General features: G+C 49.8%; 1 protein-coding gene across 2 annotated transcripts; it reads left to right on the top strand.

The window, feature by feature from the left end:
* Positions 1 to 30,106: 30,106 nt before the first annotated feature.
* LOC101105018 (zinc finger protein 264-like) lies at positions 30,107 to 59,675 on the top strand. Of its 2 annotated transcripts, XM_042231237.1 has the most exons (6): positions 30,540 to 30,565; positions 31,770 to 31,957; positions 32,270 to 32,396; positions 37,442 to 37,537; positions 42,468 to 42,605; positions 51,988 to 57,321. In XM_042231237.1, the coding sequence occupies exons 2-6, from the start codon at positions 31,922 to 31,924 to the stop codon at positions 53,613 to 53,615; spliced, it is 2,025 nt and encodes a 674-aa protein (XP_042087171.1). In that variant the 5' UTR covers positions 30,540 to 30,565; positions 31,770 to 31,921; the 3' UTR covers positions 53,616 to 57,321. The 2 variants fall into 2 exon arrangements, with proteins under 2 accessions (XP_027834666.2, XP_042087171.1); XM_027978865.3 differs by lacking the exon at positions 31,770 to 31,957 and having other exon boundaries at positions 30,107 to 30,565; positions 51,988 to 59,675.
* Positions 59,676 to 60,948: the final 1,273 nt, after the last annotated feature.

A 60,948-nucleotide genomic window follows, 5' to 3' on the forward strand; every position in this document is an offset into this window, starting at 1 on the left:
CTCTGCTTTATACTATGCTGTCTAGGTCGGTCATAACTTTTCTTCCAAGGAGCAAGCATCTTTTAATTTCATGGCTGCAGTCACCATCTGCAGTGATTTTGGAGCCCCCCAAAATAACGTCTGTCCCTGTTTCCACTGTTTCCCCATCTATTTGCTATGAAATGATGGGACTGGATGCCATGCTGTTAGTTTTCTGAATGTTGAGTTTTAAGCCAACTTTTTCTCTCTTCACTTTCATCAAAAGGCTCTTTTGTTCCTCTTTGCTTTCTGCCATAAGGGTGGTGTCATCTGCATATCTGAGGTTATTGATATTTCTCCCACCAATCTTGATTCCAGCTTTTGCTTCATCCAGTCCAGCATTTCTCATGATGTACTCTGCATGTAAGTTAAATAAGCATGGTGACAGTATACAGCCTTGAAGTACTCCTTTTCCTATTTGGAACCAGTCTGTTGTTCCATGTCCAGTTCTAACTGTTGCTTCTTGACCTGCATACAGATTTCTGAGGAGGCAGGTCAGGTGGTCTGGTATTCCTATCTCTTTAAGAATTTTCCACAAGTTTTATGATCCACACAGTCAAAGGCTTTGGGATAGTCAATAAAGCTGAAGTAGATGTTTTTCTGGAATTAACACTGATTATAAATCCTTGAACGGCTCAACGTTTTCCCTTTCTGTTAGATCTCGAATTCCTATAAGGGCTGCCTCTTTGGCCACCCGTTACTTAGAGTTAACTTTCTCCTAAACATCAGATCAGACCATCTTTCTTCTGGTACATGGATATTTTGTTTCTCTCCTACCTGAGGACACATTAATACTCATATTAAGTGCTTATAATTTTTTTTTAATTTTTGTTACACTGGGTCTTCACTGCTGCGCGTGGGCTCTCTCTGGTTGAGGCGCGCACGGGCCACTCTGCTGCAGCGCGTGGGCTGCTCACTGGGGCGGCTTCTCTCATTGCAGAGCGTGGGCTCTAGGGCGGGCCGGCTTCAGTGACTGCAGCACGCAGGCTCAGGAGATGCAGCTCCTGGACTCCAGAGCAGAGTCTCAATAGTTGTGGCTTACGGGCTTAGTTTCTCCTTGGCGTGTGAGATCCTTCTGGACCGGGGATTGATCCAGGCAGGTGGATCCTTCACCCCTGAGCCAGCAGGGAAGACCCATGTTAAGTGCTTTAGTGCAATAGTTTTAAGTTTTTTCTTCTGGGCCATGGATGTATATTCTCTTGAAATATATCCTTATAGTTTCGGTTCTGTTGTGATGACGATATAAATTTAAATTATACTTTCAAGCCTATTAATGCCATCATATAAGTAGGTATCAGTGTTTGAAGTGCACATTTATTAAATCAGAAAGACAATGTTACTTTTTTTTTTTGGTCACACTTCGTGACATGCAGCATCTTATTCCCTGATCAGGGATCAAACCCTCTGCTCCCTGCAGTGAAAGCACATAACTCAACCGCTGGAGCACCAGGGATTCCCTGTTCATGTGCTGCTGAATGAGACAGCCATTCACTTTCTGTCACACTCATCATTTCTAGCACCCAGTGGTCCACTGTGACTTGTGGCTACTATATTGTTTCAGGGTGTGTGTGTGACTACTATGTTGTTTCGGGGTGTGTGTGTGTGTGACTACTATATTATTTTTTGTGTATGTATATATGGCTACTATATCAGACATACATTTGGGTTCTGGACCCAGTTCCAACCAACCAATGCTGGAGGCACCTACAATTCAACCCAATTCTGACTCTGTTGACTTGGAGACAGTGCCGTATTCCAAGCGTTAGGGGCTCAGTCCTAAGACTCTGCTACCAAACTCAAGTTCCGCTGCTTATTGCTCAAAAATCCAATACTTAGAGACATGTGTCGGGTAAAAGCAAAGATAGCCTTATTGGGAAAGCTGACAATCCTGGGAAGAGGCTGGACTCATGTTCCAAAAAACCAAATCCCCATTGCTGATCAGAGGGCAAGAGATTTTAAAGAAGAATTTCAAGAATACACAGGTGGGTGTTAGGGGTGGCTGCATGCAGAGTACAGTCATCTCTGACAGTCAGCTTGAAATTTTTCACGGGTGGTCTGACCAGTGTCATCTAGGTTGTTTTAAGTACAGTTAATCTTCGGTTCCAAGGTCAATTTGCTCCTATTTCCTTGAGATGAACTCTCAGAATTGCGTAAGATGGAGCAGCTTATGTTGTGGCTCTCGTCTGGTCATGATGTAATCAACTTCTTCCAACTGATGGGGGCTCCGGCATTAAAGGACATGGCTCAGAAAATGATCTAGAGCCCTTGCATGCTAAGTCGCTTCAGTCATGTTGGACTCTTTTTGACCTCATGAACTATAGCCTGCCAGGTTCCTCGGTCCGAGGGATCCTCCAGGCAAGAATACTGGAGTGGGTGGCCGTGCCCTTCCCCGGGGATCAAACCCTCATCTCTTAAGACTCCTGCGTTCACAGGCAGTCTCTTTACCACTAGTGCCTCCTGGTAAGCCCAAGATAACCCTTGTGGGAACTAAAGACCCTTGACTTTCAAGGCTGAAGTATTTCATCTTTTTCAAAACTTAAAATTTTTTTTTGTATTGCACTATAGCCAATTAACAATGTAGTGGTAGTTTCAGGGGACCAGTGAGGGGACCTAGCCGTACATATACGTGTCTCCATTCTTCTCCAAATCCCCTCCCATCTGGGCTGCCACCGACCACTGAGCAGCGGGTCCTGTGCTTACAGCAGGCCTTGTTGTTATCCATTTTCAATACAGCAGTGTGCACATGACCTTCCCAAACAAGATCTCATCTTGTTTGACTGTTTTCCTTTGTTGCTGCATTTTCCTCATTTCTCTGATTAAATCTATTCTTTGACTATAAATGCCTCCAACCAATCTCAAGTTCACATGGTTACCTGTATGTCCTTCTGACCAATAGGCTATAAATCAAAGGTTCCCAGAAACCCTTCTCCTTGGGTCCAATTAATTTGTTACAGTGGCTCACAGAACTCAGGAAAGTCTCTAGATTACAGATTTATTACAAAGGCTATTAAAGGATATAAGTCAACTGCTGCTGCTGAGTCGCTTCAGTCGTGTCCGACTCTGTGCGACGCCATGGACTGCAGCCCACCAGGCTCCCCCGTCCCTGGGATTCTCCAGGCAAGAACACTGGAGTGGGTTGCCATTTCCTTCTCCAATGCATGAAAGTGAAAAGTGAAAGTGAAGTCGTTCAGTCGTGTCCGACTCTGTGCGACCCCACGGAATGCAGCCCACCCGGCTCCTCCGTCCATGGGAGTTTCCAGGCAAGAGCACTGGAGTGGGTGCAGTGGCCTTGGCCACATAGGGTTGGTGAGGTATGTGCCAAGGGGCTCAGAGCTCCCATGTCTTCAGTGCATCAGTCTCCCTCCTCCCCATGCTTGCTCTGAGCCCATCCTTTTAGGGGTTCACTAGAGTCGGACACCACTGAGCGGCTTCCCTTTCAATTTTCACTTTCCTGCATTGGAGAAGGAAATGGCACCCCACCCCAGTGTTCTTGCCTGGAGAATCCCAGGATGGGGGAGCCTGGTGGGCTGCCGTCTATGGGGTTGCACAGAGTCGGACACGACTGAAGCACCTTAGCAGCAGCAGTTTGATTAAAATCACGATACCACACATTTTGATGATTTTTGCTTGAACCAGTAGTATTCTTATGACTGAAAAAAAATGATACTATTTATAATTATTTCATTGTCCTCAAGATTTGTTGAACTCTGAATCTGGATTTGGTCACTAGGGCTGCGTGGTTGTTTGTGTCATCTGTGCCATCTCCAGAAGCTGAAGCTGAAGGTATGTTTAGAGGGATATGTTAAGGAAGGTAATTAATGTGGAGTCCAGGCTGATGACATCAAATACACCGAATCCGTCTCCCTGTTCACTTTGTTCTTCTGGCTCCACAGAAATAAAACCGTCACTATGGAGTGCCGTTCTGTATACCTAAAGCGGAAAGGGAAAAGAAAAATGGAAGAAACCAGTTTATACATACCAAAATGGAGGTCAGTTCTTTCCAACGTTCCAGTCAAATCTGGAACCTCCTACCCCTTGGGAAAGCCGTGCATTAGCCAGCCCCTGGCAGAACACACCTGAGGATTCCTTCTGCCAGTAACTCAGTCATACCTTCCACAAAATCTGATTGTTTACCATGTGCCAGGATGAGGGAAAATATGAATAAACAAAGGGTTTCTGGGTTCCAGTTCAGAGCTTGAAAAGTGGGCAGTGGAATTCCTCGGGAGGACCACAGACTTGGGAAGAGCCTTGGGGACTGTGACCACCCCCTGACCCCGCGGAGGCACACTTGAGTGGAAAGCTCATCCACTGCCCCAGAGGAAGCTGGAGCTGACTCCACTGTGTGGAATAGCTGGCACTCAGGAGACTCTGATTGTGAGTCACATTGGGAACAGCAGGCTAGTACCTTGAACACTCCCGTATCAGAGATCCTGTCCCTGGTTCTGTCTTCGGTCTAAAGCTCCTTCAAGGCCTCTTTTTCTCTGGATACGGAGTCTAGATCTTCGGTTTTGGAACCAAATCTAAGTAGGTAAAACAAAGAGATTTAATGAAAAAACAAACTGATGTCAGCAAGTCTCACCATGGCTCATCTTATAAGGCAAAGGAGAGGAAGAGATGGTTTCTTTTAGGCATAATTCTCAAACCACTGACATTCCATATGACATCTGGGAAAGTCTATCACATCTCAAGATAAAGTTCAAAATTCTGAATTTTTTTGGGGGGGTGGGGGTTGTTGTTGTTGTTGTGTCTGTGGCTTACGGGGATCTTAGTTCCCCACCCAGGGACCAAACCCGTGTCCCCGCAGTGGAAGCATGGAGTCCTAACTCCTGGACCACCAGAGATGTCCCTCAAAATTCTGAATCTTGTACAAATACCTTAATGATTTACTGATAGGTTTCATATCCTGAAAGTCCCCACAATTCCCTCATTAAGTATTAGTCTGTCCTAAAGGGCCATACCTGTATTTCAGCTTTTTCCCCTGCCTGGAATTCTCTTCCCACTTCTCTCCTTCCTCTCAAAAATGCCTGATTTTACTCTGTGACCCAGAAGAGGGTAATGTCTTCTAGGAAGACATTGTTATCCCACAGGTGCATGCATGCTCAGTCGTATCCAGCGCTCCGGAACCCCCGTGGACTGTAGCCCACCAGGCTTCTCTGTCCATGGGATTCTCCAGGCAAGAATGCTGAAGTGGGTTACCATTTTCTCCTCCAGGGGATCCTCCCCACCCAGGGACTGAGCACGAGTCTCCAGTGTCTCCTGCGTTGAAGGCAGATTCTTCACCTACTGAGCCACTGGCGAAGAACTATTCAAGCCAGAAATCCCACTTTTCATCTGTCCTGCTTATCTTCTTTTCATTTACAACATACTATGCTGTTTGTTTTTCTTAATATTTATTTTATTTATTTGGCTGCACCGGATCTTAGTGGCAGCACGTGGTTGGGGTTTTTATCATCGCAGCATGCAAATTCTTGCCTGTGGCATGTAGGATCTAGTTCCCTGACCAAGGATTGAACTGCACCCCACGTGTTGGGAGTATGAAGTCTTAGCCACTGAACCACCAGGGAAGTCCCCATCTGTCCTGCTTACGATGTCTATGAGAACAAGTCCCTGATGGAGAAATCACTCAGAGATGTCCCATTGTGTACACACAATATCAAGTCCCTTTTCGATTACCTGGACTCTTGACTCTGGAACCCCAATTTTTTCAGCAAGTTGCTCTCTGGAGTCAATCCCAGGATAAGGGTTTTCTGTGAAGGCGTTCTTGAGAGTTTGCAACTGAGAAGAAGTGTAGCTGGTACGACACCGTCTGTCTCTTCCATCTGGAGCAGGGGTAGGATTGAAGGTAGAGAAACACTTGGGATCAGCTTACATATTCAGATGAGGGACCCAAACATGCTCTCACCGTCTAACTTGGATCTGTTGCCACTCCTTGAGAAGGTGACTCAAGGTGGAGGGTTCTAGAAGAGTGTGTGCTCAGTCGTGTCCTACTCTCCACGGACTGTAGGGCGCCAGGCTGTTCTGTCCGTGGGATTTCCCAGGCAGGACTACTGGAGTGGGTTGCCATTTCCTCCTCCAGGGAATCATCCCGACCCAGCAATCGAACCCACGTCTCTCTGAGAAGCAGCAGCATTTGGCTGAATTGCTAGACTCCAGCACAAATAAGCTAAGACTCAGAATATCTGGACCTTGTGGGGAGACTTTCCAGGGGCCTTATTGAACCCTGTGCTCCTGGGATGCCTTGACCAGGAAACCCTGAAGGAGGAAATATTCCTCTCCCACTCTCCTCTTACAAGGCGGAGAGAGGAAGAGATGGTTTCTTGTAAGTGGTGCCACGCTCAAGAGGCACTTGCGTCCCAGGAGGCTCTGGAGGGGAGCAGGGCTGGAGCAGGCTGTTTACCTTGAATCTTCTCTTTGGGGGAGGCGTGGTCTTTGCTTGGGTCTAACTTCTTCTTGGGTCTCTTCAGGAATCCATGCCTCGCTCTTCGATTCTGAAACCATATCTAAGAGAGGAAAAGAAAACAAGAGAATTAAACATGTTTATGTCGTCTCGGCTCCACTGCTGCTCTTCTCCAAAGGGAGTGATTCTGGGGCTGCCCTGGCGGGCCAGTGGTTAGGGCTGTGTGCTTCCACCGCAGGCGGCACGAGTTCAGTCCCTGGTCAGTTCAGTTCAGTTCAGTCGCTCAGTCGTGTCTGACTCTTTGCGACCCCAGGAATCGCAGCACGCCAGGCCTTGCTGTCCATCACCAACTCCCGGAGCTCACTCAGACTCACGTCCATTGAGTCCGTGATGCCATCCAGCCATCTCATACTCAGTCGTCCCCTTCTCCTGCCACCAATCCCTCCCAGCATCAGAGTCTTTTCCAATAAGTCAGCTCTTCGCATGAGGTGGCCAAAGTACTGGAGCTTCAGCTTTAGCATCAGTCCTTCCAAAGAAATCCCAGGGCTGATCTCCTTGCAGTCCTAGGGACTCCCAAGAGTCCTCTCCAACACCACAGTTCAAACGCATCAATTCTTCGGCGCTCAGCCTTCTTCACAGTCCAACTCTCACATCCATACATGACCACAGGAAAAACCATAGCCTTGACTAGACGGACCTTAGTCGGCAAAGTAATGTCTCTGCTTTTGAATATGCTATCTAGGTTGGTCATAACTTTTCTTCCAAGGAGTAAGAGTCTTTTAATTTCATGGCTGCAGTCACCATCTGCAGTGATTTTGGAGCCCCCAAAAATAAAGTCTGACACTGTTTCCCATCTATTTCCCATGAAGCGATGGGACCAGATGCCATGATCTTCGTTTTCTGAATGTTGAGCTTTAAGCCAACTTTTTCACTCTCCTCTTTCACTTTCATCAAGAGGCTTTTTAGTGTCTCTTCACTTTCTGCCCTAAGGGTGGTGTCATCTGCATATCTGAGGTGATTGATATTTCTCCCAGCAGTCTTGATTCCAGCCTGTGTTTCTTCCAGTCCAGCGTTTCTCATGATGTACTCTGCATAGAAGTGAAATAAGCAGGGTGACAATATACAGCCTTGACGTTCTCCTTTTCCTATTTGGAACCAGTCTGTTGTTCCGTGTCCACTTCTAACTGTTGCTTCCTGACCTGCATACAGATTTCTCAAGAGGCAGGTCAGGTGGTCTGGTATTCCCATCTCTTTCAGAATTTTCCACAGTTTATTGTGATCCAGACAGTCAAAGGCTTTGGCATAGTCAATAAAGCAGAAATAGATGTTTTTCTGGAACTCTCTTGCTTTTTCCATGATCCAGCGGATGTTGGCAATTTGATCTCTGGCTCCTCTGCCTTTTCTAAAACCAGCTTGAACCTGGAACTAAGATTCCACGTGCCATGACATGGCCCCCAAAAGGGGGGTGGGCAGTAATTCTTATGAACCCTAAACTCAGGATTATCACCGATCTGGTTACTTTCAATTAAGCCTTAGATGAAGGCTTGGCATTCAGCATCTTCATGACCCGATCCCAACACAATTTGCTATAATAATCTCTTTTTTAAAAGATTTTTTATATGGACCATGTTTAAAGTCTTTATTGAATGTGTTACAATATTGCATCTGTTGTTTACCTTCTGGTTTTTAGCCACGAGTCACGTGCGATCCTAGCTCCCCAATGAGGAGTTAAACCTGCACCCCTTCATTGGAAGGCAATGTCTTAACCACTGCACCACCAGGGAAGTCCCCTGTAATACTCTTTTCAAGTTAGTAAATGGATGCTCTAATTAATCTGCTTGTAAGATCTCTGTCAAGCCTGAATCTGCAACTTTACACCTGGGCTTCCCAGCTGGTACAGTGGTAAAGAATCTACCTGCCAATCCAGGAGACATGGGTTCCATCCCTGGGTCAGGAAGATCCCCTAGAGAAGGGAATGACAACCCACTCCAGTATTCTTGCCTGAGAAATCCCATAGAGAGGGGAGCCTGGAGGGCTACAGTCCATGGGGTTGCAAAGAGCAGGACACAACGGAGCGCACACACACCAGTCTGCTATTCCCTGGCCTTCTAGAATCCACTGGAAGGAGAAGGTTCACCCTCACACCATCCAGCATTCCTCGGGCAGCTACCGCGTCGACACTTGCTGATGTCTGTGACCACATCACCTAGACGACCCACCTGGCTTTTACACCCTGGAATAAGTGTGTCTTCCAGCCACCATGCCATCCCTCTTTTCTGGAGGTGCGTCTGCACGTTTCCTGCCCACTCCTGGAAGCTCCTTCACTCTCAGTGCCCACATTTGGACGGGAGGCTATGAGCAACATTCTTGGGAGTTCATTCTGAGGGTCAAGCAAAGCACTCCACGCAACACCCTTATCACACAGGCTGATGATGCCTGTTCAGTGAGTGGCCCCACCCCCTTTCTTTTTTTATATTTTATTTCTTATTTACTTGACTGTGCCAGGTCTTAGTTGTGGCACCTGGGATCTTCAGCTGTGGCACGTGGAATCTAGTTCCCTGACCGGGGATCAGACCCAGGGCCCCTGCATTGGGAACATGGATTCCTATTCCCTGGACCACCAGGAAAGTCCCTCCTCTTATTCTTGAATAGAGGTTTCTCTCCAACAGCTCTCTGTGAGAAGCATGAAATGCTAAGACTTCCCTGGTGATCCTGTGGTTAAGACTCTGCACTTCCGCTGCAGGGAGCCCAGGTTTGATCCCTGGTTGAGGGACCAAGATCCCGAGTGCCAGGCAGCATGGCCAAAAACCTAATTAAAAAAGAAGCACAAAATGCTGTGAATATTCTCACAGTTACATTCTTGCAAACATCCTAAGTTATCTTCTTGGCAAAAAAAAAATCCTTAAAATGATATGCTGTCGAATGTCGTGAACATTCAGGTTTAATACATATTGACAGATTGTCCTCCAGAAACACTGCGCCAATTTCAGTTAACAGCTTTTGCGATTACTAAGATTTTGGGGGAAAAAGATTTTCACTCTCCTTGAATTTTGAGGTGTGCATTCTCAAAAAATTATGCAAATGGAGTATCTCCGGCCATATCAGTAAACAAGGATGTCACAGCCATCGCTGATTCCAGCCCTCCAGGGCACTCAGAAAGGAGAAAATACCTGGAATCTAACAGCCATCAGATCCCGCCACTCCTTAGGATGAGCCCCAACGGAGCTCAGGGTGTGAAAAAACACAGGATATTGGTCACACAGCTGAGGTGTGTATGAAAGAAACGATTTCAGTGAGCCCAGACTCTTGCGCTTTCTCTTGCATAGAAAAGCACTAAATTCCTTCACTTGGGATATCTGTGTTTTTTTTTTAATCACGAAAGTCCTTTGGATGTTCAGACTACTCGCCGTTTGCTGCAACTTCTTTTTAACATGGGGCTTCCTAGGTGGTGCTACTGGTAACGAATCCGCCGGCCCACGCAGGAGACACAAGAGTTTCCTGAGTCAGGAAGATCCCCTGGAGAAGGAAATGGCAACCCACTCCAGTATTCTCACAAGGGGTCGGACGTGACAACGCACAGATATAACCCGGCTCCTCCCTCTTCCCCTACAGCCTCCTTGGAGCAGTTCTCAGGGTTGCTTGAGATGCTGCCTCCCGGGCTTGAAGTCCTAAAAATTTCCACTGAGTAAAAACCTAACTCGCAACTTTTAGGCTGTGACTGTTTTTTTAAGTTGACACAAACACCTGTAGCTATGTCTCGCTACATCTAGCTGGGAGTCTTAGCTACTGGGCCACCAGATAAGTCCCCAGCCCCCCGTTCCCACCCTGAGTTTCTGCTTCTCGTCCTGGAGATCTGGAACCTGGAATGTACCTGGATCCTAGACTCCTCAGCGTTGATTTCCACAGCAAGCCTCTGTTTGGCGGTATAGCCAGGGTAAGGGTTTTGGCTGAATGCCTGGACGAGGATCTCCAGCTGCTCTTCTGTGAATGACGTACGGCTGCGCCTACCCTTTGTCACCATGGTCTCTGGGGAAAGAGGGACCGATAAATCAGAGGAGAGAAGCATTAAATGGGCCATTGTATGTATTCATGCTTCACCTTGGAGCTTGTCTTTCATTTCCTCTTTTCATTTTGAATCCACCAGAACCCAGATGGAAAGAACCCTCGATTATAAAGCCCTTAGGTGCACAAGGGTGGTGATTCTTGAAGCTTCCTTAGTTGACCTGGAGGCCATGACTAGGGACATAATGTCTTCTGTTTAAAAAAAGAAAAAAAAAACACATAAAAAACTGATGTGTCCCAATCCTATAGATCAAGAACAATATGAGTCAGGAAGACGCTGGTGACGTCATGACAGTGATGGACACTTGAACTCACAAAGAGCGCCTGTTACAGGTATTGCTGAGCTCCTTTCAGGTTTTCTGGTTAGAATTCCTAGGTACAAACTGACTCATTTTGAAGTTCATTGCCCTCAACAAATAGGGTCAGTTTTCAATTTTTTTTTTTTTCTTGGCCTCACCGCATAGCGTGCAGGGTCTCAGTTCCCCGCCCAGTGCTTGAGCCTGTACCCCCTGCAATGGAAGCACCGATTCTTCCCTGCTGGACCACCGGGGAAATCCCCCTACAAATACTTTTTTAAACACCATGGGGCGAACACAATTCATACATTCAGTAGAACCTTCAGATAGGGAATACATGCCATGCGGCATGATTTTAGATAAGATACAGCTCATTCAAATAGCCAAATCTGGAAAACCTGGGCTTTCGTTTGGGAACATGCATGAATTAGGCTTGGTAAACTAAATAAGATGAAAAAGAAAGCTACTGAATGCTAGAGGTTCATTTGGAGCTGGACTCATACAAAGAGGAAACCTAGAGATTCTGAGTTGCTTTGGTTGACACCTCACAGAAAAGAACATGCTGGATCATATGGCAGTTCTATTTTTCTTTTTTAAGGAGCCTCCACACTGGTCTCCTAGGTGGCGCTAGTGGTAAAGAACCCGCCTGCCAATGCAGGAGACGCAAGAGACAAGGGCTCCACCCCAGGGTCAAGATCCCCTGGAGAAGGAAATGGCAACCCTCTCCAGTATTTCTTGCCTGAAAAATTCCACAGACGGAGGAGCCTGGTGGACTACAGTCCATGGGGTCGCCAAGAGTCGGACACAATTGAGTGGCTAAACAACAACAATAGGTAGTTTTAACCCCAAATCCATTTCCTTGTAATGGATTACAAAGAATAATTTGTAATTCTAACCCCCAATACATCTCCATGACATTTTTCAGAATGCTGTTTTGTAGTAAGCTGAAGCAACTGAATACCCATTGCTAGGAGAATGGAAAAGTAAAACCTGGTATATTCCGGTAATGGAATTTTACACATAAGACGAAGCAATGAGGGGAAAAAATGACGGAGAAATAAGCTAGGTAGAGCAGGAGGGATGGAGGAGAGAAAATGAACCAGAAGCAGATGAGGTCTTAGACCTCCAAGTGGGCAGATTATATGGGACCTCTTGAGGCCATGTGCCTTTGCCTCTTAGTATGGTGGGGCTTCCCAGGTAGACCCAGGTGCAATCCCTGGGTCGGGAAGATCCCATGGAGAAAGGAACGGTGACCCACTCCAGTATTCTTGCCTGGGAAATCCCATGCACAGAGGAGGCTGGCAGGCTACAGTCGTGGGGTCTCAGAGTGGGACACGACTGAGCGATCTTGGCTGGCCAATAGTGAGAAGAGTTGATCAGACAGTTTGACAAGATCACACAGGCTACAGAGTTGAAAACAGATTGAATCAGGGCCAGGATGGGAGCAGAGAGATCGATTCTTGCCATAATCCAGCGACGATGGTTTATGTTTAAGGGTTTTGTTAAAGCCAACAGAATTCTCAGCCTGGTTAGGTGTAGCTTATGAATTCCCCAGCAAGAACACTGGAGCGGGGGGCCATTCCTTCCTCCAGGGGATCTTCCCTACCCAGGGATCAAACCCAGGTCTCCTGCCTTGCAGGCAAACTCCTTACCATCTGAACTGCCAGGGAAGCCCTCCTATGAGAGAGAGACACGGTCAAGAATGCCGAGGTTTGGGGCACAAACGGTTGATATTTGGTGAGCAAGGAGAACAGGAGGAGGGAGAATTTGGGTCTGAACATAAGGAGTTCTGTCTGGGACATGTTGGTTTTGAGATACCTATTACAGACGAGCAGGCAGTTAGATGCACAGAGCTGAAGTTCAGGAGACAAGTTCAGTCTGGAGAGGGAAATCTGAAAGCTACTTTGATTCCAAAAACTTACTGGTCTCGGGACTTTAATTTCCTTGGGTTTCCCAGGTGGCGCTAATGGTAAAGAACCCGGCTGCCAGTAAGGGACGTGGGTTCCATCCCTGGGTAGGGAAGATCCTCTGGAGAAGGAAATGGCAACCCGCTCCAGTATTCTTGCCTGGAGAATCCCACGGACAGAGGAGCCTGGCGAGCTACAGCCCAGGTGGTTGCAAATAGTCGGACACGCCTGCAGCAACTTAGCACAGCACAGCACAGAGTTCCTCTTCCTTCTTCCCATCACGTTTCCCTTCCATCTCCCTTCTCAAAACAACTTCGTATTGTTCAGTCGTTTTCACCCTCCTCCTGTATTGCCTGGGTCTTGCGTGCCTCCATCTTTTTGAAATTCCCAATGCTCAGATGCAGAGAAAACAGCATGCTTTCATATTACACGAGGGGTCAATTTTCTCTTACCTAGCACAGTTATCGAAACGCTTGAAAAATGGGACTCCCGTACCTTCTCATAAGCTCAGTATGTTTTCAGTCCAATTCTCCTCCTCCTCCCCACTAACCAAGGAAAAGAGCACAGCAGTCTGAAGTGTGAGGAACTTACTGTCTGAAGGACTGTCTTGACCCATCTGCAAGAGAGCTCCAAAGTCTGTTTCCAGCAGAAGGCAGGTAAGCGGCACTGGCTAGGTTGCCTTTTATATGAGCAGTCTATTTGGCCCCACCCACTTACTTAAGTAGAAACCCATCTAATCCAGCAAGGACTAGATAGGATCTTTTCTTCCTTTGAATGAATTATTTATTTACTTATTTTTATTTTTTGACTGTGCCCCTTGGCATGTGGGATCTTAGCTGCCTGAAGGAGTCAGACCCATGCCCCTTGCATTTGAAGCAAGGTGTTTGAACCACTGGACCACTTATACCAACATCTATACCTGAACAAGTGCATTTTTGAGTAGTATTGCACTTATGCATTTTCCCCCAATGTTTGTTATGTACATATTATTCACTTTGAAATTGCTTTTTCATATTCTTCCCTTATCTTTTGAAGTGGTAGCCTTTTTTTATTTAATTAATAACTAGCAGCAGGATTGAAGTCAGGTAAAGTCACTAAGTTGTATCTGACTCTTTTCACTGGAGTGGGTCGCTCTTTCCTTCTCCAGGGGATCTTCCCGACCCAGGGATTGAACCCAGGTCTCTCTCCCACATTGTAGGCGACGCTTTACCATCTAGGGAAGTCAAGCAGCAGGATTAGGGTGAAGCAAATGAGGTTCTCATTTCTAGGGAGCAATATTTAAGGGGAGGATGCTAGATTTGTTCTGTGGTCAAGACAAATGATATTTGGATGCAGTACTTAAAAAATTAAAAGTAATTGCAAAAAGTCCATGTTTTCAAAATGTAAGAATTGTAGATAAGGACTTCCCTGGAGGTCCAGTGGTTAAGACCTCACGTTGCAGTACAGAGGGCATGGGTTCCAGCCCTGATCAGGGAACTAAGATTCCACAGGCCCCTGGGTGTGGCAAAAAAAAACAAACTGTCAATAAAAACAGGATCCTCTCCAGCAGTGTCAGGAGTTGTGCATCCGAGGGCACATGTGCTGCGGCTGAAAGGAGCTCTCCTTGGCAATTTCTTCTCTAGGTCATTGGTCAGTTCTGAGGGAAGCTGGCAAGTCCTTTTAATTTTTCACAGTTCTCATCCACCGTAACGCAAAATGGAGAAACTTTTATCACTCGTATATGTTTGCGTGATTCAGGAGGAGTCAAAGTGTCAGGTGACAGCGCTGAGGAGGACCGCTGCTGTAAGGAGCGCGTTCAGGAGCCCTCCCACGCTGTTGGTGGGACTGTAAGCTGGCACAGCCACTGTGGAAAACAGCATGGAGGTTCCTTAAAAAACCAGAAATAGAGTTACCATTGTTGTTGCTCGGTCACTCAGCTGTGTGTGACTCTTGGTGACCCCATGGACTGTAGCACACCAGGCTTCCCTGTCCATCACTATCTCCTGGAGTTTGCTCAGACTCATATCCATTGAGTCAATGATGCCATCCAACTATCTCATCCTTTGTCGCCCCCCTTCTCCTCCTGCTCTCGATCTTTCCAGCATCAGGGTCTTTCCCAAAGAGCGGCCACAGTATTGGAACTTCAGCTTTATCGTCAGTACTTCCAATGAATATTCAGTTGACTTCCTTCAGGACTGACTGGTTTGATCTCCTTTCAGTCCAAGGGATTCTCAAGAGTCTCCGCCAGCAACACAGTTCGAAAGCATCAATTCTTTGGCGCTCAGCCTTCTCTACGGTCTACGTCTCACGTTCGTGCATGATTACTGGAAAAACCGTAGCTTTGACTATACAGGCTTGTGTCAGCAAAGAGATGTCTTTGCTTTTGAATATCCTGTCCAGGTTTGTCATCGCCTTTTTTCCAAGGTGTAAGAGTCTTTTAATTTCATGGCTGCAGTCACCATGAAATTAAGTTACCTTATGAACCAGAAATCCCATTCCTGGGCATATATGCAGAGAGTCATAATTCAAAAATTACATGCACCCCAATGTTCATAGCAGCACTGTTTACAATAGCCAGGCATTCTTCCCTGGTTCTCAGATCTCCCCTTATTGGCCGATGAACCTAAGTTATGTTGGGCTGTGCTAAACTCCTCTCTGGAAGAGTAGATTATCCTTGAAACTTAGTTTCAAGAAGAGGTACCTGGGTTATGGTAAATTGAAAGACTGGGAAGCCTTGCTGGAAAATCTCCCTAACCCAAAATCTAATTCATTGCCTCATTAAAAAAAAAAAAAACTAACTGTATTTATTTATTTATTTTTGGCTGTGCTGGGTCTTCGTTGCTGGGAGGGCTTTTCTCTAGCTGCCCTGAGCGGGGGCTGCTCTCTAGCCGTGGTGTGCAGGCGTCTCTTCTCACAGAGCACAGGCTCCAGGCCGGCAGGCTTCAGTAGCATGTGCAGAGGTGTGTGGACTCTAGGGCACAGTCTCAGTAGCTGTGGCTCACAGGCTTAGAAGCTCCACAGCATATGGGACCTTCCCAGATCAGGGATCAAACCTGTGTCTCCCGCATTGGCAGGTGAATTTTTACCACTGAGCCACCAAAGAAGCCCTCATCATCTCTTTAAGCCTCTTCTAGGGTTTGTCAAGGATAAATACAAATCTTTAAAGTCTTTCCCACAAATAAGAAAGCTTTAGCCATCTGAGCAAGCAGATTTAACTTACTCCAACAGTTCTTTATAAACTAGTAAGTTTACATTGTAATACCTGATTCACACCCAAGTGTCAAAGCCATGAGATCTCTAGTTTTGCCTGTTTATATGTCTGTGTACACAGTATACCTTTGATAAAAGTCTCTACCTCTAGATAAGGTTTATCAAAATTAAATTTAGAGAAGAGCTCTATTTAATTGACTTAAAAGGTCAATGCTTAAAATTAAATATTTTTTAAATGTGAAAGAAGCTAAAATGAATTTCAGATTCATGTGATCTAAGAAAAATCCGATTCTTTTCTTTCTTTCCTTTTTTTTTTTTTCGCCTGTGTGGGCTCTTTGCTGCCTTGCAGGCTCCTCCAGCAGAGGCGTGAGGTCTTAGCTGCCCTGTGGTATGTGGGCTCCTCGATCCCCCAGCAGGGACGGAACCCGCTTCCCCTGCATTGGAAGTCCCCTTGGCATAGGATTTAAAGCAAGTGTGAGTCCAGCCGGTGCATGGAGCAGGAAACTGCGGTGGAATAAAGCAGAAAGCAGTAAAAGATCATGAGGACTTTTGAGACCATGGGGCCAACGCAGTCAGATTTTTTTGTAGAGAAGGCATCCTCTTATGTTGTATATTACTCCCATTGTGTATCACTTTCCTGTTGCTGTGTAAATGTTTTCATACATGTGTGGCTTAAAACAATGGACACCAATTATTTCACACTTTTAGTGGGTCAGGAGTTTGGTCATGGCTTAGCTGAGTTGTCTGCTTCAAGGTCTTACGAGATTGTGCTCAAGTCATGGTGAGGACCAAAGTCTCAATGAAGACTGGACTGAGAATCAAGACACTTCAAAACTCATCCGAGCTATGGCTAGAATGTATTTTCTTGTGGCTGTAGGACTGAAGGCTGTAGCTTCTTGTTGTCTGTTGGTGAAGGTCACCCTCAGCTCATACAAGCTGCCTGCGCTTTCTTATCTCGTGAGACTGCCAACATAGTCACTTGCTTCCTCAAGCCTGTGAAGGAGAGACAGAATCCAGATAAGTCTAACCCTGCACACATAATCACACATATCCCACGACCTTTGGTGTGTTCTGTATGTCTAGAAGCAAGGTACAGATGTGGCCCCAAATTGAGGCGAGAGGTCGTACAAAGGCTAGAACATCAAGAGGCAAGGATTTTGAGGCCCACACTGGTTATATACATACATATATCTGTATAGATATCTATATAGGTATAGATATATTTGTGTATGTAATGATTTAAATGGACTACAAGGAGATCCAACCAGTCCATTCTGAAGGAGATCAGCCCTGGGATTTCTTTGGAGGGAATGATGCTAAAGCTGAAACTCCAGTACTTTGGCCACCTCATGCCAAGTGATGACTCATTGGAAAAGACTCTGATGCTGGGAGGGATTGAGGGCAGGAGGAGAAGGGGACGACAGAGGATGAGATGGCTGGATGGCATCACCGACTCGATGGACGTGAGTCTGAGTGAACTCTGGGAGTTGGTGATGGACAGGGAGGCCTGGCCTGCTGCGATGCATGGGGTCGCAAAGAGTTGGACACGACTGAGCGACTGGACTGAACTGAACTGAACTGAATGATTTAAAAATTACAGGATATTAAAAAAAATTATTTTCTTTTATTTTTGACCACACTGGGTCTTCACCGCTGCGTGTGGTTCTCTCCTGTTGCGGGGAGCGGGGCTAGCCTTCATTGCAGTATGCGGGCTTCTCTTCTTGCGGTGCACAGGCTCCGGGTTCAGTAGTCGTGGCACACGGGCTTGGTTGGCCCGCAGCATGTGGGATCTTCCCGGACCAGGGACTGAACCCATGTCCCCTGGGTTGGCAGGCAGATTCTTAACCATTGAACTATCAGTGAAGTCCAGGACATTTTTAAGAACAGCACAGAGAAACTCCATAGAGCCGTAATGTAGATTTATCCACTAACATTTTGTGACATTTGCTGGAGCATTCTCATTCTCTCTTTCCTTCCCATTATCCATCAGTTAGTATTTGCCTAAACCATTCCAGAACATTACGCTTACTGTCTCTTTCTTCTTAAATATTTGTTTGTGTTTTTTTGAGGCGGGGGGAGCAAAGCATTATCTCACACAGCCAGAGGGAAGTTTCCAATGTCGGGGAATTGAACATTAAATCCATAGATACATACGGCTCATGTTACATTCATCATATATAATCCATCATATGCAGTGTGGCTGTTGTTGCTGTTCAGTTGCTAAGTCGTGTCTGACTCTTTGTGACCCCATGGACTGCAGCACGCCGGGCTCCCCTGTCCCCCACTATCTCCCAGAGTTTTCTCAAATTCATGTTCATTGAGTCAGTGATGCTATCTCTCAAATGTAATATCATCTATCAAACAATGGATCAGTACCAGATTTGATCTGGTTAGGCAGAAGTTTGTTTTCTTTGGGGATTTAAGTATGGTCTTAGGTAATATGTATGAGTGCCAAATTGAGGAGGGGAGGGATACGATTGCTTGTTTTCTGTGTAAACTGGACTGGGTTATGCTACTCAGTTTTGGATCCAATACTAATCTGGGTGTTGCTGCAAAGGTATTTTGTTGATGTGCTCAGCATCTGCAATCAGTCAACTGATTATCCAATCTTTTAAAGATTTTATTTTGATTGAGTCTTCCTTATCTAATCAGTTGTAAGGGCTTGAGAGGAAAAGTAAGGTTTCCCTGAGGAAAAAATTCAGCTTCAAGCCTGCAGCATTAGTTCCGACTGCAGTTTCCAATCTGTTCTCTACCCAATGGATTTTGGACTTGCCAGGCCCCACAACTGCGTAACCCAATTCCTTGAAATAAATCTCACGTTGTTCAGTTGCTAAGTCGCGTTTGACTCTCTGCAGTCCCATGGACTGCAGCATGCCACGCCTCCCTGTCCTTCACTATCTCCCAGAGTTTGTTCAAGCTCATGTCCATTGAGTCAGTTATGTTACCTAACCATTTCATTCTCTGCCACCCACTTCTCCTCGTGCCCTCTGTCTTTCCCAGAATCACAATCTTTTCCAATGAGTCAGCTCTTTGTATCCGGTGGCCAAAGTATTGCAGCTGCAACTTCAGCATCAGTCCTTCCAATGAATATTCAAGGTTGATTTCCTTTAGGATTGACTGGTTTGATCTCCTTGCTGTTCAAGGGGCTCTCAAGAGTCTTCTGTAGCACCGAAATTCACGAGCATCGGCTATTTCACACTCAGCTTTCTGTGTGGCCCAAATCTCATATCCCTTCATGACCACTGGAAAAACCACAGCTTTGACTAGATGGACCTTTGCTGGCAAAGTGCTGTCTCTATTTCTTAATGCACTGTCTGGGTTTGCCATAGCTTTCCTCCCAAGGAGCAAATGTGTTTGAGTTTCATGGTGGCAGTCACCCCCTACAGTGATTTTGGAGCCCAAGAAAATAAAACCTGTCACTGCTTCCACTTCTCTCTTCTTAAAAAAAAAAAAAATTAAATCCCTTAGGGGCATTTTATGCACTCTCTGATTCCATTTCTCCGTCTGTTCAGTTCAGTTCAGTTCAGTCGCTCAGTCGTGTCCGACCCTTTGCGACCCCGTGAATCACAGCACGCCAGGCCTCCCTGTCCATCACCAACTCCCAGAGTTCACTCACACTCACGTCCATCGAGTCTGTGATGCCATCCAGCCATCTCATCTTCTGTCGTCCCCTTCTCCTCCTGCCCCCAATCCCTCCCAGCATCAAAGTCTTTTCCCATGAGTCAACTCTTCGCATGAGGTGGCCAAAGTACTGGAGTTTCAGCTTTAGCATCATTCCTTCCAAAAGAAATCCCAGGGCTGATCTCCTTCAGAATGGACTGGTTGGATCTCCTTGCAGTCCAAGGGACTCTCAAGAGTCTTCTCCAACGCCACAGTTCAAAAGCATCAATTCTTCAGTGCTCAGCCTTCTTCACAGTCCAACTCTCACATCCATACATGACCACAGGAAAAACCATAGCCTTATGCACCCTCAAATCATGAAAACTGTACTTTATTCTTTCAGCTCCACATTTATGGGGGGAAAATCAGCAATGGTGACTTCTCAGATTGCTTAGTCTACCTCTTGGTGGACACTGGAAGCTCTAACACGAGCTTGTTAGTTTCCTGTCATCGATTGCTTGGGTCTGGTATTCACACTCTGATCATTGTCTTCTGTCTTCACTCATTCCCTTGACAGTCTCATCTAACCATGACTTGAAATGATCGTGTAAGGTAACAACTTTGAAATTTATATATGCAGGCTTGAACTCTCTCTTAATGTTCAATCATAGGTTGAAATGCCTAAGTGACACATACTTTGTCGTCTCATAAACGTTTCAAATTGATCATGTTAAAAACCGGAGTCTTTGTCTTCCCGGGTGGCTCAGTGGTAAAGAATGCACCCGCCAATGCAGGAGACATGGGCTCAATCCCTGGCCTGGGAAGATCCCATATGCTGAGGAGCAACTAAGCCCGTCAGCCACAACTACTGAGCCTGTGCTCTAGAGCTGGGAGCTGCAACTATTGAGTCCACGTGCGGTGCCGAGGCCCGTGTGCTCTAGAGCCTGTGCTCCACAATAAGAGGAGCCACTGCAATGAGAAGCTCGCATACTACAGATAGAGAGGAGCCCCCACTCGCCACAACTAGAGGAAAACCCCGCACAGCAGCAGAGACCCAGGGCAGCCAAAAAAACCAAACATGGAGTCTTCATTTTTCCCCCAGGCCTCTTCAACTTGTGGCTTTCAGGGGATGGAAAATCCATCCTTCCGGTGATCTAGGTCAACTGTATATGAAGGAGACTCAGGGTAGAAGATGACTCAGGGGAGTGCCGTAAGGCATGTGTGCAGTGCATCAAGATGGGACTTCTGGTCTCCTTCTCAAGGTAATTTTTAAGCTACTTTAAAACAATCTGTTCCCTCAGAATGCTACCAAGCCAAACTCGGGTTCACTCACTCCACGCACAGCAAAGCCAACCTGACACCGGGTTGTGGTGAAAGTACAGTGTTTATCGCAGGGTGCCAACCAAGGAGAATGGGGAGCTCACCCTCAAAAGACCTGAATACCTTGATGACTTCAGGCGAGGGTTTTTATTAAAACACATATTTATTGCTAATTAGTTAATTAGTATATGGCTGCACTGGGTCTTTCTATGGCACACAGGCTCTTCATGGCTACGCTCAGGCTTTCTCTAGTTGCAGAGACTGCGGGCTACTCTTGAGTTGTGGTGGCTTCTCTTGTTGCTGACCACAGGCTATAGAGCATGAGGGCTTCAGTACTTGTGGTGCGTGAGCTTAGTTGCCCTGCAGCATGTGGGATCTTAGTTCTCAGACCAGGGGATCGACCCCATGTCCACTGCACTGACAGGCAGATTCCTAACCCCCAGGCCACCAGGGAAAGTCCCCAGGCAAGGGTTTTTAAAGACAGTGCTAGGGGAGAGGGTCCTAGGATACATGATCAGCTCATGGAGAATTTTCTGATTGATTGATGCTGAGGTAGCAGGGTGTGAAAGGTAAGGGCAAGGTCGGACATGTCGGACATGTCGGGACATGTCCCAGCAGAGAGCCGCAGACAAGCCCAGGAGGCGGGCCGACAACCAAGCCATCCAATCAGGAAGCTGACATGGAGCCCTTAGACACCGCTGAAACCCGCCCTTTCTTCCTTATATGGGAAGCCGGCCCTAGCTATAAAACCTTTCCTCACCCCTCCTACCTCACAGACTCCCTTTGTCTCCTTGCTCACCCACCCCTGGGAGTTCTGCCCAAGAGCGACCGCCCAATAAAGGCCTTCACCAACGGTCCATAGAGGTGGCTCTTTCTTCCCGCGGCGTTTCTTACATCTGGCGCCCAACGTGGGGCTCGAGGTGAGGGCTTCCGGCACTCGCCGTTGAGGCCCCCTCGAGCTCCACCGACGCGGTAGCCCCCCGGACCCAGGCGGCTGACCAACCCCCCGGACGGCAGGATACGGGGTAAGTCCCTTCGGCTTTGGAGCCCGCCCTCCCTGGCGACCACTTCCTAGGACCCGGTAACCTGTGGCCACGTACTGGGTCCTCCCGGTCCCCAGCTCGGGAGGGAGACGTCCCAAATGGCTGTGTAGACCTCCGGCTTCGGCCTTCCTCGGTCCCTCAGTACGGGAGGAAGACGTTCCAAACGGCTGTGCGGATCCCCGGCTTCCCTTGGCACCCGAAGACGTTTGGGCAGCGAGGGTTAGTCTCCGTTTGGTGACCGCCATGGGATCAACGGCCTCCAAACCCGATCCCCAATATCCCACCCCCTTAGAGTGCCTGCTGGCTGACCTGCGGACCCTAAAACTAAAGGGAGATATCCGCTCCAAGTGGCCAGCCACAGGGACATTTGACTGTGACGTCCTCCGTGATTTGGATAATTACTGCCGGAGAACGGGAAAATGGTCTGAGGTCCCCTATGTTCAGGCCTTTTGGGCGTTGCACTCTCACCCCACCCTGTGCACCACATGCACTCCCCGCCAAATCCTGCTTATCCTGGCTCCCCCGATTCCACCCTCCCGGGCCAAACCAGCTCCTCCCGTCTCTGAGCCCTCTGCTTTCTCTGTTCCCCCGGAAGACCTGGTGGCCCCTCCTCCCTATACCTCTCCCACGGCTGCCACCCACTCCACTCCGGTCCCTTCTACCTCCGCTCCAGCCCCCGAGACTCCACCGCCGGTCCCAGATCCTCCAGCCCTTAGCCCTATCCTGTATCCTCCTCTCCCGCCCGTCACTCCCGCCCCTTCCCCGGTTAGCTCCCACACTCGCTCCCACAGCAACCCTCCGGGAGCCTCCCTTCCCCCTCCCCCAGCCCCGCTATTCCCTCTCCGACAAGTAGCCGGAGCTGAGGGTCTAGCCCAAGTTCATGTCCCTTTTTCCCTCCAAGACTTAGCACAGATTGAGGCCAAACTGGGTTCCTTTTCCTCCAACCCCACTCAGTACATTAAGCAGTTTACTGGTCTGACCCGTGCCTACGCCTTGACATGGCAGGACATATATGTCATCCTGGGGTCTACCACCACCCCCGAAGAGAGGCAGGCCATCTGGACGGCAGCCAAGGCTCAGGCCGACCAGCGGCACTATGCCAACCCCTCCCCCGAGCGCCCCCCGGGGGCCCAGGCGGTTCCTGACACTGACCCTGGTTGGAACTACCAGGAAGGGGGTGGCGGCCAGCTGCGAGTACGCTATATGATAGAGCGTATCCTCGATGGGATGGAAACATCCTCTCATAAGGTTGTAAACCTCCTCAAACTGGATGAGGTGATCCAGGGGCCCAACGAAAACCCAGCCATGTTCCTTAATCGGCTGACCGAGGCCCTCGTCCAATACACCAGGCTGTCTCCTGAGTCCCCCATCGGGGCGGCCACCTTGGCCAATCGTTTTATCTCCCAGTCTGCCCCTGATATCCGGAAAAAGTTGGCCAAGGCTGAGGACGGCCCTCAGACCCCTATCCGAGACCTGGTAAAAATGGCTTTTAAGGTCTACCATGCCCGCGAGGAAACTGCTGAGGCCAGCCAGAAGGCAAGGCTCAAGCAAAAGGCCGAATTTCAGGCAAGCCTCCTAAACCAGCAAACCCAGACCTTGGTAGCGGCCCTGCGGCCGGCGGCGGGCTCGGGGTCCCAAAACCCCCCTCCAGGGGCCTGCTTCAAGTGCGGCCAAGAAGGGCACTGGGCCAGGATGTGCCCCAATCCGCGGCCTCCTTCCAAGCCGTGCCCGTTGTGCAAACGACGAGGACACTGGGCTAGTGACTGTCCCCAGGCCTCTCGGGCCTCGACCTCTAGGGGCCGGGGACCAGAGTGCCCCAGTGAGACCTCCTGCCCTCCTCCGGCTTTGGAGCTGCTGAACTTTGATGGTGACTGACGCCGCCCAGACTCGGGGACCCCACTAACCCAAGCCGAGCCCAGGGTAACGCTCCAGGTAGCGGGTAAGTCCATCAACTTTCTGGTTGATACGGGGGCTACCTATTCGGTCCTTCCCTCTTTCGGAGGCACTTTACTTCCTTCCCAGTTTTCGGTTATGGGCATTGACGGCCAGCCCTCGTGTCCGCTCCAAACCCAGCCACTATCCTGTCGGTTAGATTCCTGTCTATTTACCCACTCCTTTCTGGTCATCCCCTCCTGCCCTACTCCTCTCTTGGGAAGAGATATACTGGCTAAACTGAAGGCCACTCTTCAGCTAGCTCCAGGATCGGCTCCCACGTCAGGGGCCTTCTTAATGCTACTTGTTGACCCTCCAACCTCTTCTGTTAATCCTGAGGTCTGGGACACCGAGTCCTGGTGGTGGCTTGACACCACCCTCCAGTCCTCATCCAGCTAAGGGACCCCACCTGTTTCCCAACCCGGTCCCAGTTTCCTTTATCCACTCGCAACCTCAGAGGGCTAAAGCCCATCATCGACCGTCTCATGGGACAGGGTCTCCTGATCCCCACGACCTCCCCCTGTAACACGCCTATCCTCCCTGTTCGGAAGGCTTCAGGAGGCTACCGGCTAGTACAGGATCTCCGCCTGATCAACGCAGCGGTAATCCCTGCCCATCCACTTGTCCCTAACCCCTACACCCTCCTTTCTTCCACACCTCCTCAGACCTCTCATTTCACCGTTATTGACCTCAAGGACGCCTTTTTTACCATCCCACTCCACCTGACTGCCAATTCCTCTTTGCCTTCACCTGGACTGACCCCGACACCCAGCTGACCACACAACTCACATGGACCGTACTCCCTCAGGGGTTCAGAGACAGTCCCCACTACTTCAGGCAAGCTCTGTCCCGGGACCTGGCCAGGTGCCCGCTTCGCCCTAGCACCCTCCTCTAATACGTAGACGACTTGCTCCTTTGCAGCCCCTCAGAAGAGACCTCCCGACGACATACTGCAACCCTCCTCAATTTCCTCGGTTCCCAGGGTTACAGAGCCTCACAATCCAAAGCCCAACTGACTCGGACTTCTGTCGTCTATCTGGGCCTCCAAATCACTCCGACCACTAAAGCCCTGAAGCAGACCGGTGTAGCCTCCTCCGGTCCATTTGCCCTCTGGCCGACAGAGACCAGATATTGTCCTTCTTAGGCCTGACGGGATTCTTCCGACACTGGGTCCCAAATTATGCTACCCTGGCTAAACCTCTATATTCGGCAGCTAAAGGGACTCCCACAGGGCCGCTGTCTTCCCCCACTGAAGTGACTCAGGCCTTCCACGCCTTACGCTCAACCCTATTGGCTGCACCCCCTCTCTTTCTCCCAAATCCCAACTATCCGCACCATCTATACTCTGATGAAAAGGGAGGGATAGCCTTTGGAGCCTTGGTGCAACCGATTGGCCCCGAATTGCTGCCTATTGCTTACATATCCAAACAACTTGACCCCACAGCCAGGGGATGGTTCCCCTGCCTGCGGGCACTAGCGGCAGCGACAATGTTGTATGCCGATGCAAAAAAGCTGATTCATGGCCAACCCCTGACCATCTTCTCGCCTCACCGTCTTGGTGACCTTTTAGCCTCTAGATTTCTTTCTGAACTCAGCGAGTCCAGGCTCCAACAATTTCACCTGGTATTCCTGGACAATCCTCAGGTTTCCGTGGGCCGCTCCCCACAATTAAACCCACTTTCCTCGCTACCCTCTCTCTCTCTCTCCTCAGAACCCCCAACCCACTCATGCTCGGAGGTCCTTTAGTCCCTCATGCAACCACCCCACAACCTGTTTTCCAAACCTCTACCAAATCCGGAGCTAACTTTGTTTGTCGATGGGAGCTCAAAGCGAGATCCCAGTGGAAACTGAAGGGCGGCCTATGCTGTGGTAACCACCCGGGAAGTCCTGGAGGCTCAGCCCTTGCCACCCGGGACGACTTCTCAGAAGGCTGAACTAACAGCCCTAACTAGAGCCTTACACCTGGCAGAAGGAAAGAAGGCCAATATTTACACAGATTCCAAGTATGCCTTCTTGATTGCCCATTCTCACGCGGCAATCTGGAAAGAACGGGGCTTCCTGACCACTAAAGGATCCCCCATCTGTAATGCCCCCCACATTACTCGACTGTTGGATGCCTTATCCCTGCCCAAAGAGGTCGCTATCATACACTGCAAGGGACACCAGAATACCCATGACACTGTCGCTCTGGGTAACAATATGGCAGATCAAGTGGCTCGACAGATCACCTTACAACAAGCCCCTGAGCCCCTGCTGCCTTTGAGATCCACCCTCAACCCAGATTATTCCAGCGAGGAAGCCAGAGCCTTGCTGGCGCAAGAAGGGGCTCAGAGGCACCCTTCGGGATGGACACTACTCCATAATAAACCGGTGCTTCCTGAGCGCCAGGCTAAGGCCATAATATCCCAAATCCACAATACCCTCCACATCGGACCAAGAGCTCTCTTTTCCTTTCTCAGCCCTGTCTTTTCTCCCCTACATCTCAGATGGACCATATATGCCGTCCACCGCTCCTGCCTAACATGCGCCTCCACCTCTCCTCAAGGAGGACTCCGACCCCCACAGGAGACTCACCAGTTGAGGGGACATATGCCCAGGCAGGATTGGCAGATAGACTTCACCCACATGCCTAGACATCGAACCTACCGCTATCTGCTGGTCTTGGTGGACACCTTTTCAGGATGGGTCGAGGCCTTCCCCACAGCCCGGGAGACAGCAGCGGCAGTGGCGGAGGTCTTGATGGCCCATCTCGTTCCCAGATTTGGGTTGCCAAACTCTCTCCAGTCTGACAATGGGCCGGCATTTATCTCGCAGATCTCTCAGCAGGTAGCTGTGGCCCTAGGTATCGGCTGGCATCTTCACATCCCCTATCGGCCCCAATCGTCAGGCAAGGTAGAGCGGGTGAACGGAATCATCAAGACGCATCTGACCAAGCTTGCCTCAGAACTGCGGCTGTCTTGGGTCAACCTCCTTCCTCTGGCGCTCACTCGCATTCGCACCACACCACACTCCAAAACAGGTTTGACCCCTTTTGAACTGCTCTACAGCAGGCCCTATCTCCTGACTCACCTCCCCGAGGGAGAGGCTCCCCCACTCGCGAGGTACCTCCCCCTCTTCTCCCTCCTACGATCCTTGCTGAGGGAACACGCAGATCGGGTCCTGCCACAACCGACAGACGATGAGGGGCCCACCCGGCCTCTAGCCCCAGGAGATCAGGTACTGCTAAAAACCCTGAGTCCCCGCCCACTACAGCCTCGCTGGACGGGACCCCATACTGTAATCCTCACCACTCCTACAGCAGCCAAACTTCTGGGACACGAGCCCTGGTACCACCTGACCCGACTCAAACGGGCTCCCCCGGGTCTCCCAGAGACAGGGGTGGCCCTGGCCCCGACCCCTCCTCCCAATCACTCCTACCGCTCCACCCTCACGGGGCCGACCAAACTGACCATTACCCGAACCCCTCTGTCGCCGATTCCTGAGTGACTGAGAGACCACCATCCAAATCTTTTATTAAGAGGAGAGGGAGGAACACCTTAGGGAGAGCAACAGAGGGAGAGGACAGAAGGAGTAAGACAGAGAGGAGGAGACGCAGAAAAAGGAAGGAAGACGAGGGAAGGAAAGAACCAGGGTAAATGGAACCAGAGAAGGAAAGAGGAGAAAGTCAGAGAAAGCAAAAGAAAGTCAGAAAGGAAAGAGAAGAGTTGAAGAGCGAAAAGGAGAGAAGGCAAAAGAAAGTAGGAGAGAGAGATAGAGTGGCGGAGAGAGTGAGGGAAGGAAGAGAAAGCCTGAAACTGAAAGAGTGAGAGACAGAGAGACAGAAAGGAATTAGACAGTGTGACAGAAGAGAAAGGACAGAAGCAGAAAAGAGAGACAGAATCGAAGGAAAAAGAGAGAGACGAAGGCAGAAACTGCCAGGAAGGAAGGCAAAAGGCGAGAGAGAGAGAGGCCCAGCAGGGCTGGTTTGAATCCTGGTTCCAGAGCTTCCAGAGCTCCCCTTGGCTGACAACTTTGCTATCCTCCCTGATGGGACCGATCATCATTCTCCTGCTGCTCCTGACTTTCGGGCCCTGTATCCTAAATAAGCTTTGGCCTTCATCAAACAACGGCTCAACACGGTCCAGCTGATGGTGCTGCAACAGCAGTACCAAGGGCTCCCAACAAGCACTCCGTCACAAGATTAACGGCAGACGCCCCCTGTCATCCCGGCCATACCCTACCCCTCGTAGCCCCCGTTCAGCAGGAAGTAGCCAGAGAGAATCGGCACCCCTTGTCCTATATCAAAAAGGCCGGGATGAAAGGTCAGGGCAAGGTCGGACATGTTGGGACATGTCCCGGCAGAGAGCCGCAGACAAGCCCAGGAGGCGGGCCAACAACCAAGCCATCCAATCAGGAAGCCGACATGGAGCCCTTAGACACCGCTGAAACCCGCGCTTTCTTCCTTATATGGGAACCCGGCCCTAGCTATAAAACCTTTCCTCACCCCCTCCTACCTCGCAGACTCCCTTTGTCTCCTTGCTCACCCACCCCCGGGAGTTCTGCCCGAGAGCGACCACCCAATAAAGGCCTTCACCAACGGTCCATAGAGGTGGCTCTTTCTTCCCACGGCGTTTCTTACAGGGTGGTGGTTCAGGAATCTCACCATCAATCTTCTGATTCCAAGCAGTCTGTGGTCTATGTGTTTGAGGTCAGCAGTTTCCACCTGGTGGGAATTTGGTTTCTATTTAAAAAAAAACAACTTAAAGAGCTAAGCTCTTACGACCCCATCCTACAGATTGACGTATCGCTTATTTTCTCCTTCTCTGTTTGACTGCCTCTTCTTTGTTCCAATTGTTGCCTCTTAAAATGATTAACTGTTGGAGCCCACCGTTTGGAAATCAGGGAGGCCAAGTCAACTAAAGCTGTTGCCACAAACAAGAAGTAAGGACACAGAGAGGTGTGGTGGAAGGGGCTCCACATGGTCCCTCTAGGTTTTGAGAAGAGGCTCTTGGGAATTCGCTGGTGGTCCAGTGGTTATGATTTTGGATGCACACAGTAGTAAGTGGCAGTGAATAGTAGCTGGAAGCAAGGTCTTAGTTTTCCGGACCAGGAGTCCTAACCTCTGGACCATGGGGGCCAGCAGTTAGGGCTTGAGTCCCTAGTCCTTGCCTGCCTAGTCAAGAATGAATTCAGACAAGGAGGCAGAAAGTAAAGTGTAAAAGTTTATTGAAAAATACATTCAGAAAGGTGCATGGGAAAACTTAGAGTCATGACTTTGGGAAGTTTAAATCCTTTACAAGGGGGCAGCTTTCTGGGTCTTTGTCTTCCTTCTGGCCAATTATCTTGCTTTGTACCCCACTCCTGGCTAAATTGTCTCAGGACCCTTCCCTGGGTGCACACACACACACACACCTCAGCCAAGATGGATCTTGAAGTGAAGGCTTCTGGAAGGAGACTCATTATGGCCTGGTGTTATCCCCTGACTTTTGACCCCAAGGAGCCTTTCTGCTCATGTGCAGTGTCTCCTTTGTCCCAAAAGAGGACACTTGACCCGAACAGGGTTTTGCCCCTTTGTCTTTGCCATGACTATTATCTTAAGGCATTTACAAGAGCTTCCCAGGTGGTAAAGAATCTGCCTGCAATGCTGGAGACGCCAGAGACAAGGGCTGAGTCCTGCAACCCACTGCGGTATTCTTGTTTGGGAAAATCCCATGGACAGACAAGCCTGCAGGGCTACAGTCCATGGGGTCGCACAGTTGGACAGAACTAAACACAGTGTACAGAAGACTGGCTATTTACCCTGTTTCTGTTGCTTCCATTTTTGAAGGGCAAACAGGGGGCTGATTTTAGATGCCTTGGCTGGAGTCCACCTACATCTTGTCTCTGGAAATGCAAACAGGAGGCTAGTTGCAAACGTTTAAGCTTTAGCCCATCTAACTTCTACCTCAATTAGGACCCCGAGTTTCCACTGCAGGGATGCGGGTTCCATCCCTGGTCGGGAAACTAAGAGCCCACAAGCCTCGCTGGGTAACAAAAAAGAGAGAGAGAGAGAGAGGATCCAGGAAGGAGCAGCGGGGTAAGGAAAACCACTGGGCCAGCTGCAAGCCCAGGTCACAGCCCCATACCCTTTGCACTTGGCCCCACCGGGGGCGAATGTCCCAGCACTCCGAGCCTCAGTTTCCCTGGGTCACTGCACGGACTCTCTCGCCCCCGGCCCCTCGTCCCCCCGACTTGAATCCAGTATGAAGAAGCATGTCGAGGCTGGCCTCAGCGTCTCGTGCGGAGGAACACGCGGCTGGTTACGCGGCTCCCCGCCTTCGCGGATCTAGCGGAGACTATCTTACCCAGAGGCGATGCGCCTGAGGTGGGCGCTGGCCAATGACGTGGGGGCGTTTCCTGAGGCGTGGGCGGGGCTTCCGGTTTCTCTCTGCGGACGCCATTTGCCTACAGGGTTGGCTCCTGGCGGGATTCGACGGGCGGAGTCCTGGGCTCGCGCGGCTCCCTTGGCCTTTCCTGGGGCCCGGGCGGAGGGGTGCGGATCCCTTTCGAGCCTTTGAACGGGTCGTGAGTCCCTGGACGGTGGCGTGCCCTGGTCGCCCGCCGGCCCGCGGCCTCTGCGGGCCTCAGGAGCAGCCCTGGTCTCCGCGTTCACGAGGGCGGCGCCCGGCTCTGCGGCGGCTTGTTCGCGGAGGGCGGCGGTCAGCCGAGGTCGCCCGGCCCAGGCGGGCGGAGGCGAGGGCCAGCGGGCCGCCCCGGGCTCGCCTCTCCCAGGCGGCCTGGACCGCAGCTCCCATCATGGCGGCGCCGACCCACCGGACCCAGGTGAGTGGACTGCAGTGGCGGTACCGCTCATCTTTGAGGGCAGAGGCGGTTCCGGCAGGCACCCCGGATGTGTCCGCGCGGCCGTATGCTCTGGCGTGTGGAGCCGCTTTGCCACTTACGTATTCCCGGTCTTGAAAGCTGCTAGGCTCTGACAGGTGCCCAGAAGTTGTAGAGAAACGACTGTTGCTCCCTCCAGGTTGTTATTCAGTCGCTCAGTCATGTGCGACTCTTGCGACCCTGTGGACAGTAGCCCGCCAGGCTCCCCTGTCCATGGGCTGCTTTTTTTTTTTTTTTTTTTTAACCGCTGAGCCACCTGATGAGCCCCCATCATATTTGGTAAATCCCTAACGCTAGCTGCGAGAATACACGCAGGCCCGCCCCCCACCCCCCCGGCCTCCTCTGGTGTTACTCCACCTGGTGGCCTTGGGCGTTGGAGGGCGAGATGAGTGCACCGACAAAGTCAAGGTACAGAAGGCCCACGAGGTTGCCATGGTTCCTCCCAGATGCTGAGACTTGTCTTGAGTGGGCGAGATCCTGTGGGCCTTTGGCGAATGCTGCGCTCACTTTCAGCCAGGTCAGCCGTGGTGGCCAATCTCATGGCCAAAGCGAGCGTTAGCCTTGGCCATCTGTGCTCCCTGGTCTGAAGTAGTCTTGGCACAGGGTGAGTTTTGGCAGGGACCAGGACGAAAGGCTAAACGGTTCATTGTGGAATCTCCCTGGGAATCTGGGGACCCAGGAGGGGCTGAGGAGTTGGTCCAGACCCTGCCGTTACCCAGGTAGATCCATCCCTTCAGGAGTTTCTCTCAGGAGGTCTGTGATGAAGGCTCTGCTCCTCTGCCCATGTTCACAGAAATATTTTCAGGCATGATGAAATGGATTTAACAGCAAACATTTGCTGTAAATGCCTCACAGCCTCATCACTAAGTGTTCACTTTGGTGAAAGAATGTCCGGTTACACTGTTAGACCCTGAATTAACACTGGCCTGTGTTAAAAATCTTGCCTTTGGTTTGTAGGACACACGATTGGGTGGATTGGTGGAGCTCCCTTAGCCTCAGGTCATTGTCTGGCATGGAGGTAATGAGAGATTTACTCAGAGCTTGTGGGAAAATCAAGGAAAATACCAAAGCCAATGGAATGTTGAATAATTTTCTGAAACTCACGACTGTTATTGGTGAAGTGGGAATTGTTATTGTATTGATCCAGAAACGGAGGCTCAGAGAGATGAAGTGATTGATGTCTCCAAGGTAACACAGCTGGCAAGTGTCGGGTTTCAAGAGTTTGGATGCAGACCACGGGAGACTGACAAAAGAACTGGGGACTTTTAGTCGCTTTAACCAGGATATGAAGCCCTCAGCATGGGCCAGGCAGTTAGCAGGACCAGGGAGGCGCAGGTACTGCTGTTACCGTTATTGATACTGTTATTACCATTATGTACTCATTTCTGTGATGTCCCAGAGCCCTGTCTGCATTTCACAGCCCGCACATCACTCCCATTGTCTTGTGTGACTTTCCAGTGGTCTCACATAGGAGACTTCTCTTACGGGCTTCATGACACCCTACTGTATTATGTCCAAAACCTGGTTCACCTCCCCTTCAGCCCAGCCGAGATCTTGCCCTCAGGAGATGCCCCATAATTAGGGTCTTGATCTCTCTGCATCTTTACCAGCCTTGTAGAAATGAGCTCTGCTACCTCTGCTTGACAGGTGTCTGTGACCTTCGATGACGTGGCTGTGACCTTCACCCAGGAGGAGTGGGGGCATCTGGAGCCGGCCCAGAGGACCCTGTACCAGGAGGTGATGCTGGAGACGTGCAGGCTCCTGATGTCTCTGGGTAAGGCCTCTCACTCAGCCATGCAGGGCGCCTGCCGCTTCCCTGCAGGCACACTCTAGCTCCATGCCGAGCTGATCCAGACGCCTGCCCGCCCTACAGCGTCACTTATGTTTGAGATTCATCTCTTCCTGCCTGCTATCTCAGTGCCATCTTGGGCAAGAAAGACCCCTATGGCTCTTAGAAAGTGGTGGAAGGAAATGAATGTTCAGCAGAACCCAAAGACAGCATTTCCAGTCGGGCCACATGGGACTGAAATAGGAGAACCAGGATTCCACCCTGGCTTCTGAGTCTCCTGTCCTGGCTGCTTTCTCTGGCTTTGCTCACGTCCCTGTTTTTCAGAATGGTTTTTGGACCCCAGCAAGTTTGACAGGAGTGACCACCCCAACCCCTGCTCTCCAGGGCTCCCAGATGCCTTGTTTCTACTGCTTTGTGTGTTTATATTGTTGCTCTTTCTCTGCCGCAGGGCTCTGGTTGGCGGGGGTGGAGGTGGGGGTGTCCGTGAGGCGGAAGTGACCACCTGAGCCTCTCAGCCCAGGGCCCAGCACAGACCGGCCTCTGTCTGAGGTTCCTGTTTCACGTTCAAGAGAGGGAGTGGACCGAATGAGACCGGTTCCCAAGCGTCCCCTACAGCCGAGTGCACAGGATGTGGGTGACAGGCTGTACTCCAGGAAGAGGGTGCGCAGCCGGGGCCCCAGGAGGCCTTTGCCTTCAGTGCCAGCAGGTCCTGTCTAACCGCAGGGTCTCGGTCAGGGGGCTTCTCTGTCCTCCTGCGCCTTCACGGGTGTCTCATGTTCACCCTGTCTCGGCCGGGATCGTCTGCTGGTCCGAGAAGGACAAGCTGGGAGAGGAGTGCCTCTCAGCATATGGCGATTTTGTGCCCAGGAGATACCAGGCAGCGTCTGCAGCTGCATCTGCCCGTCACCTGTGGGGGTGGGTGGTCCCAGGGTCTGATGATGAGTCCAGAAATGCCCCTCAGCACCAGAGGGTGGACACAGCCCCGCTCAGCCGAGGATGACCCAGTCCACACGGGCCGGAGAGCCACGGTGGAGAAACAGCAGCTCAGGGACGGCCCCGTCAGGCCGCTCAGTTTGAGGGAAGGGAGGGCTGTAAAGCCAGGGCTTCGGTGAGACAGGCGTGTTCTTGGAGACCTGGGATTGTGTTCTGCGTCAGTGAGAGGAGGTTGAACAAAATCAGGAAAAGCTTGACATATTTAGATATTTTATAACAAAATTAAAGAAAAATGTCCACCATGGACCCCGGATCCCTCCACCCGGCTCCCCAGGCTCTCCCCGCGCGCGCGGCTCCGGGCCCACTGGCGTCTTGCTGTTTCCGCACACACTTGACATGTTTGCCTCAGGCCTCTGAGGTGCTGTTCTGCTTTCCTGGTGGGTGTTCTTGGGCATTTCGGCTTTTTTTTCGGCTCTCTTCTCCACACCTTCCTGGTGGAAAGCTGAAGTGGGTAGTGGAGAGGCACCTTTGGGAAGCAGGTGCCACTCTCTCTAGAGATTTAGAAGGTTAATTATAGGAAACAAGTGCCTCGTGAGGGAAGCCATAGTCTCCATTCGTTTTTAAAATGTCACAGATAGTAGCATCCTCTACCAGGTCTTCCCTTTGGCAGGTTGAGGAGTATACCAGGATCGTAGACAGGAGCTCAGGAACATGATTGTGTATGATAGAATCCCTAGTAGAAAGCCAAAAGCTTCCAGATCTGCTTTCTGTCCTGGGAGAGGCAGTTCACAGGTATCCACTAGAGTGAGAGTTTTAGTGTCTCCGGTGAAGTCATCTTCGTTGATGGGCCGTGGGTATGCGCTCCACTTGATGAAGACCTCGGCGTTTGCTTGCTTGTTTGAAACAGTGACTTCCTAGGAGGGTTCAGGTCTCTGAGTTATAAACCACTGAAAGTACCCAGACCAGTATCAGAACAGCAGTTGTCAGAGTGGCACAGGGCTCTTATTCAAGATTTGGTTTGTTTTGTCTTGGAGTTCAGGCCAGATGGATCCCATATCAGGTGAGCAGCTGCCTGGGCCCTGAGGCGGTCCCTGGTTAGAGTGTCCCCGGAGCGTGTGCTCCCTCAGCCTCACCTCCAGCCTCGTGGAATGATGGCAAGCTCCATGCATAACCACAGGGAGGACAGTGTGAGTGGCCTCCTGTAGAACCAGTCTTGGTGTGCAGAGAGGGGAGCCTCGTTCCCCTTCAGTGTAGCAAAGGGCACTGGGACGTTCTTGAAGTTGGTGTGTGATGTAAGTAGGCCAAGGAACCTTGAATTAAGGCTGTGGGGCGAGATAGAGGGTTATTTGGGGATGTATTTGTCAGACTAGCATTTGAGAAGCAGTTGCTGAAGGAAATGATTGTTCTCTAGTTAAACCAGCTGTTTGGGGCCGTGACGCTCAGTTGAATGCCTCTCTGCAGAGCCCAGCATTATGTAGTTTGTGAAGTGAGATGTGTATCTTGGTCACTGTCAGTAAGGTCTGTCGCTCCAGAGGGACTCAGGAGCGTCCTGGCAAGGCTTGCGTGCTCACCTTTGTAAATGGAGGGACGTGTGACTTTGACTTATTTTTATGATACCTGTGAGACAAGAGGTTCTTTACCCTGAAGGAGGCAGTTTTGAAGTGATGGCCCAACAGTTGATAATGAAGCTGAGGCCGTTGGCTGATCAGGGCCTCTGGTACTGAGATGAGTCCCTGAGTAGGCCACACAGTATTTCTTAGGTCCCGTTTTTCACTGGGACATTTCTAGCTACAGGGTAGAAAGCAGCAGCATTCTACTGAGCTGCACCGTGTGTGATGGACAGCAGACTGGGGGACTCCCCCAGCGGTTCACTCACTCAGTCCCAAGGAGCTCCCTGGGTAGCCGAGGCCCATCGGGAGGGCTGACCCCTCCAGCGCCATGGCATCTGGCGAGGCGCTGAGGACGGGAGGAGCCACCGCTGCCTCCGAGTCGAATGTGGAGGCCTAGGGCCCGTGCCACCCTGTCCTGAGCCCTCGGTGGCTGTGCTGAGCTTGGGCTTCTCATGACCCAGAACGTGAAGGGCAGCTGGGTGTGGAGGTCAGAGGTCCAGGTCTGAGAGAGCCTTTGTTGTCAGGAGAGTCTTGTGTGTGGCTCGTGGTGGTCTGGACAGCATGTTGCAGCAGGCTGAGGGCACAGTCTGGGCATCTCATGGCCCCGGTCTGTGGTTCAGAAACTCCAGGAGGTGTGCGAAGAGGTCGTCAGAGCCCTTTAGTGAAGGAGTCTCTGAGGGCGCTAGTGGGACTGCCTTTCCAGCAGTATTGTGAGCAGGTTTTAAGAGCCTTTGTTGGAGGGAGGCCCGTTTAAGGTGGGCTGATTATTAAGAATCAGCATCAGGAAGATGAAGTAAAAGGCCACCAAAGCCATACTAAATGGGAGTGTCGTGTAAAACCCGTCCCAGAGGCTTAACCGGTGCTGGGCCTACTGTCTCTCCTGTGTCAGATAGCACCTCCTTAGAGGGCTGTGGTCGATGTAGCGCCGCCTGCACTCCTGCAGAGAACGGGTGCAGCTGGGGTCTCAGCTACCGAGGGTGTGGGTGTTGGCAGCCTGGGAGAGGAGTTCTGTTTCCCTTCAGAGTGAAGGCAGACCAAGGCTGCGAGGCTGTCAAAACAGACACCAAACAGAGCACCTTAGCCTAGTCTGTCAGGGCAAGCAATTGCTGGCTTCTAATAATGCTGGGTTTGGGGTGTGTGGGTCTTGTTAGTCAGCTCAGTGGTTAAACAGCTTTCTTTTCACAGTTTCTGGAGGCTGGATGGCCCAGTTCAGTTCCTGATAAGGGTCTCTTGCTGACCACCTGCTTGGGAGTCCTTACCTGACCTTTGCTCTGGCTCGGAGGGACTTCCTCTTCCTCTTCAAAGGGTACCAGGCCTACCAGATCAGGGCCCTACCCCATGACCTCGTTTCTCCTTCATTGCCTCGTTAAAGGCCCTGAGTCCAAATTGGACCACACTGGGGCCCAGGGGGTAACACGTTCAGCTTAGGGGAACACAGTTCAGTCCATGACAGGAGCCGTAAAGCTGGGTGGAACCACAGAATGAAGCTGCAGTGACTCACAGTGAGGGCCTGGGTCTGTTCAGGTAAGAACAGGCACCGTGGGGCTGTCAGACGGCGGCAGTGGGGATCATCACTCCTGATGAAACAGGTCTCACGTATAAGGGGTGCTCCCTGAAATTTCCTATTCAGCTTACATTGGGCTGGATCAGGTCAATTAACTTAGAAGTGCCGGAAATTCATTTTAATTATGTATTATGTCAGAGCATCAATGCCCAGTGTGGGGTACTTTTAGAACAGTGGAGACTTGGCCTGTAGGAAGCTCAGGCAAAGCTGTAGAGTTGAAGTGAGACATGCCCGTTTTTCCTCTTGAGTTACTTTTTAAGATGGCAGAGTACAGTGTTTCGGTTTAGGGGTATTCCCAGGTATAGCTATGGTTTGAGCCACACTATTAAGTTCATGAGGTTTTGTCTGTTGGTGCAGTTTAACAAATTCTGAAGATAATTCAAAAACTTGTGTTGTAGGATCAGACAAACCAGTTTGTGCCTTGTTATGTTTCAGTAATACAAACTTTTAAAATAACGTTAAGTTATGTTATTTATATATAATAATTTACTATGTAAGTTTTAGTATAAAAATTTTGGATTTCCAGTTGGATCCAACTATTAACTGTGCTCTAATTTACTTATGTATTGTATATTATTTCGGTAAATGTTTTACTCTTTCCTTGTTATCTAGGGCTTTTGGTTTGTTTTTTGTTGTTACTATGTTTGAATCAGTACCAGTCCAGAACCAGTATTGTGTTTGCTAGACCTGGCGTTTGCTTGGTGTATAAGGTTTAAAGTGTGTGCCATCACTCCCTCCCTTTTTCCCTTTTGGGCTTTTATTCTTTTAAAGCCCTGGTTTTTAGTTTTTGTCTATCTCCTGTCGGGGAGGGGCCTGGGCCTCTAAGCTCAGCCTCTCCCTGGCATGGCATAATAATTAGTCCCTTCCTCTTCCTCTCCACTCCTCTTACCCTCCAAGGTCTTCCTTTTTTTCTCCATGTCCAGGGTGTCCTGTCCCCAGACCTGAGCTGATCTACCAGCTGGAGCACGGGCAGGAGCTGTGGACGGTGAAGAGAGACCTCTCCCGAAGCACCTGTCCAGGTAGGAGCCAAGCTGTGGGCAGAGACCCTGCCGGAAGCCGCTGGCCCTGGTTCCCTGGGAGGTGTCTTGTTGGGGCCTCTAGTGGTCTGGAAGCCACGGAGCCCTTTGACCCCAGGTCCCTCTGTCCTCGCCGAGGACAGCAGTGTACGAGCTCAGATGTGTCCTGGGCTTCAGGCCTGGGTGCCGACCACGAACTCGGTGGTCCCAGTGGAATTCGGGATCTCCTTGTGTCTGCACGTAAGTTCGGGTGAGTTACAGCCTGGCTGCTGTGTCAGAGGGACTCCAGCATCTCGGTGCTCAAGCATGTGGAGGCGCTGTTTCTGACTCACACCCGGTCCCTGTGGGTCACGGGGAGCCCTGCAGCACACGGGGGGCCCTGTGGGTCACGGGGAGCCCTGCAGCACACGGGGAGCTCTGCAGCACACGGCCGCTTGGGGCCACGGGCTCGTTCTGTCTTCAGTATGGGACTTCAGGTAGTCCTGATCCCCTGCAGCCAGCAGAGAAGTAGGGGAATGACGCTGCTCTGACTCCCATAAACATCAGCCCTCTGATGGCTCCACTGGAAGGCACTGGGCTCTTGGCCACACTGGGGGGGTGGGCAGGGAGCTGTGACTGAGCCCTCTGTCCCAGGAGAGGAGCAGGAGGTTGGTGAGGAGGGTCTGCTCCTGAAGGCGCCAGTCGCGATAGTCGCTCTGTCCTGGGGTTGCTGGGGGTTGCAGTTTTAGAACATAAAAGCGCTCAGCACAGGGTCTGTGCTGTAGTCGGTGTCTCGTGGGAAGTGAGCTGCTGGTACCGCCATGTCCCCTTAGTCATGATGAGCAGTGTGGCTCACGTCTTCCCCTCCCAGCGCCTCTCCAGCCCTCCTCTGCTTCCCCTTTCCCGAACTATGGTTCCAGACTCTTAGGAGCCCTCCCTTGTCCCCTGTCGCCCGTCCCCTCCTGTTGGGTAAAGCCTCCCAGTGACGTTTGTCCTGTGTGCCCTCGTCTGGGCTGCTGAGGGCACTGGCGCCGTCGTGTGGGCTGGGGCTGCTGCAGAGGTGTGCTCTTTCCACTCCTAGTCACTCGGTGGCCCGGCTGGCCTGTGAGCGTCTGTGTCGGGCCTTCGGCGGCCCTTCAGAGGGGCCTCCGAGCCTCTGCCCCCTGCTCTCCACACACCTCCACCTGAGGATCTCAGAGGCAGCCAATGAGCACATTGCCTGGCAGAGAACCCATCCCGGTGCTCACTCCTCCCCTCCCACGCTCCAGCACATGGTCCTGCCGTCCGCGCAGGTTGGAGACTGGAAGCCTCCCCAGACCCTCGCCCCCACCTCCAGCAGCCCTGCATCCGGCCATCCCGACAGTGACTGCCTCCCCAGTGCAGATGTCTCGGCGCATGACCCTGGGGTGTCAGCAAGTCTCCACAGTAAACTCTTGCTTGGTCCTCAGCCCTTCTGTACTCAGGTTCCCAGGCTGTAGTTTTCCTTTCACCTGGCGGAAGAGATCTTGGCACACTTCATGGCCAGTTCTTGAACCAGAGTCTAGGTTACACCTTTTAGGGAAAGTATTTCTTATTTACTGCTTGTTTAGTAACTTTAAAAGTGAAAGTGAAGTCGCTCAGTTGTGTCCGACTCTTGGAGACCCCAGGGACTGTAGCCCGCCAGGCTCCTCTGTCCATGGGATTTTCCAGGCAAGAATACTGGAGTGGGTGGCCATTTCCTTCTCCAGGGGATCTTCCTGATCCAGGGATCGAACCCAGGTCTCCCGCATTGCAGGCAGATGCTTTACCTTCTGAGCCACCAGGGAAGCCCCTTAGTAACTTTATCCTTTGTCTACTCAACAGAAAAATGTGCCCACGTTTCTTCCACTTGAAGCAAGTAAATAAAAAAATATTCCTGTTCCATATTCATCCACTCTCTAGGGCATTTCATTGTTTACATTTCGTCCCTCACAAACAGTGCTGCCAAGAACATTCGTATGTATTGGCCATCTTGTCACGATTAGGCCTGTCCTTTGTTATTTCCAGGAGTGAAATTGTTGGCTTGCAGCCTGTGCAGACTTCCAGGCTTAGGTGACAATTGCAGTGGTTTTCTAAAGGAGATCTGCCTCTCCAGAATTCTCTAGCTTCCACTGACCATGTCCTGTTCTGTCCTTCATGCTCTCAGGCACGTGTATTTTTGCTTAACTGACAAAATTGTGTCTTAGGTGAGCTTGCCTTGCATTTCCTTAATTGTTCACAAGCTTTAGCTTCTCATCATGTAATTATCGGCCCATTTGTACAGTTGTCCTCCTCATCTGCAGGTTCTGGATTCATCAAGCATGGATTGAAGAGACTGGGGGAAAAGAATAATCCCAGAAAGCTCGAAAAAGCAAAACTTAAGTTTGCCTTATGCTGGCAATTATTTACATAGCATTTACATTGTATTAGATATTACAAGCACTCTAGAGATGATTTAAAGTACACAGGAGGATGTATTTTGGATTTGGGTGTTGAGCAGGAGTGTCTGATACCAGTTATTCCCCTGTGGATACTGACGAACAACTGTATTTTCTTCTGTGAAATGTCAGTTCATCGAAAATGCCAAGTGTTAACTTTGTTTGACTTTTGTTTTTAGGGATTTTTGTACGTTACTGATACTTTTATCAGTTACAGGTGCTGCTCCATCCCTAATATCAAAAAGATGTTCTCATTATAAGATGTTCTAAGCTCGGCACCTGACATTAACTCTTTCTGGTGTGAGGTAGAATTTGAGGACAGTGTGAGACAGGAATACAGTGTTCTCATTCCCAGTGTCCCCCATTTTTCTAGCTCCATTCACTTGATACTTTTTCCTTTTACTGTGAACTGCTCTCCCTTCTCTGCCATTCCCCAGAGCTCCATGTGTGTGTCCTGGGCTCTCTGTTCTTTTTCCATTGCCTGTTTGTCTTCTCTCTGTACCAGGACCACAGTGTCTTAAAGTCTCGAATCCTGTTACCTGCTAAGGTATCTCTCGTTTTCTTAATTCTCGTTATTCTTGCATCGTTGATTTTTCATGCAAATCCCATGGTAAAACTACTGAGTTCCACCATAACCCAATTGGTATTTTCTTGGAAATTTTATTGAATATACAAATTAATTGGGATAGAATTGTCAGCTCATATGATTCATTTTTTTTCAGTTTTGTTGAGAAACAATTGATATACATCACTGTATAAGTTTCAAGGCACAGAGCATGCTGGTTTGATTTACATATATTATGAAGTGATTACCAGCTGGTTAAGCTAACATCCGTCTTCTTGTATCAGATCAGTTCAGTCGCTCAGTCAAGTCCAACTTTGCAGTCCCATGGACTGCAGCACACCAGGCCTCCCTGTCCAGCACCAACTCCCAGAGTTTGCTCAGACTCATGTCCATCAAGTCGGTGATGCCATCCAACCATCTCATCCTCTGTTGTCCCCTTCTCCTCCTGCCTTCAGTCTTTCCCAACATCAGGGTCTTTTCCAGTGAGTCAGTTCTTCACATCAGGTGGCCAACGTATTGGAGTTTCAGCTTCAGAATCAGTCCTTCCAAAATATATTCAGGACTGATTTCCTTTAGGACTGACTGGTTTGATCTCCTTGAAGTCCAAGGGAGTCTCTAAGAGTCCTCTCCAATACCACAGTTCAAAAGCATCCAGTCTTGGGCGCTCAGCTTTCTTTATGGTCCAACTCTCATACCCATACATGACTACTGGAAAAACCATAGCTTTCACTAGTCAGTAGAATAACTGACTTTGTCAGTAAAGTCAGTAAAGTAACGCCTTTGTCAGTAAAGTAACGTCTCTGCTTCTTAATAAGCTGTCTAGGTTGGTCATAGCTTTTCTTCCAAGGAGGAAGCATCTTTTAATTGCATGGCTGCACTCACCATCTGCAGTGATTTTGGAACCCAAGAAAATAAAGTCTGTCACTGTTTCCATCATTTCCCCATCTATCTGCCGTGCAGTGATGGGACCCGATAACGTGATCCTTGTTTTTTGAATGTTGAGTTTTATGTCAGCTTTTTCAGTCTGTTCTTTGTCTTTCATCAAAAAGCTCTTCAGTTCCTGTTTGCTTTCTGCCATAAGGGTGGTGTCATTGCATATCTGAGATTATTAATATCTCTCTCAGCAATCTTGATTCCAGCTTGTGCTTCATCCAGCCCGGCATTTCGCATGATGTACTCTGAATATAAGTTTAATTTAATCATGGTGACAATACATTAAAAAATAAAGAAAAAAGATAAAAGGGAAAAAAATGTTCTCCTTGTGATGAAAACTCTTAACAATACTCTCTTAATGGTGCTTCTTTATATCATACAGCAGTGTCAACTATAGTCGTTGAGTTGTACATTACATCCCTCAGTTACTTAATCTTAAAAGTGGAAGTCTGCACCTTTTGGCCGTCTCTCCCCTACATTAAATTCGTCTTCGGTTTAGCTCCTCTTTAATGTCTTCAAGTAAAGTTTTGACATTTTCTTCATCTAGATCATGTGTATTTTGCTAGTCTTTTCACCAAACTGTTCAGACATAACAGACCCAGTATGTCTCTTCATCCTGCTTACCATCCTGCCTTATGAGCTATGTCCTGGGAGTTTTCACAGTAACCCAAGTCAGCTCCCCTGGACTCTCGTCAGCACCGTCTGCGTGACCTGTGGGGCTTTTGTACGTTGTCTCCTGAGGCTGTAGCATTCTTCCCACTGTCTCTCTGTGGCAATGCCTGTTGTACCTGGAGTTGGTGCAGGACTCCTGTGGTGTACAACTCCCCTGGCCTCTTCCTTCACACAGTTAGCCAAACCCCAGATTAGGAACATAGAACTCCAGGGCTGCCGTGTCTGCCTTGGTCTTCTAAACCAACTGAAAGTCAAGAGACTTCCCAGTCCACCCTCAGGTTCATTGATTTGCTAGACTCAGAGAAACTCCCCTTGAACCTGTTATGCTCACAGAGTATGTTTGGTACAGGATACAGCTCAGAAGAAGGGCCAGAGGTACTCCAATCACGAAGCTTCCGTGTCTGCAGCGACTCTTTACCTCCAGGAATCAATGTTTGGCAGCATGTGCACGGAGTGTTGGCAACCCATGAACCTCACCAGAGCCCGGGTATGTAGATTTTGATTGACCTTCGTCACAGAAGCGTGACTGACTGAGTTGTTGAACATATGACTCAGTGTCCAGCCTTCTTTCCGTCTCCAGAGCGCCAGCGAATAACTTATGGTTCAAATCCCCAAGATGGTAATTGTAAGAAATGCCGCGGGAAGAAAGAACCACCCCTATGGACCGTTGATCAGGGCCTTTTATTGGGCGGTCGCTCTCGGGCAGAACTCCCGGGGACGGGTGAGCAAGGAAGCGAGGGGGGGTCTGGGAAGCAAAGGGAGTCTGCGAGGTATGAGGGGTGGGGAAGGGTTTTATAGCCCGGGCCAGGCTCCCATATAAGGAAGAAAACGTGGGCTCAGCGGTGATTGGTGTCCAACGGCTCCGTGTCGGCTCCTGATTGGACGGCGAGGGCTCCGTGTCAGCTCCTGATTGAACGGCTTGGTTGTCGGCCCGCCTCCAGAGCTTGTCTGCAGCTCTCTGCCGGGGCGTGTCCCGACATGCCTCAACACGACCGACCTCGCCCTGACCTTTCATCCCGGCCTTTTTGATATAGGACAAGGGGCGCTGATTCTCTCTGGCTACTTCCTGCTGAACGGGGGCGACGAGGGGTAGGGTATGGCCGGGATGACAGGGGGCGTCTGCCGTTAATCTTGCCACGGAGTGCTTGTTGGGAGCCCTTGGTACTGCTGTCACAGCACCATCAGCTGGACCGTGTTGAGCCGTTGTTTGATGAAGGCCAAAAGCTTATTTAGGATACAGGGCCCGAAAGTCAGGAGCAGCAGGAGAATGATGATCGGTCCCATCAGGGAGGATAGCAAAGTTGTCAGCCAAGGGGAGCTCTGGAACCAGGACTCGAACCAGCCCTTCTGAGCCTCCCTCTCTCTCTTCCTGCGCTCTAATCCCTCTCTTACTTTAGCCATGGACTCTCGAACCACCCCAGTATGATCAGCATAGAAACAGCATTCCTCCTTGAGGGCTGCACAGAGGCCCCCCTGCTGCAAAAAGACCAGGTCTAATCCTCTGCGGTTTTGTAATACCACTTCGGAAAGAGAAGTCAGGGACTTTTCTAGGGCCATCATGGACTTCTCTATGCGGGCGATGTCTTCGTCAATTGCGGCCCTCAGGGTGATGAAGCCCTGATATTGTGTGGTCAGGGAAGCAATGCCCGTGCCCGTCCCAGCTCCTCCCAGGGTGAACAGCATTGCCAGAGTAATAGCTGTAACGGGCTCCCTCTTACGCCTAGGAGCTGGGGTGTTTCAGTCCCAAAAGTTGTAGAAGACCTTTTCTGGATGGTATGTAATCTTGGGCACTACCGCTACCGTGACACAGAATTCCCTGCTCTGGTTGAAGACAGCCAAGTGGAGACAGGGCGTTAACCCAGTCTGTGAGCATACCCACCATCCCCCAGTGTCGGGTATGACGTAGGTCTTATTGGCGAAGTTGGTATCATTGCCAGTCTGGGCCCACAAGGTTTATCTGTAGGGACCGTGCCTAAGCAGGTCCCCGAACCCCATACTTCTTTCATGGTAAGGCCCACCTTGCGGTCTTCCCAAGGGCACTACGGTGGGTTGGAGAGAATGGATAAGTTGTAGATAGCATTTAAGCCCAGGGCCTCGTAGTAAGGTGGATGTAGGGTGTAGCAAAGCCAGCAGGATTGGGTCACGTTAGGATTGGAGTGGTTGAGGGCCTTGTAAGTTTCTTTGACCAAGGCCCACAGGAGTTCCTGGGTCTCTGGTGGGTCAGTCCGGGTCAGCTGAAGGAAGGGTGTAAGGGTAGGTGAGGTCACAACACTTGTGGCGTTTGTCCCCCGTGGTGAGGGGCGGGGAGGTGCAATAACCTGGTTGGGCCCCACAGCATGGGCCTGAACAGGTTCTATTGTCTGACTAACAACCAGAATTCCCCCTGGCTTTGCTTCAAACCACGCAGCATAGAGTTGGAAGCCCCATGATAGCCCGGAGACCCAAGACCTCTCCAGTTTAGCCGCTTTCTGGTTGAACATTACTTTCACCTGAGTAACTGGGCTCCAATGCTGCTTCCAACGCGGCCGACATAACCTCCAAACAGATTTTGGTAATCTTGGTCCCAGGGCCCGTGATAGGGCTGGACAAACAAGAAATTGACTAGGTCCTGGTTCCCGACCTCCCATTTCCATCTCCCATCATTGGAGGTCACACAGCTCCAGGACCAACAGAAATAATGTTGCAGCCCCCCACAAGTCTCCCAATTATGTGTCTTTAGGTGTCCAGGACATGCCCAGAATCCAAAGTTTCTGGTCTGGGCCACTGTCCAATTAGTCTGTATAAGGTCTTTGAGGTTGAAATACAGATCTGGCCATCACATATTAGGGGGGTGAATTCCGGTGGTCAAATTGAGTACCTCGTGAGTCAGTCCATTCCGGAGCGTCCAAGTGATCTGAAAGGACTGGTGGGGGTTCTGGTTGGTGTGTCCCCCTTCCTGCAGGGCCCCCAGTATCCCCAGAGCAACCCAGAGCAGAGAGCCCCGCATTGTTCCAAAGTTGGGGTGAAAAGGGGTGCGGCAGATAACCAGTTTTGGGGGTCCCGTAAGGATGGAGCCGGTAACCGGGTCAGGGCATCCCAAGGGAATAGCACCCCAGGAGTAGAAAGCAGATGGCTAGGTATGTGAGGGCCAGGGACAGTCGATGAGTGGGGGACCAATCGCGGGGGGCCGCGGCCACTAATCCAATGGCAAAAAGTATGGCCAGAGCTGCAATTGTCAGCAGCCACAGTGGGTGATGCCAGGCCAGCATCGGATCGATATGGACGGTGGTCTCTCAGTCATTCAGGAATCGGCGACAGAGGGGTTCGGGTAATGGTCAGTTTGGTCGGCCCCGTGAGGGTGGAGCGGTAGGAGTGACCGGGAGGAGGGGTCGGGGCCGGGGCCACCCCTGTCTCTGGGAGACCCGGGGGAGCCCATTTGAGTCGGGTCAGGTGGTACCAGGGCTCGTGTCCCAGGAGTTTGGCTGCTGTAGGAGTGGTGAGGATTACAGTATGGGGTCCCGTCCAGCGAGGCTGTAGTGGGCGGGGACTCAGGGTTTTAGCAGTACCTGATCTCCTGGTGCTAGAGGCCGGGTGGGCCCCTCGTCATCGGTCGGTTGTGGCAGGACCCGATCTGCGTGTTCCCTCAGCAAGGATCGTAGGAGGGAGAAGAGGGGGAGGTACCCTGCGAGTGGGGGAGCCTCTCCCTCTGGGAGGTGAGTCAGGAGATAGGGCCTGCTGTAGAGCAGTTCAAAAGGGGTCAAACCTGTTTTGGAGTGTGGTGTGGTGCGAATGTGAGTGAGCGCCAGAGGAAGGAGGTTGACCCAAGACAGCCGCAGTTCTGAGGCAAGCTTGGTCAGATGCGTCTTGATGATTCCTTTCACCCGCTTTACCTTGCCTGACGATTGGGGCTGATAAGGGATGTGGAGATGCCAGCCGCTACCCAGGGCCGCAGCCACCTGCTGAGAGATCTGCGAGATAAATGCCGGCCCATTGTCAGACTGGAGAGAGTTTGGCAACCCAAATCTGGGAACGAGATGGGCCGTCAAGACCTCCGCCACCACCGCTGCCGTCTCCCGGGCGGTGGGGAAGGCCTCGACCCATCCTGAGAAGGTGTCTACCAAAACCAGCAGATAGCGGTAGGTTCGATGTCTGGGCATGTGGGTGAAGTCTATCTGCCAATCCTGCCCGGGCATATGTCCCCTCAACTGGTGAGTCTCCTGTGGGGGTCGGAGTCCTCCCTGAGGAGAGGTGGAGGCGCATGTTAGGCAGGATCGGTGGACGGCATATATGATCCATCTGAGATGTATGGGAGAAAAGACAGGGCTGAGAAAGGAAAAGAGAGCTCTTGGTCCGATGTGGAGGGTATTGTGGATTTGGGATATTATGGCCTTAGCCTGGCGCTCAGGAAGCACCGGTTTATTATGGAGTAGTGTCCATCCCGACGGGTGCCTCTGAGCCCCTTCTTGCGCCAGCAAGGCTCTGGCTTCCTCGCTGGAATAATCTGGGTTGAGGGTGGATCTCAAAGGCAGCAGGGGCTCAGGGGCTTGTTGTAAGGTGATCTGTCGAGCCACTTGATCTGCCATATTGTTACCCAGAGCGACAGTGTCATGGGTATTCTGGTGTCCCTTGCAGTGTATGATAGCGACCTCTTTGGGCAGGGATAAGGCATCCATCAGTCGAGTAATGTGGGGGGCATTGCAAATGGGGGATCCTTTAGTGGTCAGGAAGCCCCGTTCTTTCCAGATTGCCGCGTGAGAATGGGCAATCAAGAAGGCATATTTGGAGTCTGTGTAAATGTTGGCCCTTTTTCCTTCTTCTAGGTGTAAGGCTCTAGTTAGGGTTGTTAGTTCAGCCTTCTGAGAAGTCCCGGGTGGCAAGGGCTGAGCCTGTAGGACTTCCCAGGTGGTTACCACAGCAAAGGCCGCCCTTCGGTTTCCTTTGGGGTCTCGTTTTGAGCTCCCATCGACGAACAAAGTTAGCTCTGGATTTGGTAGAGGTTTGGAGAACAGGTTGTGGGGTGGTTGCATAAGGGACTCAAGGACCTCCGAGCATGAGTGGGTTAGGGGTTCTGAGGAGAGAGGGAGTGAGGGTAGCGAGGAAAGTGGGTTTAATTGTGGGGAGCGGCCCACGGAAACCTGAGGATTGTCCAGGAATACCAGGTGAAATTGTTGGAGCCTGGACTCGCTGAGTTCAGAAAGAAATCTAGAGGCTAAAAGGTCACCAAGATGGTGAGCCAAGAAGATGGTCAGGGGTTGGCCATGAATCAGCTTTTTTGCATCGGCGTACAACATTGTCGCTGCCGCTAGTGCCCGCAGGCAGGGGAACCATCCCCTGGCTGTGGGGTCAAGTTGCTTGGATATGTAAGCAATAGGCAGCAATTCGGGGCCAATCGGTTGCACCAAGGCTCCAAAGGCTATCCCTCCCTTTTCATCAGAGTATAGATGGTGTGGATAGTTGGGATTTGGGAGAAAGAGAGGGGGTGCAGCCAATAGGGTTGAGCGTAAGGCATGGAAGGCCTGAGTCACTTCAGTGGGGGAAGACAGCGGCCCTGTGGGAGTCCCTTTAGCTGCTGCATATAGAGGTTTGGCCAGGGTAGCATAATTTGGGACCCAGTGTCGGAAGAATCCCGTCAGGCCTAAGAAGGACAATATCTGGTCTCCGTCGGCTGGAGGGCAGATGGACCTGAGGAGGCTACACCGGTCTGCTTCAGGGCTTTAGAGGTCGGAGTGATTTGGAGACCCAGATAGACGACAGAAGTCCGAGTCAGTTGGGCTTTGGATTGTGAGGCTCTGTAACCTTGGGAACCGAGGAAATTGAGGAGGGTTGCAGTATGTCGTCGGGAGGTCTCTTCTGAGGGGCTGCAAAGGAGCAAGTCGTCTACGTATTAGAGGAGGGTGCTAGGGCGAAGCGGGCACCTGGCCAGGTCCCGGGACAGAGCTTGCCTGAAGTAGTGGGGACTGTCTCTGAACCCCTGTGGGAGTACGGTCCATGTGAGTTGTGTGGTCAGCTGGGTGTCGGGGTCAGTCCAGGTGAAGGCAAAGAGGAATTGGCAGTCAGGTGGAGTGGGATGGTAAAAAAGGCATCCTTGAGGTCAATAACGGTGAAATGAGAGGTCTGAGGAGGTGTGGAAGAAAGGAGGGTGTAGGGGTTAGGGACAAGTGGATGGGCAGGGATTACTGCCACGTTGATCAGGTGGAGATCCTGCACTAGCCGGTAGTCTCCTGAAGCCTTCCGAACAGGGAGGATGGGCGTGCTACAGGGGGAGGTCGTGGGGATCAGGAGAGCCTGTCCCATGAGACGGTCAATGATGGGCTTTAGCCCCCTGAGGTTGCGAGTAGACAAAGGAAACGGGGACCGGGCTGGGAAACAGGTGGGGTCCCTTAGCCGGATGAGGACTGGAGGGTGGTGCCGAGCCACCACCGGGACTCGGGTGTCCCAGACCTTAGGATTAACAGAAGAGGTTGGAGGGTCAACAAGTAGCATTAAGAAGGCCCTTGACGTGGGAGCCGATCCTGGAGCTAGCTGAAGAGTAGCCTTCAGCTTAGCAAGTATATCTCTTCCCAAGAGAGGAGTAGGGCAGGAGGGGATGACCAGAAAGGAGTGGGTAAATAGACAGGAATCTAATTGACAGGATAGTAGTTGGGTTTGGAGTGGACACGAGGGTTGGCTGTCAATGCCCATAACCGAAACCTGGGAAGGACGTAAAGTGCCTCCGAAAGAGGGAAGGACCGAATAGGTAGCCCCCGTATCAACCAGAAAATTGATGGACTTACCCGCTACCTGGAGCGTTACCCTGGGCTCGGCTTGGGTTATTGGGGTCCCCGAGTCTGGGCGGCGTCAGTCACCATCGAAGTTCAGCAGCTCCAAAGCCGAAGGAGGGCCGGAGGTCTCCCTGGGGTGCTCTGGTCCCCGGCCCCTAGAGGTCGAGGCCCGAGAGGCCTGGGGACAGTCACTAGCCCAGTGTCCTCGTCGTTTGCACAACGGGCACGGCTTGGAAGGAGGCTGCGGATTGGGGTACATCTTGGCTCAGTGCCCTTCTTGGCTGCACTTGAAGCAGGCCCCCGGAGGGGGGTTTTGGGGCCCCGAGCTCGCCACCGGCCGCAGGGCCGCTACCAAGGCCTGGGTTTGCTGGTTTAGGAGGCTTGCCTGAAATTCGGCCTTTTGCTTGAGCCTTGCCTTTCGGCTGGCCTCAGCAGTTTCCTGGCGGGCATGGTAGACCTTCAAAGCCATTTTTACCAGATCTCGGATAGGGGTCTGACGGCCGTCCTCGGCCTTGGCCAACTTTTTTTCGGATATCGGGGGCAGACTGGGAGATAAAACGATCGGCCAAGGTGGCCGCCCCAATAGGGGACTCCAGGGACAGCCTGGTGTATTGGACGAGGGCCTCGGTCAGCCGATTAAGGAACATGGCTGGGTTTTCGTCGGGCCCCTGGATCACCTCATCCAGTTTGAGGAGGTTTACAACCTTATGAGAGGATGTTTCCATCCCATCGAGGATACGCTCTATCATATAGCGTACTCGCAGCTGGCCGCCACCCCCTTCCTGGTAGTTCCAACCAGGGTCAGTGTCAGGAACCGCCTGGGCCCCCGGGGGGCGCTCGGGGGAGGGGTTGGCATAGTGCCGCTGGTCGGCCTGAGCCTTGGCTGCCGTCCAGATGGCCTGCCTCTCTTCGGGGGTGGTGGTAGACCCCAGGATGACATATATGTCCTGCCATGTCAAGGCGTAGGCACGGGTCAGACCAGTAAACTGCTTAATGTACTGAGTGGGGTTGGAGGAAAAGGAACCCAGTTTGGCCTCAATCTGTGGTAAGTCTTGGAGGGAGAAGGGGACATGGACTTGGGCTAGACCCTCAACTCCGGCTACTTGTCGGAGAGGGAGTAGCGGGGCTGGGGGAGGGGGAAGGGAGGCTCCCAGAGGGTTGCTGTGGGAGCGAGTGTGGGAGCTAACCGGAGAAGGGGAGGGAGTGACGGGCGGGAGAGGAGGATACAAGATAGGGCTAAGGGCTGGAGGATCCGGGACCGGCGGTGGAGTCTCGGGGGCTGGAGCGGAGGTAGAAGGGACCGGAGTGGAGGGGGTGGCGGCCGTGGGAGAGGTATAGGGAGGAGGGGCCACCAAATCCTCCAGGGGAACAGAGAAAGCAGAGGGCTCAGAGACGGGAGGAGCTGGTTTGGAGGAGCTGGTTTGGCCCGGGAGGGTGGAATCGGGGGAGCCAGGATAAGCAGGATTTGGCGGGGAGTGCACGTGGTGCACAGGGTGGGGCGAGAGCGCAACGCCCAAAAGGCCTGAACATAGGGGACCTCAGACCATTTTCCCGTTCTCCGGCAGCAGTTATCTAAATCACGGAGGACGTCAAAGTCAAATGTCCCTGTGGCTGGCCACTGTGAGCCATTATCTAGGGGATACTGAGACCAGGCTTGTGAACACAGAAAAGTGAGCTGCTTGGAGCGGATATCTCCCTTTAGTGTTAGGGTCCGCAGGTTAGCCAGCAGGCACTCTAAGGGGGTGGGATATTGGGGATCGGGTTTGGAGGCCGTCAATCCCATGGCGACCACAGAGCGTGGAGGCAACCCCTGCTGCCCGAACATCTTCAGACGTGCCAAGGGAAGCCGGAGGTCCGTGCAGCCATTCGGAACGTCTTCCTCCCGAACTGGGGACTGGGAAGGCTGAAGCCAGAGGTCTACACAGCCGTTCGGGATGTCTCCCTCCCGAGCTGGTGACCGGGGAAGGCTGAAGCCGGAGGTCTATGCAGCCGCTGGGGACGTCTCCCCCACGAGCTGGTGACCGGGAGGGTCCAGTAAGTGCGCACCCATTATTGGGCCCTAGGAGGTGGTCGCCAGGGAGGGCAGGCCCCAAAGCCGAAGGGACTTACCCCGTATCCTGCCGTCCGGGGGGTTGGTCAGCCGCCTGGGTCCGGGGCTACCGTGGCGGTGGAGCTTGAGGGGGCCTCAACGGCGAGTGCTGGGGGCCCTCACCTCGAGCCCCACGTTGGGCGCCAGATGTAGGAAATGCCACGGGAAGAAAGAACCACCCCTATGGACCGTTGATCAGGGCCTTTTATTGGGCAGTCGCTCTCGGGCAGAACTCCTGGGGGCGGGTGAGCAAGGAAGCGAGGGGGGTCTGCTAAGCAAAGGGAATCTGCGAGGTATGAGGGGTGGGGAAGGGTTTTATAGCCCGGGCCAGGCTCCCATATAAGGAAGAAAACGCGGGCTCAGCAGTGATTGGTGTCCAAGGGCTCCGTGTCGGCTCCTGATTGGACGGATTGGTTGTCGGCCTGCCTCCGGGGCTTGTCTGCGGCTCTCTGCCGGGACATGTCCCAACATGCCCGGGCATGTCCAGGCATGCCTCAACACGCTCGACCTTGCCCTGACCTTTCAGTAATTACATGTGTGGCCTTTCTGCTGTGGTCATTTAATGTTATCTCTTTAGCATAATCTGTCTAGGTTCCCATAATGAGCTATCTGTTGTCATAGAATATAAAGTATGTCCCTGACCAGGGATTTAACCGAGACCTGGCAGTGAATGCACCAAGTCCTAACCACTGGACCTCCAGGGAATTCCCCTTTTCCTAGTGTTCTCACAGCAGTCGGGACGTCCTTGCTTACAGAAGCTGAAAGCACACAGAGGTGGTGTTGCTCTGTCCCGCCGTGCCTATAAAATTGTGGTGGTATGTGCACCCCATATCCTTGATCTCCTCACCTGAACTCTCTCTGACGGAGTCAGCAGTCTAAGGACCAAGGAAGAAGGAAATTAACAATCCTGAGAGTCAATGGCAGCAAAGCATAAAGACCCAGAGGCACTCTTTCATCTTTATTTTTTTCTCACTGAAATGCTAATTTCATTTCTTCTGTGTTGGATTACTAACGGGCCCTGTTTATTGTATTTCTTTCAGTTGACAAAGGAAAACCCAAGACCACAGAACCTACCAGTTGTGAACCAACGCTGTTTGAGGGAGCCTTTCTCCAGGAACTGACACAGAGAGGCCCAGGGGACTCCCAGTTGGGACAAACCAAGGATCGGGATGGGCCGCTGGAAATGCAGGAAGACCACTTTGTATCAGGGATCAACCCCCAGAGGGAGAAGCTTCATGAAAAAATAAGTCCTGAACATGGCAGCTTAAAGACAGCTGGTAGCGTGTGTTCAAGGGTCGAAGAGGAGCCAGTCCCTCTAGGGAGTGCTGTCCATGACCTCGACTCCTGTGGATCAGGTAAATATCCTGTGATTCAGGAAGAGGAAAGTCTCTTCAAATGCAACGAGTGTGGGAAAGTTTTTAACAAGAAACACCTTCTTGCTGGACATGAAAAGATTCACTCTGGAGTGAAGCCCTATGAATGCACTGAGTGTGGGAAAACCTTCATTAAGAGCACACACCTTCTGCAGCACCATATGATCCACACTGGGGAGAGGCCCTACGAGTGCATGGAGTGCGGCAAGGCCTTCAACCGCAAGTCCTACCTGACACAGCACCAGCGGATCCACAGTGGGGAGAAGCCCTACAAGTGCAGTGAGTGTGGAAAGGCCTTCACCCACCGCTCCAATTTTGTCTTACATAAGAGGAGACACACTGGGGAAAAATCCTTTGTGTGCAAAGAATGTGGGCAGGTCTTCCGACACAGGCCCGGATTCCTTCGCCATCACATCATCCACAGTGGTGAGAATCCATATGAGTGCTTCGAGTGTGGCAAGGTCTTCAAACACAAGTCCTACCTCATGTGGCACCAGCAGACCCACACTGGGGAGAAGCCCTACGAGTGCAGTGAATGTGGGAAAGCCTTCTGTGAGAGCGCAGCCCTCATTCACCACTACGTCATCCACACCGGGGAGAAGCCCTTCGAGTGCCTCGAGTGCGGGAAGGCCTTCAACCACAGGTCATACCTCAAGAGGCACCAGCGGATCCACACTGGGGAGAAGCCTTTTGTGTGCGCTGAGTGTGGAAGGGCCTTCACCCACTGCTCTACTTTCATCTTGCATAAAAGGGCACACACTGGCGAGAAACCTTTTGAGTGCAAAGAATGTGGAAAAGCCTTTAGCACTAGGAAAGACCTCATTCGGCACTTCAGCATCCACACTGGAGAGAAGCCTTATGAGTGCACGGAATGTGGGAAGGCCTTCAACCGCAGGTCTGGCCTCACCAGACACCAGCGGATTCACAGTGGAGAGAAGCCCTATGAATGCATGGAGTGTGGGAAAACCTTCTGCTGGAGCACAAACCTCATTCGACACGCCATCATCCACACTGGAGAGAAGCCCTACAAGTGCAGTGAGTGTGGCAAGGCCTTCAGTCGCAGCTCGTCCCTCACTCAGCACCAGAGGGTTCATACTGGGAGGAACTCTGTCAGTGTGACAAATGTGGGAAGACCCTTCACAAGTGGGCAGACCTCTGTCACCCTCCGAGAACTCCTACTGGGGAAAGACTTTCTGAATGTAAACCCAGAGGAAAATCTTTTGCAAGAGAAAGTATCTACTGTGACATCTGATCGTACATACCAAAGAGAAACCCCTCAAGTATCTTCGCTTTGAGAAAACCTGTCAGATCATCTATAGTTGTGTCAAGATCTGTTTTAGAAATTGACCCAGCGTGGAGCCTTTTTCTGCATCTGAGAATTCATCCTTAAGGGAGAGACCAGTGTTTACTGTGCACTAAGGAAAACTTTAGCTGTGTTTTTCTCCTTGGTTTACACTGTAGTGTTATCTCAGGAATTTTTATAAAAAGAAGATGGAAACTTAGATAAGCAGATGAAATACAAACACAGTTCCTTTGAGACTTCTCTGCAAGCTTATGGCACTTTGTCATGGGTTCCTTAGTTTACTTGGGGTGAGTGGAATGTTATTTCACTGGCAGAGGGCCTTGACCCTTCGTGGGTCTTGTATATACATTCATTGTTATCCAGTGTCGGGAGAGTTAAGACAGTTGAGGGCAGGTATTTAAGTAGATAAAAATACACACATGATATATGGGCACATTTTATTGCACCAGTCAAGACCTTCAGGCTTTAGTTTTTTTTAAAAAACCAAACTGTTCCTTTGGTGGCTTTAAACACCAAACATCCAGACCTTTTTATTGATTCAGTCTGTTTACTTAATTTTAGCTCTACCATAAATCTTAAAATTGGATGAATGAATCGTCTCGATTATTATTTAAATTGATTTAGCTTTCCTAGTTCCTTGGACTTCCCATGTAAATCTTAGCATGCAAAAAAATATTGCTTCAGCGTTTATAGAGATTGATTCAAACCTATAGGGCAATTTGTTCAGAAGTGACACTATGAACACAGTACATGATATGACACGTCATTAGCGTTCTTGGTATTTCATTACCATTTTGTAATTTTCAATAATGTGGAGTTGCTCAGTCGTGTCCGACTCTGCAACCCTGCAGACTGTAGCCCACCAAGCTCCTCTGTTCATGGGGTTCTCCAGGCAAGAGTACTGGAGTGGGTTGCCATTTCCTTCTCCAGGGGATCTTCCCAACCCAGGGATCGAACCCGGGTCTCCCGCATTATAGACAGATGCTTTACCATCTGAGCCACCAGGGAGGTCCTACTGCTGCTGCTGAGTGGCTTCAATCATGTCCGACTCTGTGCGACCCCAGAGACGGCAGCCCACCAGGCTCCCCGGTCCCTGGGATTCTCCAGACAAGAACACTGGAGTGGGTTGCCATTTCCTTCTCCAGTGCATGAAAGGGAAAAGAGAAGGGGAAGTCGCTCAGTTGTGTCCAACTCTTTGCGACCCCATGGACTGCAGCCCACCAGGCTCCTCCACCCATGGGATTTCCCAGGCAAGAGTACTGGAGTGGGGTGCCGTGAAGAGAAGTCCTAATTTTCAATAATACAGGCCCTATAAACTCTTAAAAGTGATTTATAAATGCATTGGTGTTTTTTTTGTCCTTGTGTCTTGTAGGATATTAGTTCCCCAACCAGGGATCAAATCCAGGCCAGCTCAGAGTCCTAACCACTGGGGTGGTGGACTGCCAGGGAATTCTCTGGTGATACTGATTTTTAAACTTCATTTCCTTTAGTAGTATATAGAAAGATCATTGTTCTGGGGGTGGTATTTTGGTATCTTGTAGCCTTGGCTGAACTCACTTATTTCTAGTCGTTTCTTTAGATAAAATCCTTGGTATTTTGTGCATAGAAATGTCAGCTGCAAATACTTTTTTTTCTTCCTATCTGTATTCTTTTCATCTCCTTTTCTTAATGCACTTGCTAGGACTTCCAGTATGATGTTGAGTAGGAGTAGTAAAGAGAGGATATCCTTGATTGGTTTCTGATATTAGGGGGAAAACATTCAGTTCTCTCATCAAGTACAGTGTTACAAGTTTGTTTTTTTTTCCCCATAGACTTTTCCTGTCAAGTCTGGAAAGTTTCCCTCAGTTCATAATTTGGTGAGATTTTTGTTATGCTTGAGTGTTGGGTTTTGTTGGATGCTTTTCCTCTTATCAGTTGATGTGATCGTCTGATTTTTCTTTGACACCTGATCGATACGATGTATTACGTTGAGTTGTGCATATTGAACCAGCCTTGCATCTTTGGAGTAAACCCCACTTGGTCATGGAGCACACATTTTAGAATATAAAAGCACTCAGTCTGATTGTATTTTTTGAGGAAGTTTCCCTCTAATCTCTTGATTGATGGTGCATGGTTGCCATACTTTGTTTTTAGCTACTATCATTGTCTGATTTTGGTGTCAAGGTGATAGTGGCCTCTCAAGTTCTGTTCTTTAGGAAGACAGTGTGTAATTGTTTTTAATTGTTGTTTTAATGTTTTATAATAGTCCAATGAACCATATGGGCCTGGAGATTTTCTGAATACTAGTTGATAAATATGGAACTATTCATAGTGTCTTCATATTGGATAAGTTGGATAGCTGGTCCTCTTCAAAGAAATGTTTCATTTCATCTCAATTTTAGACTTGTTGGAAGTATTCCCCCCCTTTTTTTTTAACAGCAGCAAGGTATGTACTTATATTCCATTTTATTCCTGATTTTGCAAATAGTCATCTCCTGTTAATCGTCAGTCGTCTTAGACATTTACCAATCTTACTGATCATTTGAAGAACCAGCACTTAATTATTTTTTTTTCTGTTCCTCTCTGTTTTTGCCTCCACTGATTTCCATCCCAGTCTTTATGATAGCCTATCTTGTGCTTTGCTCTGGTTGTATTTTGCACGTTTTCATTTTTGAGGGATGCTGAGATTATTGATCTGACACTTTTTGTTTTCTTATGAAGCATTAAGTATTATAAAGTTCTGCCACAGCACTGTTCAAGTTTTATCCCACAAGTTTTTATTACAGTTTATTCAGTTCTGAATACCCCTTGATTCCTTTAGAGACGTCTTCTGTCACCTGTGGATTATTTAGAAGTTTTTTTTATTTCATTGTCTACTGTTTAAACCATTTTCTGGTATAATTTTGTTATTGATTTCTTGTTTGTTTCACTTTTGGTTTAAATTTGTTGAAGTTTGTTTATTGCCCTTGGGTGTGGTATATTTTGTTGAATGTAAGACTTCTTGAAAAGAATGTGTGTTCTGCTGTCATTGGGTGGAGTTTATAAATGTCTGCACAGTTTTCTTTGTTGGGGGTGTTTTTCAGATTCTCTATATCCTTGCCTACTTGCTGTGTAGTATTGTCAGTTGCAGAGAGGAGTGAAGAAGTCTTGAAGTATAATTAAGAAATTGTAGTGTGTGCAGTTTGTATTTTTTAATTTCTTATAACAGCAATAGTTGGGGTCATACTTTTTTAATCCATCTTGTCACTTTTAATCCATAAATTTAGATCATCTAAATTTAAAATAGTTGATGATACCTTAGCGCTTAAGTATACCATTTTAATTGTTTGTTGTTGTTGTATTCCCTTTATAGTGTTACTCTTGGTTTCCAGTTCTTGTTATTTAGCTTTCCTGTCCTTCCTGTGGGTTACTTTAATGTTTTTTAGAATTCTACTTGATATCTCTGTAATGCTTTTGAGTATATATTTTAATTTTTTTAATTGTATGTAGTGTATTACATATACATAACCTAATCACAGACTGTTACCAGTATTTCAGCACTTTGACATAGAGAGACCCTGATTTCATTAGGGCTCTTTTACGTTCCTTGTTCTTAATATAGTTGTTCGACACAGTTTCTCATTGTATACTGAGCACCATGTTGGATATTGTAATTTTTGCCTCAACTGTCTTAAGTTTTTTTTTTTTAAAAAAAAAAAACAAAGTCCTTGAGAAGTGAAGTCTGTGTATCTCTGGTTTTGAAAGGTTGTTGCTGAATGAAAAGATGCTGGGATTCTCGGCCTCCGGAGGAGCAGAATTCAATCTGGGGCCAGAGATGAGGCTTGATCGCTCAGAGCTTTTGTGTAATAAAGTTTTATTAAAGCATAAAGGAGATAGAGAAAGCTTCGGACATAGGCATCAGAAGGGGGCAGAATGAGTACCCCCCTGCCTGTCTTCAGCTGGATGTTATATAGTCACTAGCAGTCTGTTCATGAAAGAAAGGAATGCCTTAAAACTCAGAATAGCACCCGGCCCCTCACCCATAAGATGCATTTTGGGATAATCTTGGCACCAGATGATTCATCCCGGGCCGTAAATGATTGACTTGAATCTTGTAGGAGGGCAGACCACCATACAAATAGTTCCGTTTACATAGATTAGGGGAACAACATCTGAGTATAACATACTGGTTTGTCAAGTAGGTTCTGAGCCATTAGGTGGAACCGACTTGAAGACAGAGTTTGGGGTAAATGCATAGCACATTAATGTAGCTTAAGACAAACATTTCCATAAGAAAAATGCATTGGTTAACTCAAGGTTTGGGAATAGTTAACTTCAGGTGAAACCAGGTGTCGTCGTGGCAACACAGTATTTTAAGAGAAACCTTTTAAATTTGTATAGAGAAGGGAAAAAATTCCGCTAGTTGTTTCCTCTTGCTGCTTAAGAGAGAAAAATGTCTGACATTTGCAGCCTATTTTCTCTGTTTGGAGACCCCTGGCCTTCCTGCCTGTTACCCTCTCAGTTTTACATTTCATTGTTCTTTCTCCATTCTTGAAGTCCCAAGTCTTCTATTAACATTTCCCGTCTGTTTGGCAAGTTGCCTATATCTGTTCTTTCTAAAGTATGTCTGCTGTTAATGAATGTTTTTTTCTTCTTCATTTATGTCTTTACCTCTTCATTCTTGAAAGATATTTTCATGGGACATACGATGTGCGATCCACAGTTCTTTTAGGACAAAAGAAAACATATCTGTTTTTCCACGTTCCATCTTCTGTGCACCATGGTTTCATATGAGAACTGCCTATCACCCGTTACTTCTCTGTCTGTAAAGCATCCTTTCTGTCACATGCTTTCTAAGTGTTTTTCATTGTGGTCATAAGTTTATGATGTATCCTGGCATAGAACTTTTAGGGTCTCTCCTGTTTGGTGTTTGTTCAGCTTTTTGAATCATGTGGTGTATGCCCTTGCCAAATTCGGACATTTTAAATTATTATTCAAATATTTTTTCAACCTCACATTTTTTCTTCTCTTAAGGAGTCCAGTAACATGAGTGATAATTCTCAGGTTTTGTACCATAGGACCCTCAGTTCCCATCTTTTTGTTTTCCCCAGTTTGTATCTGTTGCTCATATTGATTAATTTCGATTGATTGTTCTTTGAGCTCACTGATGCCGTTCTCTCATATAATCTACTATTGAGCTCACCCAGTGAGTTTTCATATTGTTTTTTAAATTTTTCAGTTGTTTGATTTCCATTGGGTTATTTTATATGTATTGTATATTTTTGCCTAGTTTATAATGCCAAAGAAGGACTCCGAGAAAACAGGCAAAACTGTAGTCCAAAGTCATGATTCTCTGGTGTTTTTATCTTTGTATTGGGATAGAAATCCTAAATTAACTAGAGGAATGAAAGGCCTTACATCCACAGGTATCTCTGAGAACAGATTTTACAACTAAGGGTGACCTCCAGGTTATTCAGAGTTGTGTTCTCCAGGGGAGGCGTGTGCGTAGAATTTCCTGGTTCTCTAAGGCTTGTTACAGCCGCAGAGGAGGAGGGTCACTCCCCCTTTGGGATCACTCCTCCGCCTTGTGACTGAGTGTGTCCCCCACCTCCACCCCCAGCCTGCTCAGGATCCCTGGGTGCTGCACCGCCTTCTGTACTTCGTGGTCTTTAACTTCACCCTCTTAATGCCCTTCTAGCCTCATCATCTGTACAGTGAGCACCATATAGGATGTTGTCATTTTTGCCTCAACTGTCAAATGTGTTCAGTCTCTAGTCTCACTCCTGGGCGCTTTCTGCCCCACGTGCCCTTCTTTCTCTCACAAACACCCAGTGGAACTATTCTGTCCACTGTCTGTCCTCACGTCCCTGTGGTATGCTCCAGTGACAACTAAAGAGTGACCTCCGCCACGGTCACCTGGCTTGCGCAGTCCTCACAAAGTTCCCATTTGTACCCCTCTGTGCCCACCTCATTATTGGACCCTTGTGCTGCCCACCCCTCTTTCTCGAGTCCTTGGCTGGCTTCTGAGCATTTCTGCTCTTTTCCTTAATAGGGTCTGTGTTTTCCATCTATTAAATAGTTCCACTTCCCAGGATCCATGTGTGGCCTTTGTTTTCTCACTTGTGATGTGTTCCATGAGTGAGTTAATTCCCTGTCAAGGCATTTTATCCACAGTGGTCTACAGAGTTCCCCCAGTCTGTGTCTCCAGGTTCAATGTTTCTCACCGGCCATCCTTCCACACCCACTGTTTATATATACTGTGTGCCTCTGTCATGTGACCATGGCCTGGAGATAAACCTATCATGAGAACAGCAGGCAAACATTGTTTTATACGTATGAACTCTTAACCTTTGCAGTGACTGTATGGTGGATAGTGTCCCCATTTTACAGATAGGAAAGTAAAGGCATAGACAAGTTGAGGAATTTGTCCAGGGTTTCATCATTAGAAAGTGTAGGAACTGGGGTTGGAGTTAGCTGCCTGCAGAATCCATGCCCTTGACACTTAACCTCTGTCGCCTTTCATAGGTTGGGTGAGTGCACCACTGCGGAGCAGACCAAACCTTGGTCATTTGCAAATTACTTTTCTCACTTGACATTGATGCTGACCATCCCTCTAGGGTGAGTGAGATACACTGAACTCCCTCTAATGGCTGCATAACGTGTTTTAACTGTAGAAGATACAGTTGATTTGCGGTGGCAGGAAGATTGTAAAGGGCTGAGGTTTTCAGCGTCCATATTCCCTGTGAATCCCACTGCCATCTGCCTTGTTGCCCAGGCCAGACGGACACCTTGCAGCCATTTCTTCATCCCACATCTAACCACTGTCCCGTTCTGTTTTTTTTTCCCCCTAGTAGACACCCAACAGATGTGTGTTTTAGTGAATGGCTATACACAGCAGGGAATGTTTATCATAATGCTTGGCTTCCTCACAGTGTTTACACAAAGCTGTGTGTATAGTTGCCACCATATAGAACATATGTTGACCTTGAAGAAAAGTTCCAGAAGCTTTTATGGCCAGATGGAAATCAAGATGAATGATTGTATCGTGTGATCAAGACCACACTTGGTTGAGCAATTTGCTAGGAAGACTCACAGGACTCATGTTTTGTTACCACTCAACAGCTATGCTTATTCCACCAAAACGATGAAAGCAAACTCAGCCAAGAGCAAATGCACAGGGACCGGGACAATCTGCAGTTGTCCTGGCTTGGGGGAGTCACATGAGGTGTGCTCAATTTTAAGCTTTTTCAAGGAGGGACAGCCGTCGGGTGAAATGTCACATGAGGAAGCTAGCTCGAGACTCGGTTTCCTGGGGGCTTAACCAATATACCAAAGTCTAGACCTCCAGAAGGACAGCAGATCTTTGG

This window comes from Ovis aries, chromosome 14, assembly GCF_016772045.2.
Source record: "Ovis aries strain OAR_USU_Benz2616 breed Rambouillet chromosome 14, ARS-UI_Ramb_v3.0, whole genome shotgun sequence".
NCBI classification, from domain to species: Eukaryota; Metazoa; Chordata; class Mammalia; order Artiodactyla; family Bovidae; genus Ovis; species Ovis aries.

Excerpts from the sequence above, each read along its gene's own strand:
- LOC101105018 (XM_027978865.3), top strand. The coding sequence starts at position 30,122 with ATGACGTGGGGGCGTTTCCTGAGGCGTGGGCGGGGCTTCCGGTTTCTC. Across the intron at positions 32,397-37,441 it reads CAGGCTCCTGATGTCTCTGG|GGTGTCCTGTCCCCAGACCT; the intron begins GTAAGGCCTCTC and ends CTCCATGTCCAG. Across the intron at positions 42,606-51,987 it reads TGAACCTCACCAGAGCCCGG|TTGACAAAGGAAAACCCAAG; the intron begins GTATGTAGATTT and ends TATTTCTTTCAG.